Below are 71,893 nucleotides of genomic sequence, written 5' to 3' on the forward strand. Positions count from 1 at the left end.
TTTGTCAATTAGCAAGCCCTCATTTCCAATTTCATATCTATTGCTTGCTCCTTAGGGTTTCGTATCTCTAGATATGTTGTAATTATTTATAAATCTGATCTATTCTAACGTGTAGCGAGTCGGTGTTTCTGAGGTCCCATTGGCAGTTGTCAGTTAACTCGGGGCCAAGCTCATGAGTATGGATCGAGGCCAAGCCTCGGAAGTGACAGTTGGCAGTTGATTCTAGTTAGGGCAGTTGTTCTTTTCAGCTTCATCAGATGGCTCGTGTCAAGAATGTCGGAGGAGGTCCCGGTGATGAGGATCCATGGCCCCTGCCTCACCAGCCTGCTGATGCAAAAGGCAAGATGACAAAGAAGCTGGCAACAAAGAAGCGGAAGTATCTAGATGCAGATATAGAGAGAGCAGCCATAGTTATAGAGGCCGCAGAGCACATAGAGAGAGAAGGTACTCAGAGTGGTGTTGTTATTGCAGATCAGCTTTCTCTATCTATGAGGGCTGCACTTGAGCAGGTTACGTGCCATCATGGTGGTCCAACTAGGACTATCGTGGTTGGAGGACGACGTGTGGCTATTGATGAGAGTCAGCCTCAGGGGGAGTCACAATAGCAACCACAGTCAGTAGAATAGACTCAGGAGGGAGAGCAGGCTGAGGAGATAGAGCAGGCACCTCAGCTACAACTTCGCTGCTCTGGTCATACCCATGCTCCAGTCACACCAAGATCAGAGACACAGTGGAGGGGTTCTCATCCATCGCCTAGACCACAGGGTCCACCTCCAGTGACTCACTTGGATTTGAGGGCCACCACGGCCAAGCAGGTGCAGCAGCTCAGATTTGTTGATTTTGAGCAGTGGTTCCCACCGAGGAGAGATGACCGAGCTTCAGAGGGCTTCTACACACCACTACAGGAAAACTTTTATAGTGCATATCTTAATAGTGGGATAGTATTTAGATCTCAGAGGGTGTGCAACATTGAGTCCATTGTAGCAGCAGCTGGAGAGCATATTCGCCCTTACCTATCATACCTGCCAGGGCTGATAGATTTACTTAGATGGATAGGCTTATATGTTTCATCTTAGGTCTGTCAGTTCTATGCTACACTTTGGATTGACCTACAACACAGATTCATTCAGTTTGCTTTCAGAGGCAGAGATTACAGGTTGATGAGCTCAAGGGTTAGAGAGATTATCAGGCTTCAGGAGCAGCCAGTCCAGCTTTATGAGGTTTGCTATGGACAAACAGCACCTCCTAAACACCCTAATGGCGGTATAGTGCCCCCTACAGATCTAGTCCGCAATTGCTTCACAGAGCCTTTCGGTGAGGGGTCGAGTAGGACACCCAGTGATCTCACTCCTACTGCTAGAGTGCTTGATGCTACTATGAGGAGGACACTACTTCCGAAGATGGGGTATCGCAAGGGCTTGACTTGCATATAGCTATGGCTACTGAACTCTCTAATGTAGCAGATTGTGTTTGACATTTGAGATCTCCTTTTATCAGAGATAGAGGATACTATTGCAGAGGGGTTCAGGGGTCACAGGCAGCTACCATATGCTCATTGGATTACATTCTTGATCCATATGGCAGTTACTGTGAGGCCACCTGAGATGCTAGCAGAGTATAGTGGTGCTACTACAGAGTTTCCTGCATATAACATGACTTAGATGATCCACCATAGTGCAGTGAGGACACCCAGCCAGCCACACCGTCATCCAGAGGTTCCAGAGACTGCAGCCTAGTAAGATGAGACCATCAAGGGCATAGTAGCTATAGAGGAGCAGTTAGATGCTTAGCAGGAGGGGATGGTCGACAGCGACCCCAGTGATAGCTCAGATGATGACTACCGCGATATCCCTTAGATGCCTCCACGACGACATGACCATAAGGCTGGTAGCTCTAGTTCAGCCCCACCTGCATGATAGACAGATCCCATTCTACTTGCTATACTTGAGCAGATGAGGCAGGATCAGGCTTGCCAGGCTTAGGAGACCGCTGCTACATTTGCACAGTTTTAGACTTGGCAAGATGAGTTCCAGCAACAGCAGTAGGTGATCCAGCAGCAGCAGTAGGCTATATAGCAGCAGCAGCAGGCCATGCATCAGTAGCAGCTTCTCATGCAACAGCAGCTACTTGGGTTTATGTAGCATGTTGTGATAGCTATTGGGGCTCCACTGCCACAGCCTTTGCCCTAGTCTGATTAGCCTGCCCCAGCTTCTATGACTCTAGTTGTACAGCCCAGTGGGCTTCAGAGTCAGGGACAGCCAGCGCCACAGTTTCCTTCACCTACAGAGCAGATGTCCTAGTGGTTTGCTTCGCTAGTGCTAGCCCCGCAGTTCACTCCTCTTCATACGGGCTTTACCCTGCCTCAGAGTTCGTCAGTGCTCACCCTAGTTTCTAGGAGCCTTAGTGCTTCATTCAGTGAGTTGGCAGGGCAGCCTACTCCACCAGAGCTACATGTCCTAGGTCCTTCCATAGTTGCACCTATTACCAGGACTATAGAGACGCTCCCTTCATCAGTTGCATCATCAGAGCAGGCAGCGCTAGTTATAGATCCGACCCAGACTGCTTCAGCATCGCTTCTAGCTATAGAGGGTCAGACTGCTCAGAGCTCAAGATCAGATGATGATGGCACAAAGTTGCAGCTCGTTCCTCGTACCTCAGCACCCGACTCATCCGCTGCAGCTCCGCCGATCGACCCTTAGGTTTTGGTGTTTGACGCCAAAGGGGGAGAGGGATCGAGTATGTTAGACTTAGGGGGAGCGACTTAGGGGAGCTTAGTTTATCTATTATATTTGGTTTTTATGTGTGATACACTATTATGCATTCGTGTGTTTACTTTTATGCATCAAACTATATTTATGTGATAGTGATATCTACGTGATCGTGATATGTGACATGTGTGCTCCCTACTTTGAATTATTTATATGTCATATCACTTGTGTTATGCTCATTTTCTTTGCTTCCGCGTTTTACTTCGATGCAAATGAGCTTTATCACTTGTACTCTTGTTTATTTCATATCTTTTGAGTACATCATGTTGGCTTGGGTCATATAAGCTTGCCTAACACTTTTGTTCTTATTGTCAAAAGCTTATATGAACCAAGCATGTTAAAAACCTCATCTCTTTCACATACTCGAGGTGGTATTGTCATCAATCACCAAAAAGGGAGAGATTGAAAGCATCTAGGCCCCTAGTTGGGTTTTGGTGATTAATGATAATACATGATTACTGTGACTAACGTGTATTTTGTAGAGACAATTAAGTTAGGTCACGGTAATGAAGATCGATTGGGCTATCATGGTGGTCATGCCCCTACGATAGAAATCGTTTTGGTTTTCAAAGGATGGACGACAAGGTTAAGGATGGACTAGTTCTAAGTGTCGTTTGGTGTTGAGGAGACACTTAGAGTAGTTTAGGACTTTGTTTTTCCTTTGGCTATACTATTAAGGGGCATATGGATAGGTAGCTTGACCTAGGTGAATCTAGTGAGTTAGGTGTGGTGCACACTTGCTAAATCTAGCACTAGGTAGCTCCTAAACAGCCCTTAGATCCATTGGAGCAAACTTCATTCACGTATGATCGAGAGTTGAAAGTGAATGGAGGGTCAAATGCTGACCGGACGCTGGTTCTGGAGTGACCAGACACTGGCGCAGAGTCCGGTCAGTTCATTTGATCAAGGTGAAATCGTCTGGACATGACCGGACGCTGAGAGGTGAGTGACCGGATGCTAGGTGCCAGCGTCCGGTCGACTCCAGTAAGGTTCTAGAGAGAGAAAATCGTGACCGGACATGTCCGGTCACAACTTAAACACTGGAGATCGGGGAGAACTGACCGGAGCGTCCGGTCAACATGACTGGAGCGTTCGGTCACCCTGCAGAGGCTCATAACGGTTCGTTTTTCAACCCAGGTTATAAATACTTCCTCTATTCATGTGAGGGGGTACTTTTGCTCATTCCAACAGCTGAGAAACACCTTTGAGAGTGCCAAGAAGAGCAAGGTCCTAGTGAGGTGCTTGAGATTTGAGAATCCCAAAGAGAGCCCTCATTAGTGAAAGCAAGAGTAGCAAAGTATGCATCCACCCTTCTCATTAGGCTTGTCGTGGTCAAGTGAGAGTTCGTGCTTGTTACTCTTGGTGATCGCCATCACCTAGAGGCTTGGTGGTGATTGGGAGCTTGGTGATCATCTGACGGAGCTTGTGGATGACCCAACTCATGTTGTGAGCGGTTGTGGATGATTCACCGCGACGGAGTGTCGAAGAATCAACCCGTAGAGAGCACTTGATCCTTACGCAGATCAAGGGGAAGCTACACCCTTACGTGGGTGCTCCAACGAGGACTAGTAGGGAGTGACGACTTTCCGATACCTCGGCAAAACATCGCCGTGTGACTCCTTCTCTCTTTACTTTGAGCATTTACTTTGAGCAATTCAATTCTTGTCATTTACATTTATAGAATTACTATGCTAGAGTAGGATTGGAATCTAGGTTGCTAAATTTTTGTGTGGTAGATCAATAGAAACACTTTCTAGGCACAAGGGGTTAATTGGGCTAACCGTAGGACTTAATTATTACAAAGAAATTTAGAATTAGTCCAATTCACCCTCCCTCTTAGACATCTTGATCATTTCAGGGTTGACAATATGATGGCTTATCGCGTACTTCTAGTGGCATAATTAGAAAGAGTGAAACAATGGCACCCTCTAGAATCAAGCCCAAAAGCCCGCCGAAGTTGCTTCCTAACTTGATACCATTTGGCGATAGCGACAGTCGGTATATTTCTAGTATTTAGTTGTTACGAGTATTTGTTTTTCTTCCTCTTCCCCCGCTTCTTGTCTAGCTTTCGGTCTGACTTCCATCACTGCAGCCAGTGTGTGACGGTTGTTTATATTTTTGTGATCGGTGCCCCATGTGGTTGGGACAGGTTGAATCGGTCCATGTAGTCAAGTTTTTTTGGTTTTCTTGTTTTTTTTATTATCTTCTAATAAAATGGTACGACAAATCTCTCAATGTTTTTCATGAAAAAACTGAGGTGCAAATGAGGTCGTCATTGCATCTCTTTGAAGATTAATCTCACCAGAGGTCCATGTCATAGATAAATGCAATCAAACGTTTTAGGACATTGGTTTCATTGTTATTATTCCTCAAGGCCCCTAGTTGGATTTCGGTGATTAATGTCAATACAAGATTACTATGACTAACGTGTGTTTTTGCAGAGGCAATTAAGTTAGGTCATGGTAATGGAGATCGATTGGGCAATCGAGGTTGTCATGCCCCTACGATGGAAATCATTTCGGTTTTCAAAGGATGGACGACAAGGTTAAGGATGACTAGTTCTAAGTGTCGATTGGAGTTGGAGAGACACTTAGAGTAGTTTAGGACTTTGTTTTTCCTTTGGCCGTACTATGAAAGGGGGTATGAACAGGTAGCTTGACCTAGTTGAGTCTAGTGAGTTAGGTGTGGTGCACACTTGTTAAAACTAGCTCTAGGTAGCTCCTATGAATGCCTAAGATCCTTTGGAGCAAACTTCATTCACATATGTTCAGAAGTTGGAAGTGAATGGAGGGTCAAATACTGACCGGACGCTGGCTCCGGTGCGATCGGACGCTGGCCGCAGGGTCCGGTCAGTTCATTTGACCGAGAAGATCAAGTCTGGTGTGACCGGACGCTGGGAGGTCATGTGACCGGACACTGAGGGCCAGTGTCCGGTCAACTCCAGTAAGGGTCCAGATTTGGAAAAGTGTGACCGGACGCGTCCGGTCAGTGTGACCGGACCCTGTGTATCCAGCGTCCGGTCGTTTACAGTAAGCATCCAAGAGCGACCGGACGCGTCCGGTCGGTACTGACCGGACCCTGACAGTGTCCGGTCATCACTTGAATGCTGGTTCACGGGTTGAATTGACCGGAGCGTCCGGTCATCACGACCGGAGCGTCCGGTCATCCCGCAGAAGCTCATAACGGTTAGTTTTTCAGGCTGGCTTATAAATAGAAGCTCCACTCGTGAGTGGAGTATCCTTTGCTCATTCCAACAGCTGAGAAACACGTTTGTGAGTGCCAAGAAGAGCAAGATCCTAGTGAGGTGTTTGTGATTTGAGAATCCAAGAGAAAAGCCTCACTAGCAAATCAAGAGTAGCAAAGTGTGCATCCATCTTCTCATTAGGCTTCGCGTGGTCAAGTGAGAGTTCGTGCTTGTTACTCTTGGTGATCGCCATCACCTAGACGGCTTGGTGGTGATCGGGAGTTTGGTGTTCACCCGGCGGAGCTTGTGGGTGACCCAACTCAAGTTGTGAGCGGCTTTGGGTGATTCGCCGCGACGGAGTGTCGAAGAATCAACCCGTAGAGAGCACTTGATCCTGCGCGGATCAAGGGGGAGCTACACCCTTGCGCGGGTGCTCCAACGAGGACTAGTGGGGAGTGGCGACTCTCCGATACCTCGGCAAAACATCGCCGCGTTCCTTTCTCTCTCTACTTACTTTGAGCACTTACTTTGAGTATTTACTTTGAGCAATTCAATACTTGTTTTACATCCATAGAATTGCTTGCTAGAGTAATTTTCGAACTTAGTTTGAGAGGTTGTTGTGCATTAGTTTGATATAAACACTTTTCTAGGCACAAGGGGTTAATTGGGCTATCCGTAGGATTTGATTATTGCAAGAGAATTTAGAATTAGCCCAATTCACCCCCCCCTCTTGGGCATCTTGATCCTTTCAATTGGTATCAGAGCCTCGTGCTCACTTTTTAAGCTTAATCGCTTAGAGCAAGATGTCTCACGGGGATGGACCTCCTCCTATCTTTGAGGGAGATGATTTTCCATATTGGAAAATCCGCATGGAGGCATACTTAGAAGCTCTAGATGTTGGAATTCTTAGAGCTGCCTCTCAAGGGTTCCCCGCACCTAGGAATGCCGCACAACTTCAAGGCGATGAAGTGAATTATGAGAAATGGAATGCAAAGGCTCGCAACACCATTTTTAGAGGCCTTTGCAAAGAGGTGTTCAATCGTGTAAGGAACCACAAAGACGCCCATGCTCTATGGTCGGACGTTTGTGCGCTCCATGAGGGAACCAAGAGTGAGCGTGAGGAACGCTATCATCTTGTGATTAAAAAGCTAAATTCTTTTGAGATGTTTCCCAAAGAAAGTGCTAATGAGATGTATTCTCGATTAAATGTTCTTGTAGAGGAAGTCAATGGGCTTGGACTTACTCAAATGTCACCATCCGATGTTGTGAGAAAAATCTTGAGTGTCCTCCCCATTGATAAATATGGGCACATTGTGACCGTGCTACATCAAGGTGATCTTTCCACCGCTACACCGACACAAATCTTGGGAAAGATCAATGCTCATGAGATGTACATGCACATCACACCACAAGATGGCTCATCCTCTACAAAGAAGAAAGAGAAGGACCTAGCATTCAAAGCTAGCCAAGACAAGGGCAAAGCAAGACTTGAGTATGAGAGCTCAAGTGATGAAGATGATGAAGAAAGCCTTGCCCTCATGGTGAAGAAGACCACCAAGATGCTAAAAAGGCTAAACAAGAGTGGCATCAAGTTTGATGGCAAGAAGAAGAAGTTCTTCACTAGCTCAAGAAGAAAGCCAATCTCCGAGATGGATTGCTACAATTGTGGCGAACTTGGTCATCTAGCTCATCAATGCACAAAGCCCAAGAAAGACAAGTTCAAGAACAAGGGCAAGAAAGATGATTCAAGTGATGAAGATGAAAAGAAGAAGAACAAGCCATACAAGAAGAGAGATGGCAAAAAGAGGGAGTTCTACAAGAAGAAGAAGAGTGGCAAGGCCTATATTGTCGGTGATTGGCTCACGGACATTGATTCATCAAGTGGATCATCCGATAATGATAGTGACGATGAAAAGGTGGCCGCCATTGCTATTGATCTTGCATCTTCACCGCCACCATCGCCATCATCCTCTACACACCTATGCCTTATGGCCAAAGGTGAACGCAAGGTAACTAAGAGTGATGATAGTAGTGATGATGAACATGCTAGTGATGATGATAGTGATAGCGATGATGATGACTCACCCACTTATGATGATCTTGTCAAAATACTTAGAAAATATACTAAGATCATTAGAAAGAGTAGAGCTACAAATGAAAAACTTGATGCTAAAAATGATTCACTTTTAGCTAAGTGTGATACATTAGAAAAGGCTAATGATGAGCTCAAAGAAACAAATGATTCTATATCATCCAAACTCAAGGAGCTCAAATCTTCTAAGAAAGAGCTTAAAGATAAAAATGATAAACTTGAGTGGGTGCACAATGAGCTTGTCACTAGTCACCGTAAGCTAAAAGATGAATATACAACTCTAAAGATCAATTATGATACCCTTATTATTGCACAAGAATTCTTACCAAATGAGCCACATGATGCTACTAACCATGTTGTTAAGATTGATATAGCTACCTCATGTGATGATTTAATTGATGAAAGCATTGAGCATGGATCTAGTAGCAAGGGCAAGCAAGTGGTTGAGTGCATTGACTATGATGAGTATGTCAAGCTCAAGAGTGACAATGAGAAGCTCATGAAAGATCTTAAAGAGATGAAAAGTCACAACACCATTGTGCTAGAAACTCTTGATCATGACAAAGAGGTGATCCTTGAGAATGAGAAGCTAAAAGAAGAAATCAAGAAACTCAAGGAGGAGAAGAACAATGATATTCTCAAGGAAGAGAACAAGAAGCTCAAGATGGAGAAAGAGCATCTCAAAGTGGGATTGAGCAAGTTTGCTAGAGGCAAGCATCTCCAAAGTGAGCTACTCATGAATACCGTCATGAAGATGGATAGAAGTGGCATTGGATATATGGCAAGTGTAGAGAAGAAGAAGGCTCAAGCTCAACACCAACAATCAAAGCCAAAGCCAAAGCCAAAGAGATGTTTTGAGTGTGGACAAGAAGGCCACTTTGCTCATGAGTGTCAAACTCCACCACCAAAACCCTTGCCCAAGCATGCTAGACCCTTTGCTTTCAATGCTCACTACATGCTTAGAAAAGATTCGAGTGGAAAGATGAAAGTCATGTTCTTAGGTCCCCCCAACAAGAGTAGGCCTAAGAAAATTTGGGTGGCTAAGTCACTTGTTGAGAAGGTGAAGGGCCCTCAACAAGCTTGGATTCCTAAAGCTTGAATCTATTGTGTGTAGGTGAACTACAAGACCGGTGGAAGTCATTGGGTTATTGATAGTGGTTGCACTCAACATATGACCGGTGATCCTCGTATGTTCACCTCACTAGATGAAGAGGTAGATGGTCAAGAGAAAATAACTTTTGGAGATAACTCAAAGGGCAAGGTCAAAGGATTGGGCAAAGTGGCAATATCAAATGATCATTCCATCTCCAATGTGCTCTATGTTGCTTCATTGAGCTTCAACTTGCTATCCGTTGGGCAATTGTGTGATCTTGGCTTTCAATGTTTATTCACCGAGAAGGAGGTTGTTGTATCCAAGGTAGATGACAAGCAAGTGATATTCAATGGATTTAGATACAACAACTTATATCTAGTAGACTTCACCTCCGAAGATGCAAACTTGAAGACTTGCCTATTCACCAAAACAACACTTGGGTGGCTATGGCATAGAAGACTTGCTCATGTTGGGATGAGCTCACTCAAGAAGCTTATGAAGAATGATTTGGTGAGAGGATTGAAGGATGTGAAGTTTGAGAAGGACAAGCTTTGTAGTGCATGTCAAGCCGACAAGCAAGTTGCAAACACTCATCCAACCAAAGCTTTCATGTCAACCACAAGAGTGCTAGAACTCCTACACATGGATTTATTTGGACCAACAACATACAAGAGTTTGGGAGGAAATCTCTATTGTCTTGTGATTGTGGATGACTATTCAAGATATACATGGGTGTTCTTCCTTCATGACAAATCCGAAGTTGCATCTTGTTTCAAGAAGTTTGCCAAGAGAGCTCAAAATGAATTTGAAGTGAAGCTAAAGAAGATAAGAAGTGACAATGGCAAAGAGTTTGACAACACAAATATAGAAGCTTATTGTGATGAAGTTGGAATCAAACATGAAGTCTCCGCAACCTATACTCCTCAACAAAATGGTGTAGTTGAGAGGAAGAACCGGACTTTGATCACTCTTGCAAGGACAATGCTAGATGAGTACAACACCCCCGAAGCTCTATGGGCGGAAGCAATCAACACCGCATGTTATGCATCCAACCGCCTATTTCTTCAAAAGTTCCTTGTCAAGACTCCATATGAGTTGCTCAATGGGAAGAAGCCGGACGTCTCCTTCTTTAGGGTGTTTGGTTGCAAGTGCTACATCTACAAGAAGCAGCAACACCTAGGAAAGTTTCAAAGGCGTTGTGATATAGGTTTTCTTGTTGGTTACTCATTGAAGTCCAAAGCATATAGAGTATTTAATCATGCCACCGGCTTGGTTGAAGAAACATATGATGTGGAATTTGATGAATCTAACGGCGCCCAAGGAGCACATGAGAATCTTGATGATGTAGGTGATGAACCATTGAGGGAGGCTATGAAGAATATTCCGGTGGGAGACATCAAGCCAAAAGATGATGAAGATGATGTACAAGTCATTAATCAACCCTCTTCATCAAATGTACCACAAGATGGTGAAAAAGTTGGGAGAGTAGAAAATGAAGATACTCATATCTCCCATGAGCAAATGGCGTTACAAGCACAAGATGTTGATGCCCCACAACCTCCTCCTCAAGTGGTCAATAGAAGAAATACACCTCTCCTACAAGATCATCCTCAAGATCTCATCATAGGGAGTCCAACGAAGGGGGTGATGACTCGATCTCAAAAACTTACCTCATTTATTGCTCATCACTCTTTTGTCTCTTGCTATGAGCCTACCAAGGTAGAAGAAGCTCTCAAAGATCCAGATTGGATCAATGCCATGCATGAAGAGTTGAACAACTTCACTCGCAATGAAGTTTGGAATCTTGAAGAGCGACCAAAAGATGCAAGAGTCATTGGAACAAAGTGGGTGTTCCGCAACAAACAAGATGATCAAGGTGTTGTTGTGAGGAACAAGGCAAGACTAGTGGCAAAGGGGTTCTCTCAAGTGGAAGGTCTAGATTTTGGAGAAACCTTTGCACCGGTTGCAAGATTAGAAGCCATCCGTATCCTTCTTGCATATGCATCACATCATGAAATGAAACTATATCAAATGGATGTGAAAAGTGCATTCTTAAATGGCTTTATTAATGAACTAGTCTATGTTGATCAACCTCCCGGGTTTGAAGACCCTAGATATCCTAATCATGTTTATAGGTTGTCCAAGGCACTATATGGGCTTAAGCAAGCCCCAAGAGCTTGGTATGAGCGTCTTCGGGACTTCCTTATTGAGAAGGGCTTTACCATTGGGAAGGTCGACACCACACTATTCACCAAGAAGCTTGATGGGCATATCTTCATTTGTCAAGTATATGTTGATGATATCATCTTTGGATCATCAAATGAAGACTCATGCAAAGAATTTGGTGAATTGATGTCTAAGGAGTTCGAGATGTCAATGATTGGTGAGCTTACATTCTTTCTTGGTTTTCAAGTCAAGCAAATGAAAGAAGGCATCTTCATCTCTCAAGAGAAATACACAAAAGATCTTCTCAAAAGATTCAAGATGGATGAATGTAAGCCAATCAAGACCCCAATGCCTACCAATGGACATCTCGACCTAGATGAGGGAGGTAACTCGGTTGATCAAACTCTCTACCGTTCCATGATTGGTAGCTTGTTATATTTAACCGCATCTAGGCCCGACATCATGTTTAGTGTGTGTATGTGTGCTAGATTTCAAGCTAGTCCTAAGGAAACTCATTTAATTGCCGTAAAAAGAATCCTTAGGTATCTTAAGCACACACCAAGCATTGGCCTTTGGTATCCCAAAGGAGCTTTATTTGAATTAATTGGCTATTCCGATTCGGATTACGCCGGATGCAAAGTTGATAGAAAGAGCACATCCGGAGGGTGCCATTTGCTTGGTAGATCACTTGTGTCTTGGTCCTCCAAGAAACAAAATAGTGTGGCTTTGTCCACCGCCGAAGTGGAATACATTGCCGCGGGTGCTTGTTGTGCACAAATATTATACATGAAACAAACTTTACTAGACTATGGAGTAGTTCTAGAGAAAGTACCTCTTTTGTGCGACAATGAAAGTGCGGTAAAACTTGTAAATAATCCGGTTCAACACTCTCGCACCAAGCATATAGATATCCGCCATCACTTTCTAAGAGATCATGTAGCTAAAAATGATATATCACTAGAAGGTGTAAGATCCGAAGATCAATTAGCGGATATCTTCACTAAACTGTTAGATGAAGCTACATTTTGTAGATTGCGGAATGAGCTCAATGTACTTGATTTTAGTAACTTCACTAAAAATTGAGCTTGTGTTGTCCCTTGCATTCATTGTAATATACAACATGTTTAATTTGTAGCAATGCATATAGGGCTTGTCTAACATGGTTAAGATAACCGCCGAAAAGCGTGTGAAGAAGCTTAACCTTGGATCAAACTTGACAAGCAACTAGATTTACTTACAAGCATTACATATGCATGAATGTTGTCTTGTCATTTTGTTCCATTTGCCCTCTTGTTGCCTATTTTCTTAAAAAGAATTATAGCCTAAGGCAAAATATTTTGAAAAATATGAGGGTTTGAGAGAGGTCACTCATATCAGTCCCAATTGGTGTTTATTTGGATCTTATTCAAGTTGGGACTTGATTGGGAACAGGCAGCGCGAAGGAAGGATGAAGGATTGCTGGAAAAGGTGCACCGGACGCTGCACCGGACGCTGCTGTCCAGCGTCCGGTCAGTTCACAGGAGGTGAACTGCTGATGAAGGAGTGACCGGACGCTGTGTCTGTGCGTCCGGTCAGGAAGGGTTCAGCGTCCGGTCGATTGAAGGATGACCAAGCTGTACTGACCGGACCCTGTCTGCGTCCGATCATGGACCACCGGACGCGTCCGGTCGCGATTCCAGAGGATTTGGACCTCTCTGGAATCGACCGGACGCTGGGTGGTAGCGTCCGGTCGCTACCACCGGAGCGTCCGGTCAGTGGATCTCGCGCGTCTTAAGGACTCTTTTCCCTTTTCCTTTTCTATCGCGTTTTGGGGGATATTTATCCGAACCTTTGGTTCTTCTTCCTTGACCTAACCCGAGCCACCGTGAGCCCGCAGCCAAGCCGCCACCTCTTGCCTAGCCGCGCCGCCGCAGCCGCCAGCCCAAGCGCCGGGTCGCCGCCGTCCCTCGCGCCGACCGTCGTGCCACCTCGCCTAGCCCCCGCGCCAGCCTCGCGCCACAGTCCCGCGCCTGCCCAGCCGCGCGTCTCCGTGCCCCTGCCCCGCGCCACCACCGGCCAGTCGCAGCCACGTGTCGCCGTCTCGCAAGCCACCGCCTGCTCAGCTCCTCGCCGGCCTTCTCGCACCCAAGCTCATCGTTCCATCGGTGCCAAGGCTAAAAATCCTCGCCAAGTGATCTTGCCCTATCCTCCCATTGTTTGGTAAGGCAAATCTTGTGGTTCAATCTTGATCTCCAATTGTGACCTAGATCAAATTCTAAATACATTGATTCCCCATTGCATTCAGGGCGTTTGACCTAACCCTAACCGGTTCCGAGATCCCCCACATGACGTCTTATCTATTCTCAGATCGCTGATCGTCAGGTAGAAAGCCACTCGATTCAAGTTCGCATCTAAAATTGCTTTCTCTATTAGGATTTCGCATCTATTAGATATATGGTATTTATTTGTATATCCATCTATTCTATCGTGCAGCGAGTCGGTTCCATTGTGTTTCGTCTGGCAGTTGGCAGTAAACTCGGAGCCAAGCTTGTGAGTAAGGATCGAGGCCAAGCCTCGAAAGCGACAGTTTGACAGTTGATCTTCATCAGCGTCAGTTCACCATCTTGTCAGTTCAGATGGCTCGCACCAAGAATGTTGGTGGTGGCCCAGGTGAAGATGATCGGAGGCCCCCGCCTCGTCAGCCAGCCGGATCCAAGGGCAAATCAACCAAGCAAGTAACATCCAAGAAGCGGAAGTACCCCGACGCAGAGACAGCCAGAGCAGCAGTTGTTGCAGAGGCCGCAGAGCGTGCCGAGAGAGGTGGCACCCGCAGTGGAGTTGTCATTGTAGATCAGCCAGTTTCACCCGCAGTCAGAGCTGCGATTGAGGAGGTTGAGCGTCGTCATGGTAGTCCAGCAGGGACTGCCACATTTGCAGGACGACGGGTTGCCATTGAGGAGGGTTCGTCAACACAGCAGCAGCCTCCACCAGCAGAGCCTCAGCTAGCCCAGGAGACTCAGGAGAGTCAGGAGACCGAGCCAGCACCTCAGCTACACCGCTTGAGTCGTACCAGTGCTGTAGTTCCACCGAGGCCAGCTACACGGCGCAGGGGTTCACGCCCTTCGCCCAGACCACAGGATCCACCTCCAGTGGTTCACCTCGACTTGAGGGCCGCTATAGCCAGGCAGGTTCAGCAGCTGCGGTTTGTTGAGTTTGAGGTTTGGTTCCCTCCGAGGAGGGATGAGAGAGCAGCTGAGGGGTTCTACACGCCACTGCAGGAGGATTTCTACAATGCATATCTAAGCAGTGGGGCAGTGTTCAGATCACAGAGGGTCTGTTCCATAGAGTCTATAGTGGCAGCAGCCGGAGAGGGCATTCGGCAATACTTGTCATATTTGCCAGGACTGTCAGATCTGATTGGACGGACAGGGATATATGTACCTTCTTGGGTTCGTCAGTTTTATGCCTCGCTCTACATCGATCCTCATCACAGATTCATTCACTTTGCCTTCAACGGCAAAGACTATAGAGTGACGAGTAGCAGGGCCAGAGAGATACTGAGACTACAGGAGTAGCCTGTAAGGATGCATGAGGTTTGCTATGGACATCAGGAGCCTCCCAGGTGTCCTCATGGAGGGTTGGTGCCCCCTACAGACTTAGTGCGCCATTGCTTCAAGGAGCCGTTTGGTGAGGGGTCGAGCAGGAACCCCAGTGACTTGACTCCTACAGCGAGGATACTAGAGGCCATCATCAGGAGGACACTGCTTCCCAGGTTGGGATACAGGGAGGGCCTGACTCGCTTATAGCTCTGGCTTCTCAATGCCATCATGCAGATGACAGTGTTTGACATCTGGGACCTCCTTCTTTCAGAGATGGAGAATACTATAGCTGAGGGATTCAAGGGTCGCAGGCAGCTTCCCTATGCTCACTGGATCACGTTCCTCATCCGCAGAGTTGTGATTGATAAGCCCCCTGGCATGATGGATGAGTATACAGGTGCCACTACAGAGTTCCCAGCTTACAACCTGTCACAGAGGATCAGACATGCCACTCCTCAGGCACCCAGTCAGCCTAGCCGTCGCCCTGATGTGCCAGAGTCTGCAGCTCAGCAGGACGAGATCATCAGAGGGATTGCAGCCACTGAGGAGGAGGAGCTAGAGGCACAGCAGGGAGTGAGTGAGTACAGTGACAGCTCTGACGACGACTACCAGCCTATACCTCAGATGCCTCCACGCAGACACGATGCAGAGGCCGGTAGCTCCAGTTCTGCTCCACCTGCTCCATAGACAGACCCCGCTCTCATTGCTATTCTTGAGCGGATGCAGCAGGATCAGACACGATAGGCACAGGAGACAGCTACAAACTTCGCACAGTTTTAGGCTCGTCAGGACGAGTTTCAGCGGCAGCAGCAGCTCCTTCAGCACCAGTAGTTACTCATGCAGCAGCAGCTCATGGGATTCATGCAGCATGTAGTGACAGCCATTGGGATTCCACTGCCATAGACTTCGCCCCAGCTTGCACAGCCTCCTACCACTTCGACGACTCCAGCAGTACAGCCCATCGGGCTTCAGAGTCAGGGACAGCCTCCAGCTCAGTTTACTTCACCTCCTGTACAGGTGTCCCAGTGGTTAGCTTCACCTGGTATAGCCCCGCAGTTCACTCCTTATCACACGGGTTTCTCACCAGAGCAGACTTCCTCGCTATTCATGCCTGAGTCGTCAGTCTCCAGGAGTCTTGGAGCATCATTTAGCGAGTTGACCAGCATGCCTACTCCACCTCACATGCATACTGCCGGTCCGTCTACAGCAGCTCCAGCTATCATGACTACTCAGAGGCTCCCCTCGTCTGTCGCCTCATCAGATCCTACGACAGACATACTTGCAGCTTCACAGGCAGCACCAGCCCCAGCTCAGACCCAGACCGCTTCAGCGACACTTCCTGCTTCAGAGGGTCAGTCAGTTCAGAGCTCAGGGTCAGATGATGATGGCGCCCAGTTCCATCTTGCTCCACGTACTTCAGCGCCCGACTCGTCCGCTGCAGCCCCGCCGACCGACCCTTAGGTTTTGGTGTTTGACGCCAAAGGGGGAGAGGGTTTGAGTATGTAGACTTAGGGGGAGCGAGTTTTAGGGGGAGCTAGTTATCTAGTATTAGCTTATTATATACATTTGGAGTTTTATTTGTGTGATACACTATTACTTATGCATTCGTGTGTTTTCTTTCATGCATACTATTATATATACATGTGATAGTGCTATCTACATGATTGTGATATTTGACATATGTGACTTCTACTTTGCTTTATCTATATGTCATATCACTTGTGGAATGCTCATTTGCTTTTGCTTCCGCGTTTTTACTTCGAAGCAAATGAGCTTTGTTATTTGTACTCATGCTTAATTCATATTCTTTGAGTACATTGTGTTGGCTCGGGTCATATAAGCGTGACTAACTCTCTTGTTCTTATTGACAAAAGCTTATATGAACCAAGCCCGTCAAAAACCTCACTCCATAACATACTCGAGGTGGTATTGTCATCAATCACCAAAAAGGGGGAGATTGAAAGCATCTAGGCCCCTAGTTGGATTTCGGTGATTAATGTCAATACAAGATTGCTATGACTAACGTGTGTTTTGCAGAGGTAATTAAGTTAGGTCATGGTAATGGAGATCGATTACGCAATCGAGGTTGTCATGCCCCTACGATGGAAATCATTTTGGTTTTCAAAGGATGGACGACAAGGTTAAGGATGACTAGTTCTAAGTGTCGATTGGAGTTGGAGAGACACTTAGAGTAGTTTAGGACTTTGTTTTTCCTTTGGCCGTACTATGAAGGGGGGTATGAACGGGTAGCTTGACCTAGTTGAGTCTAGTGAGTTAGGTGTGGTGCACACTTGTTAAAACTAGCTCTAGGTAGCTCCTATGAATGCCTAAGATCCTTTGGAGCAAACTTCATTCACATATGTTCGGAAGTTGGAAGTGAATGGAGGGTCAAATACTGACCGGACGCTGGCTCCGGTGCGACCGGACGCTGGCCGCAGGGTCCGGTCAGTTCATTTGACCGAGAAGATCAAGTCTGGTGTGACCGGACGCTGGGAGGTCATGTGACCGGACGCTGAGGGCCAGCGTCCGGTCAACTCCAGTAAGGGTCCAGATTTGGAAAAGTGTGACCGGACGCGTCCGGTCAGTGTGACCGGACCCTGTGTATCCAGCGTCCGGTCGTTTACAGTAAGCATCCAAGAGCGACCGGACGTGTCCGGTCGGTACTGACCGGACCCTGACAGCGTCCGGTCATCACTTGAATGCTGGTTCGCGGGTTGAACTGACCGGAGCATCCGGTCATCACGACCGGAGCGTCCGGTCATCCCGCAGAAGCTCATAACGGTTAGTTTTTCAGGCTGGCTTATAAATAGAAGCTCCACTCGTGAGTGGAGTATCATTTGCTCATTCCAACAGCTGAGAAACACGTTTGTGAGTGCCAAGAAGAGCAAGATCCTAGTGAGGTGTTTGTGATTTGAGAATCCAAGAGAGTAGCCTCACTAGCAAATCAAGAGTAGCAAAGTGTGCATCCATCTTCTCATTAGGCTTCGCGTGGTCAAGTGAGAGTTCGTGCTTGTTACTCTTGGTGATCGCCATCACCTAGACGGCTTGGTGGTGATCGGGAGTTTGGTGTTCACCCGGCGGAGCTTGTGGGTGACCCAACTCAAGTTGTGAGCGGCTTTGGGTGATTCGCCGCGACGGAGTGTCGAAGAATCAACCCGTAGAGAGCACTTGATCCTTGCGCGGATCAAGGGGGAGCTACACCCTTGCGCGGGTGCTCCAACGAGGACTAGTGGGGAGTGGCGACTCTCCGATACCTCGGCAAAACATCGCCGCGTTCCTTTCTCTCTCTACTTACTTTGAGCACTTACTTTGAGTATTTACTTTGAGCAATTCAATACTTGTTTTACATCCATAGAATTGCTTGCTAGAGTAATTTTCGAACTTAGTTTGAGAGGTTGTTGTGCATTAGTTTGATATAAACACTTTTCTAGGCACAAGGGGTTAATTGGGCTATCCGTAGGATTTGATTATTGCAAGAGAATTTAGAATTAGCCCAATTCACCCCCCCTCTTGGGCATCTTGATCCTTTCAGTTACGAGTATTTGTTTTTCTTCCTCTTCCCCCGCTTCTTGTCTAGCTTTCGGTCTGACTTCCATCACTGCAGCCAGTGTGTGACGGTTGTTTATATTTTTGTGATCGGTGCCCCATGTGGTTGGGACAGGTCGAATCGGTCCATGTAGTCAAGTTTTTTTTGGTTTTCTTGTTTTTTTTATTATCTTCTAATAAAATGGTACGACAAATCTCTCAATGTTTTTCATGAAAAAAACTGAGGTGCAAATGAGGTCGTCATTGCATCTCTTTGAAGATTAATCTCACCAGAGGTCCATGTCATAGATAAATGCAATCAAACGTTTAGGACATTGGTTTCATTGTTATTATTCCTCAACTAGCTATAACTAAGATATGATACTAAAGATAGATGTGCCCATATTTATTCCTCGCGATGACGATGACGATAGCAGTGATGGAAGAGAAAAACCTGAGAAACAAAATAAATCATATTTGTTATCAATGCTAAATCGATAAAAGTGTGAGAATACAATTGTTTACATTTAGTACTTGATATGTACTAGATGTTAGTAGAACACAAATGATATTAACTACTTACTTCCACATATGCTTCCGGCTGGCACTGGATTGTTATAATCGCGTGCAAGACGAAGAATCTTATCTATGCTTACTGTCTTCTCGTCTTCCATGGTGAGAATTTGGCAAATGCAAGTCATATCACATTCTTCCACAAGTTCACGACAAGTGGAATCTAGACCGATATAGTCGCCTGAAATTTTTATGGAATACTTGCATTTGTATAGAACCAAATCTTTCTGGCGATAACAATCTGGCTCACCCTGAGTTTGATGTGTTGTAAACATGACGAAAACTAAAGCAAAGATCAGAAGCTTCAAGGGTCGCTTTTGTAGCCAGTCCTGTACTATACTATGGTGTTGATGTTGGTATAATCAAGTATCGCTTCTAGGTAATAACCAGGTGCTTGCGTATACCTTACATGTATTGGACCATTGTATTTATAGCGTATTAGAACTTGAGGCTAACTTGGACCTATATGCAATAATCTGTGATTCGATACCATTGCATTAAAATCCAAGTGACGTACGTAGAGATAGATGTGAAAATCAAATCTCTGTGCAAGGAAATAAATGTTAAGAAATCTTTGAGTGCATATCGAATCTCCATATCATGAAAGGAAATAAATCGTTTAGAAATCTTCGAACAATTGTGAGTAGTGCATCAAAATCCGAGTCATAATATAAAACAAATGAATAGAAATCTCAAAAGTAGATTGTTATATCCGAGCACTTCACTAACTATAAAGACAAAGTAATTTTTATATCATTCGACTATCAAACTCATAAAACATTTAATTTTGTATGTCAATACTTCGATCTGTTCACAATATCAAGGCAAAATTCCCATTTTGCCATGACTATCTCTGTACTTTCAGGAACTTTTTAGTTATTTGAATTTATTTCTTACTGAGGAAGTCTGACTTTTCACCTTTGTGCCTAAGAATGCACATAATCATTAAGTTCACAAATATCTAAATAGGAGTACAGCAAGATTTAAACCCTGGTGGGTAGAGTCATGATGGCACAAAAACATCCTAGTCATTTGCATCAACAAGGATGTAGTGTATTGAACATTCGTTCCTTGTGTGATAGAATATCTCTACCTCGATATGAGCCTTCAACTCATCATGCATGCTCATTTGTTTGGTCTATAATGTGTTTCCATAGAAAATGTGTAAATATATTATTTCTGTGAAATGGAACTATCTTTATACTTTAAAGAGACAAGTAAATGTGTCCATGCGTTACAACATGAATGTACACTTGTTGCGCGGTCACCTGAACGTTCTTGTGGCTCAGAGATTTATGTAATAGTTGTGCCATCTATTCTAGTATGTATTATAATAGGACTATGAGCCATTGTTGGATGCACAAAGCATGTGATTCTGACTCGTATGGGCACAGGTCATGGGTCAAGAGAGACGCTAGGCATGGTAAGAAGTAAAAAAAGATGTACAGAAGGATGTAGTTGCATGTATAGCCTTAACAATTTTGCATCAATCGACTGATAGCAACAGGATTTTGCTTCTCGAGGAGCGCCTTTGTTCCTGTCAAACGATAAATACTCTGAAGGTTGTTTCAAAATTTTATATTGTCACATATGTTTAAATTGGATCGTCAATATACGAAAAGTTAATTACACTTACAACTCATGATTGATGTTAGGCACCAGATTCATCACAAATATAATTTTATAGTATATAGTTTTCACTGTTTGAAATGATACAATTATCACAATTGCAAGTTATAGTGTTATATAAGAGACTGTGTCAATACCTAGAGGATCAATATTGTTGTTTTCAATACTTCTCCCAAATGCATTATTGTCTCTATTAGTCAGATTATGTCTGCTCCTACCCTATCATGCCAAGTTTTCTTTTGCTCTTGCCCTCATAACGAGATATGCTCTTTCAACTCATATACCTTTGCCTTTAGTTGGAGCTCTCCTATGGGCTTAATGCCACTATGTACATCTACTTTTTCTTCATTATTCTCATTAGTTTGTCCTCTTTCAAAGGACAATACACCCAATAAGGAGTGGATTGGATTGGGCTTTTACAAACCTTTTTTTGCAGAATATAAACGTGTTGCTTAGCCAAATCTGACAAAGTGTGATTATTTTACTACAAAAAGTGTTATGCAACCTAGATTTTGACCCTACTGTATGATGACAATTCTTATAAAGTAAACTGTCGAATGCAAAGAGAGGGTTAGGAAGACTTAGCTTTTCATGAGATTTTGAAGTGTTGATACTCTTCACTAGTCTTTATTAGAGCATCTACAATTTTCTTGAAACCTTAGTAGGAGCTCTTCCATATCATAAGAAGAAAGCAAGTCAAAATTTTACATAAGTAAATTACATGGGTAAAAAAGGGACACAAACATAGTACATAAAGCAAAAAAAACATTAGGGAACATATGGGTGTCCGCAGGCTTGCTTAAGCCCCAACTCCTCCTTGATTAATCCCATCACTTGTAAAGGTGATATCTATTTCTTGGAAAGCTCTTCAATTTCACTCCTTCCATATATTCCATGTCATGTACATTAATACTGCTGTCGTTGTTCTTTGCTACAAAGCGGATTACCCCACCATTGTTGCATTGTCTCCACATTTGGTGATGATAGCCTTATACAATCTCCTACCCAATTTCTGACAAGTAGTTAGACTTTTGAAGCAAAAGGGTAAAGTACACAAAGATGTCGTGTTGTCTCTAGATGTTGGTCGCACATTGGACATATTGGATTGGATGGACAATTCCTTTGTATTAAGTTATCTATCGTTAGGATCTTTGCTTGTAATAGTAACCATGCAAAGAACATGTGTTTCCCCTCAGCATGCGCCCTCCAGATAGATTTGGAATTGAAAGGGGGACATTGATCCTTTAAACTGCGCTAGCTACGCTGATCTTGCACAAGGTGTTGTCCTGTTCCACCAACTTGACTTCCTGCACAAGGTCCTAGAGTTCCACAAACTCCGTCATTTGTTGTACAAATTCTATACTCCATAAACCCTGTGTCCAGTTCGATCATATTCAGAAGCTCATCTTTCGTTTTTTAGTTCTTTCTCCAAGCCAACGGGTACAGATTTGGTGCTATGTCAACTGGTGCTCGACCTGTTTAGGCCAAGATGAGTGCCAAAAGCTCGCTTTGTCTCCTCGCCCAACAGTTACCACCATCAAGGACACGAAAAAGAGCTTTGTCCCTTTGATCGTAGGGCGGAACAGTCCCCACCCACGGTCTTACAGGATCAACCCACTTGTACCAAAGCCATATAAGTCTCAAAGCCCTTCTAAATCTGCCCAAGTCAAGGATCCCCAGCCCACCAATGTTCTTTGGTCTTGCTACTTTTGGCCATTGCACCAGACAGTGACCCCCGTTCGCATTAGCTTTCCCTTTCCAAATGGAACCCCCTCCTAATCTTTGTCGATGTGCTTTATTGTCCATTCCTTGATTGGAAAGACTTGTAAGTGCACTAGAATTGAAGAAAAAAGCTCAGAGTTTACCAAATTAAGCCACCCATATCTGTCGAAGAACGTGGCCTTCCAACTCGGCAATTTCACAACCACTTTATCAATCAATCAACGGGTAAACCTCAACCCTCCGCGGTGGCTTGACATTTAGAGGCAAGACCCAAATATTTGCATGGAAAGGCTTTGACCTCACACGGAATGCCATCTAGGAGAGCAAGCAATTGGATGGAACGCACATTTATAAAGATTGGTTACAGACCAGATGCCTGACCGAAGGCCGATAAAATCTCAAGCATTGCATTGATCTCTTGCATCGTCGAATTCAAAAAACATTGTCTCATCATCAGCATATAGGCTCACCCTTAGCTTCACAGATCTGTGTTGAATTGGCTGTAGCATGCCGAGCTGGGTAGCTCTATCAAAGAGCCTCTGCAGGGGGTCAATTGCCAGAACAAATACAGGGGATCACCTTGCCTTAAACCACTGCCATGATCAAACCCATTCACCTCTTGAACCGTTAACCAAAACAACAGAGGAGGTTGTGTACATGAGGGCAGACACCCAAGCTCGCCACCGTGCGCCAAATCCTAGTTTCTATAAAACTCCTTGTAAGTAATCCCATTTGATCGAATCAAAAGCCTTTGCGATGTCCAACTTGACGAATAAAGCTGGATGCTTGGCTTTATGTAAATCTTTGATTCTCCTTGAATGTACATGAGTTATCATGGATGCTAGCTCCGTTCCATGGTAAAAGCACTCTGGCTTCTCGAGGTCAAAGAGCCCAAGGAGGTGGCAAGCCTTGACGCCAATAGTTTGATACTATCAGTTTGGCCATACTATGCATCAGACTTATTGGATGAAAGTCGGACAATGAGGCTGAATCAATTTTCTTTGGTATGAGGACAATATGTGCAGTGTTGACCGTACATCTTTAGGTGCTAGTCATGCTGATTGTAGAAGTAGTTCACTGCTCCCATTATGTCATGTTTGATTATTTCCCACGACGCTTTGTAGAAAATCTCAATATAGCCATCCGAGCCTGGTGCTTTCTCCGTAGGCAAATCATTTATCATTGCTCTAGCTTGCTCAACTGAGAACTGTTCTTCAAAATGAGATAGGTTCTGTGATTGTAAATCAAGCATATCCCAATTCACGGTATGGGTTTTGGGTTTCGGGCTGCCAAACAGGTTGCTGAAGTGTTGAAGCACTTCTTGTTCTTTATCATTTTGCGTATATATACCACTGTTTCATTGGACTGTAAACTTTGAATGAAGCTTCTACGTCTAGCATTGATTCTGACGAAGAACAACTTAGAGTCGGTGCTGGCTGCTTTTATTGCCATGAGCCTTGAGCGTTGTTTGGCCCTCAACTTGCTTCAGCCGGGTGTAGTAGTGTAATTTATCCTGGCCCAACCTTCTATATTCCTGGACCATCCAAATGAGCTGTTTCCCTGCTACCAGCATCAAGAAATTTTTTTAATGTGTCCACATCCTTTTTTATTGAGCAGAGCAAATATTCTTTGTTCATGAGAACCACTGTCCCATATTTAGCATAAATATATTTCATGATCACTTGTAAATTATCATATAGAGAATTGTTTCTAGTTCAGAAAAATGGTGTTACAGCTTTACAAGGAAAAACGTACTAGGTTCATAAGATTTTTCTAGGTTAAAGTGAAAATATTTTCTAGTCTTAATTTAAAAAAATATCCAACATTAATAAAATATAAAAATTGTTCGATTTTATTTATTTTATTCAAACTAATAATGTTCCACTAGACATTGGCACTGTCCATGAAGGGGATATATACTAAATCGAGAATAATAAAATGACCTCTCAAAATTAAGATTTTTGTTTCGTTCTTATTAAAAGAGTTTATTTTAACAAAGGATAACCTTATAAAGAGAAATTGGAAAGGGGATGGTAGGTGTTGTTTTTTTACAATAAAGAGATCATCCAACATTTATATTTATTGATTGTCATGTCGCAAGATTTATTTGGAGAGTTGTTGAAGTAGCTTTTGGTTTACATACACCGACTAGGATGGCAAACTTCCTAGGAGTTTGGCTTCAACATGAAACTACGATTCTCAAATTTGTGAGATCAAGTGCATTTGTTTGGTCTATTTGGTTGAGCAGAAATGATGTTATATTATTTTTATTTATAGATTATTTTTAGGGCTACATGCTGGACGCGCTTCTGGACCATACATCAAAAGAAAAGCAACATACCAAGGTTGAAATGGGCAGTGCCAAGCATGGATGGATTGTCATGTCAAGGTGAACGTAGATAGACAAGGTTAGTTTGTTTTCCTTAATTATCTGAGAGAACACTAGCTCATTGCTAAAACCGAAAATACTAACGATTACTTTCTTTGAGACCTTCAGCCAAGAAATTCTATACCTTCCACTGACATCTTTTGTGTGCAGCCAGCGAATGGCTCAGTTAAATCAGTTATAGTTTGTTTGATGGTACGTGCTACTCGGATAACCGTAGTAATTGTAGAGCTAATACGTGCAACAAACTCCTGACTTCCCGGAGGGGATGCATTTACTAGATAAAAGGCTGACGCGGGACTTTCCAATTCCGAGTACTTTTCTTCACAATGTATGAAGCCTGTAAAACTGAAATCGATCCAAATCCACAACCTTGACTATTGAGGAAAAAGGGTATCGCCTAATAGAATTGTTGTCTAGACTACGTCTCATTTGTTAGTGTTGCTTTTTGAAAACATGCTTTTATAGCCAGGAGGCTAAAACTGGTTATGTACATAACTCGTGCAGAGACCTAGAATAAAATTCTTTTTTCTAAAAAAATCAAGAATAATAAAAGATAAAAAGGAGAGAAAGAAAGAAATAAAAAATTAATTTGCAAAAAAAAATCCGTGTAAAAGATGCGCCAGGAGAAGGCCCGGTGCGGGTGCGCTCACCTGGGCCGGAAAACCCCGGACTGGGCTACGGCCCGTCCGCCGCATGGTCCCTTCCGAGTTTCGTCCACAGTTGACGGTAGTCCTGGGCAAATTTAACCGAGAACCGAACCGAAAGAACCAGAACCGAAAAATTCGGTTCCTTATTCGGTTCCTGATATTGAGGAACCGAAATAACCGAAGAAAATTCGGTTCCTACTCTCGGTTAACCGAATTAACCGAAAGAACCGAATTACATGAATTATACTCCACTTGTATTTTGTAGGATTATGTTTAGTTTATATGTAGTGTTTTATATTTGAACTTGTGTTACTATATTGCTATTGTTTTCTTATATATTATTATTATTAAAAATGAATATAGTGTTGCATAAATTTGTCTTAGAACGAGTATATTTATTATTGTTTTGAGGTCTTCTGAAAAATTTTGGTTAGTTCAATTAGAACTGGAACCAAACCGCCGAGAACCGAAATGATCAGTTCCTAAAATTTTTTTTTTTTAACCGATCGGTTCTGTTTTCTAGCAACCGAATTTCATCGAACCGAACCGAAACCGAACGCCCACCCTGAGTTGACGGTTCACCCTACAAGGCCTCTCCGACGACTCCGCCGACCCCGTCCTACGCCAGGTGCGGAGCTCTTCGCCGGCGACGAGCACCCACCAGCAGGTATTCCCACCCTTCTCTTCCCTTCCTGTTGTGCGAAGCCGAGCACCCGAACCCTAACTTAAAGATGTTTTGCTATTTGACTGATGCCTACTAGCCTCGAGCTTTTTTGCAAAAATTATCGGGTGTAGATTTGTAAATCCATCTCACTTTGCTGGGACCGCCACGGCGCCATATCATTGTCTGCCTTGGACACAATTGCGCTAGTTTTTCTTTGATTATTCTCTAATAATCCAGCAGATATCTGATATTTCCGTACTTATTTGATAGCATCTCTTCAAAGTATCTACCATTGATTTACTCAAGTTGAGTTGATTATTGATTTTCCTCGCAGATAAAAAAGTTGAGTTGATTTATCCGTGATAAAACTGGGCCGCATCAGATGTGGTGTGTGTTCCACATTTCCTTGCGCAAAACTAGGCACCTGAAAGTTGACATCTAGAACTATAGAGGAACCTAGGGTTCAGGAAGAACAAAGTTGTCTGCTATCATTGAAATCTGCAATGAACCTAGACTTCAGTTGTCTGCTATCATTGAAATCTGCAATGAACCTAGACTTCAGAAACGACAAAATTGCCTATGGTTATGATATATAGCTGTGTGACATTCCTGCACTAAGCACAGCAAAGGGGAAAGGAAGGCAAAAGGAACAAACCTGTAGGATATGGCCTATCTGGGGAAGAGAATTTTCTGACTTGCATCATTCAGAACTGTTATCATCAAATGATGGAGTTCATTAAACATTTTATTTAAAGCATTTCGGAATCAGAAAAATATAAACGTTTGATGATATGTAGTGTAACTTTTATCTGCAACCGATACTTGATGTTGAAGTTGTCACCTATGATAAGACTTCGTCCTAATTATATCTAGTGCTGCCTTTGTCATCTTGCAGCTTTGGCCACTCAATGTCAATGGTTACGTGTTCGAGGAAATGTCAATGGTTACTATGGAAGCAGTCCAATCATACTGCCAATTGAGCCTCTGGTTGGTTTACTTTCGCTATCATATGAAAATATAAATCATTTTCTCTGTTGAACATACTCACATTCATCAGGAGAGAAAGGAGAGACATGAATATCAATTGTTTGATAGGTTCGCATCATACATTTGTGGGTTCATAAGATAAGTTAGAAGTCTAAAATCTGAACAGTTATATTTATGTTGGGTATCAATTTTCAAATTGTGTGGACATTTGTTTTTTGTTGCATATTTTTGTATGCCTATGTCAGTTATGTGAGAATTTCTTATAGTTTTAAATTTTTAACATCTAATTTATTCCTTTTTCTCCAAAAGGTATATAGATTAACATCTTCAGTACCTGAGATCTTCCTTCAACTAGCAAAGGGAACTAGGATTCCACTCCTCAGTCCTCATCAACAGAGGTAAACAGATACAATTCTTCATATTACATTGTTACAGCTTATAGTTTGTTTGTATGTAGCCAATAAACACGTAGAGAAGCCAATGGGAAAGAGGGCATTCAGTTTACAGTCAGATTTGGTCGTATAGAAGGTCAAGTAGAGGGTCAGGCTGTGAGTCTTTTATATTCTGGTTGGGTTGTTTCTTGGTGTATGTCAGGTGTCCAGATGATTTTTTCTAGTGTTAGCTCATGACCTCCTCATACCCTCTAGGCGGGTAAGGAGGTTCGTATGGGATTCTCTTCTCTTTCCCTCTCTTTAATGCAAAGATACATGTCTCTTCTGCATGTTCGAAGAAAAAAAAGTTTACAGTGAGATTCAATTAAATGGATTGTATTTAACATGCATGGAATAGAATTCTGGTCATGTGGCTTAAGGACAAAATGAAGGGAAGATAGGGGCAAAAAAAGGCCCACCACATTGACATCTCCATACTATTCATGTGTCCAGTGGGCAATCTTCTGGGTAAAATAGATATCTCCGTTTTCTATCCATGCCTCTCTTAACAATATAGCAGTCGAATGCAGTTAGGGTGTCTTACTAGTTCTACAAGTTGAGACAACAAGATCCAACAGTTTTCGTTCCAGGAGATTGCCTGTTAGAAAAAGTGCACATAGTCCAAAGCTGCAAACAGAAGATGAACTTTATTCCCTGTGGGGGGGTATCCACCAACCCTGGTCTCTGACTTTCTGATAGGACTTGATGATGCCCTACCAGCTAGGATTGAGAGGGAGAGAGTGAGGGAGAGCTACAGTACCCGCGGGGGGTACTGTTCACGCGAGGGAGGAGGGCAGGGACGGCTGGCTCCCAGGAGAAGCCAACAACTTCAGCCTGTTCGTTTGGCCGTGGCTTGTCATAAACGATCGTAAATTTTCAGTCGGAACAGTATTTTTCTCTCACACAAACCAGCCAGCAGTACTTCTTCACGAACCAACAACGATACGAACCAGCCAACTGAACAGGCTGTTTAATTGTTGCTTCTTGCTTGATTATAACTGATACATGGTTATCTTTTATAGAGATGACTGACTTGACCCCTAAGGAAACATCCTAATCGAATCAATCTATCTTATTCCTTTCCTAACAAACCAAACCAATCTAATCTAATCTAATCTAATCCATACTGTTCATGCTGTTATGTTCACGTGCTACAGTACCATGTGGGCCCCTGGTCTGGCTCCACTTGCCATAACACTTTCAGTTATAGATTATCTTACACATAAAAAATTACCACAGTACCGCGTGGGCCCCTGGTCCGGCTCCACTTGCCATAACACTTTCAGTGACAGATTATCTTACACATAAAAAATTACCACAAGCATGAATTATTCATAATTCTCATTCTTCCCACTTACAAAACATTCTAGTACTAATACAATCAGCAAAATGCATCTGGTTTATTATAGGGTAGGGCTCAGGACTTAGGACAATTTAATGTAGAATAAGTTCATTGACTTCCTAGAAAGAAGATCAGAAGGCCCTTATTTATCATCAGGTGGACAATAAGAGCTGGAATTTTCAGCGTCTCCTAGCAGCAGTTTCTCTCTGCGCATTGAAGTAGACAGCACTTACAGGGAGGCCAAGGTCATTTTCCTCAGCGAACTGCCGAGTGTTGAAATGATCTCTGGAGGATGGCACAGTTACAGTTTGCCTACCCTTCTGCTTGAAGAGCACAAAAATGAACCTGTGGATACCAATGTTTGGTCTTGGGCTCTCGTAGCTTATGACCTCTTGCCCTGCAATTGAAAGATGCATGGTTATTAATTCAAAGAACAACTAAAACATGGAATAGACTAAACCTGAATCAGCAGAACCTACCAAAGGAGGCATCTGTTGTCCCAGGTATATCAGTCACGATCCTGCAAATGTAAAGGATACAATTCAGCCAGATTATTCATTGAAATGCTAAAAAAACATGCAATTTTGTTATATGAAAGATATGGTTCTATCTTCCTCAGCAATATATGCTATTTGACACCCCTACTAAGGTAAGAAATGCTGAATATTACCAATGAAGGTGCTCCCTTAGATATGGATCACTTGGTCCTGGGACATCTGGGTCTGTCATAACCTGAAATTGGATGACCATGGCCATCAGGGAAGGAATAGCATTTGTAGAATGTTTATCAATGATGGAACATTTGACTGCTAACCAATGTGAAGAAAGACCTGCAAGTCACCCCCTTGAACCTCTACCCTAGGTTTAGATACAACAGCTGATGGGTAGATCTCATGGCCATTGAATACGAGTTTGTTTGAGTTGTAGGTCACTATCATCTTCACACATGGGTTAAAGGAGTCGAGAACTTCTCCAATCACCCGCCCAACTATGAGAGGCTCCACAGACCTAGACATGGTTGGAGGGACAGGTATTTGTATTTTGCACAAGAAATGCTCTGACTGAATGGAAGCAAGCGAAGTGCACTCAATGATACGCAGTGAGCTGCTTATTGGGCATTGGTAGAGGACAAGCCTCTATTTATAGCGGTTAGGAGGCTGCTGCTGAGTGTAGGATAAAAAGAGGATGTGAGGCATGTGTGTCTTTTAGTTCGGTATGGTGTGGATGCAGCTGAAATGGCAACAGGAGGGTTGTACCGCTTTTTCCAAGAAAGCCAACAAAGGATGTCATATCTTCTGGAACTGGTTACAGACAAAATCTATGCAAGCAATGCTTCATGTCTCATCTTTCAAGTTACTTGGGATAAAGCATTTTTTCTCTCTTTGATGACTATGTATGTGCAAAATTGTTCTTTCATGACTGAAACAAAAGTATTTCAGGTCACCATGGAGTCCACAAGAAAATATGTGATAGACCAATATGTTTAATTCTTTATAAAACATAACACACCTCCAGAAAGTGGGCCAGTAAAGACTACAGTGCTAAACTATCTGGTATTATTGGGAAACATTTTCCCTATCTACATGTAGGGTCTGCATGACAGTTACTTTGCAGAATTTGTTGCTTAATGATGTTATCAAATTTTCACGTTCCACCCTTCCGAAATAGAAAAAGTGAGCTTTTACATAAAATCGTTATCATCAGATTTCTGGAGAGCACAATTCAAGCACCTTATCATTTTCCATTTTTTTTTCTTAAAATGACATATCTAAGTATCGCTTTGTGGAGAAAAAAATGGAAAATAAAGGGGGATTTTTTTTTCATTGGCTTGGAGACAAAAAAAAATTGCTGCATTTTTTGACGTGGAAGCCTTTGCGCTCTGCAGAATCTGATGCTTAATCACCTTATCAAATTTGTGTATTAGCTCTGCATTTTTTAAAGAAAAAAACATATGAACTATTCTGGAAAACGTGTACTAGTATCTGATTTCTAGTGAGCACATTAAAATACCTTATCGTGAAAAAAACATCTAGATGTAAAAAAAGTCTAATAGGGAAGTGTGACTTTTCTGGATCTAATAATGGAAAAAAGGAATATGGTTCTTTAGAATTTGGTTTCTATCAATTCCATTTGGCATGCTTGATTTGATGTTTACTTAAATTGCCTATATTCTTATCCTCCTGTTTTCTAATATTTCCTTTTTATGATCTGGGAGACAAGATGCCGCATGGAAGCCTCTCAACCCTCAAATGTTTATCTTTGCTTGTTTATTTGTTTAGGCAACCCTCATTTAGCTGCCCCTTTTTCTGTTAAGGAAAAGAGAAGCTTTGAGTTTAGTTGCTGCCAGAATCTTTGCTCAAACTGTGATACCAGTTGATTTACAATTACATCTGTTTATTATCTTCTTTGGGATGCCATGACAACAAGTCACTAAAGAGAATAAAGGAGCAGAATGCAGTGCCACCACCACTTCATCATGTAGGGGTGCTGTCTAGTGCAGAGATATCAACTCAGTTATAAAAAGTTCCTAGGCTCTTCTTGATTGAGCATTTAAAAAATCTTTATAGTTTTCCATAAGTGGTGGAGCCAAGTACAGTTTTGTGCATTCTTCTGTTATATGGTCAATTGCCATCATGCCTGCTTGGCACCATGCCCAAGTGGTAGAAGTGGAGTCAAGTACGGCTTGGTGACAATTTTCTGCTCCTGGTCAATGCCATGATATTTGATTGAACCTAGCTAGGGTAGTGGAATCTCGTAATTGTTCCAACCAATGGTAAGTGCATATAATTGCACCATTGGTAGGTAAATCTCAACAGTTCTGTTTTTTGGCAACTTTGACTAGTTTATTTATCAATATCAGGTCAGGGCTCTCTTTTTTTCTCTAATAAACGCACATTAGCACCTTTTACAACTTATAGAACGACCTCGACCTAGCGACAACTCATGCTTGGCACCAATGGCTAAGAGGTATGTAATGCTTTTAGCCCTGCCCAAACCCCAGTATTGCAGCTCTTCACCAGCGAGCAGTTAAAGCTTTAGTTATACTCTGGGACACAACATCAAACACACACCGGTTGCAGTGATTTGACAAGGTCCAGGCACCAAGTATGGCAATGGATGGATGCAGTGGTCAGGGCTTTGTCAAGGGCAAATTTTCATCCATACCATAACTTCAGGTACACTTTTTTGTTTATTATACCACCAAGCTAGTCAATGACAATGTAGGGTCAGGTCCTACATAACATCGACACAGGCTGATAGGCTCACCACACGTGGGCTAACACACCCTAACTGCTGTCGTTTCTATGATCAAATGGATGAAACTATACAGCACTTGCTGGTTTCTCTAGGCAAGTGTGGTTTATTGTCCTCCAATTTTGGGACTGCAGCAGGTGGTTACCCAGCCAAGCTCAGCAGGTTTCTCCTCAGGGTGGTGCCAAGCTCTAAATCAGGGGGGCAAGCAATTCAGGAAAGGGCTCAATTTTTCCTTCCTTTTATCATCTTAGTTGCGTGGCAAACCTGGAAGCATCGTAATGATTGCATTTTTAATATAACGAAGCCAAATGTATGGCTGGCAGTCCGGAGCATTTCAGAGGAAGGCACCTTGTGGTGTGCAGTGTGCTGCAGGTGCTAAGGAGTTACATAAATTAACTATGATATATGCTGCCAAGCTTTTACAAATAGCTGCCAAGTGTGTTTTCCACAACAGTAATTATTGACTAGCTCCACTTACATTTAAATCCAAAAAAATAAAAGAAGGTCAAAGGTTGCTTTACCAGAGTTGAGATTCACTAGCAAGTTTCATTTATACATCTCTGGGGAGCACACTAATCATCTTTCACCTCCATGCAGATGGCGATGTTTCTTTGTTGCTGTCATTAGCTCTACTTGACACCTCGGAGGCCTGAAGCACCTCGGCAAAAAGGAGCCGTCCACTGAGCCTTTTGTCCCCGGACCGGACATGCAGATGAGTGGTGAGTAACCAACCTGATTGACTGGAGGATCATTGTGGGGGCAACCGCCAGGAGGCAATTAGATATTCGGATCATGGCATGAAAGACTTTGGAGGGACGAGGGCTATGCTGCAACGGATCTCCATGGATCAAGGTGTTGCCACTTGATTGAGTACGAGTCAGAATCCAAGCACACAAGATGATATGATAATGCTGTACTCAAAAGTTGTTATGAATGTGGGGGCTGACAGTGGACGAGTTTCCGTGTGGGTTTGGGCTAGTTTTCCGCGTGGAATTGGAATTGGGCAGTCAACGCCACGAGAATTGGAAATATTACATTTTTATTATCCTTTGCCGCAGGATTTGGTCCAGAAAGTGGAAGTGTTTGCTCGTGTTTCCGGAGAAGATCTCCACGCTTTGGAATGCCGGCAGACGTTGCGCGTTGCGTGGAGGCTCATACACAAGAGCAGAAATTTGCAGTGGTGGCTCATACCCAATTCAGGGCACCAGAGCTGTTCATTCAAGCCCAGTATCGTCACGGGCACGGTTTTTTTTTAATATACTGTATATGGAAAAAACATGGAAATATTTCGAAAACATCTAATTGTCTACATGTAATAATTCATCATAGTGCGTTGTGCTAGAGCTCGTGCTGTGATTAAAAAAAATGGTAAATTTCTTTTCTGATAGAGCTCCTGTGTTGTGGTAGCAAACCGAAAGCAAAACACTGGTGTTTTTGGGCTGTACCAGGAGCAGAGCCCATTGGCAGCAATGAGCTGGGGTCGTACTCGTACGTGCTGCTGCTCTCTTGTCTCCACGACAAGTCAACACCAACCCGGCAACCCGGTTACTGAAATCCAGAGGGAGCTGGGCTCTGATCTGGGATCCATCCAGCGTGATACCAACAAATCCAATTGCCTACCAAGCAGTGCCAACTTGCAGTTGCAGGCCAGGGGAGGTCATGTGATTCAGGTCAGTGCGTTCTCGCTATCAGCGTGCACCGAAAAATGGTCACCAGTTTTCTGAGTCATCTACCATTGTCCATTGGCATATAGGATGTGTCACTCTCTGCCTGCTTTGGAGGCTCGACACTTCAGTACAACAACATTGTTGGATTCTTGGTGAATGGTGAGGCTATACAGATTCTCTCTAGTACTTACCCACTTGCATTGCAAGCGAAGAAACTGAACCACAGCAGCAGTCATGGAGAGGGGCGGGGATCATAGTGCAGCTCTGATGGTCGCCTGATACCAAGAGCACGCCTCTGAATAATCCACTGTGCTAAGCACCTTTGATGCATGCCTGATCTGTTGCCAGTTTGCTCCATCGGCGGCACCAGCAACAACAGCTCAGAGATGACTAGGCCTGTGTACTGCAACAGGCAGCACCGCAGATCTTATCTCTTATTCACAGCAGTGACATACTGATCCCCCTCACAGCTGCAATCCTGCACAGAGCACATAAGCAGCAACATAAGAGCAAAACCTGACAGGCAGACAGGAGAGAGAGAAAAAGTTAATCCTGAATCAGGTCGCACTCATAAACTCATGCGGTGAAATGCAATGTGCAATAGTTATATCATCACAGTGGGAAAAATGATAGGGCGCAAAATCATTCCCCACCAAGAGATACTACATGGTAAAGTCGGAACAGAAAGCTGTAATGTTTGCACTGGTCGACCGTCCAAATACAAAAGTTTTGATGCTATTGCCCAGTTGTCACGCCAGATCTGTGCCTCTTCTCCCATGGTTGCATACCCAGAAATCCAAAATTCTGAAAGATGGCAAATATATTCAGATTTACATAGTTTCTGTAAAATAGGAACATAGATCTGGTCATCTGGGTCTATGTACACCATCAGGATGTAATAAGTTATACAGCAAAAGCTTAAGTACAATTAGGCAAAATAAATAAAGCAAGCAAGATGGGGGGTCGGGTTGGTCCATCTGTTGCAATCAGACCACCAGTGGAATAAAGGACGACCGACATTGCAAGTGTTCCCAGCCACTCAAAGCTAAATTCACGTTTACCTTCTCTCACCTCAAAGCACAACCAGATCTTGGAGAAAAATGGCCCCTAAACTAGTCTTTGTTCTTCCAGTTGTGCTCCTCGGCTTAGCGTTCCAGGTGATTCTCCGGCCACCGCCCCAAAAACTCTGCGGTTCCCCAGGTGGCCCTCCTCTGATGTCTCCCAGGATCAAACTCAGGGACGGAAGGTACCTTGCATACAGAGAAGATGGAGTACAGAAAGACAAGGCCAGGTACAAGATCATCACAGTGCATGCGTTTGATAGCACCAAGGACTTCCCCTTACCTGTTTCTAAGGTAAATCAAACAGCACAACATGACTAGAAGTGAGATACCTTTTCCCCAGTACATATTTTGTTTACTGGTTTCTTGAACTGTCAATCAGGAGCTTGTGGAAGAATTGGGAATTTACCTCCTTGCTTATGATAGAGCTGGATATGGGGAAAGTGACCCGAATCCCAAGCGGGATGTCAAGAGCGAGGCACTGGATATCGAGGAGCTTGCTGACCAGCTGGGGCTTGGGCAGAAGTTCTATGTCTTAGGGGCCTCAATGGGAGGATACTCAGTTTGGGGATGCCTCCAGTATATACCACACAGGCAAACATAAACTTCAACCACACGCATTGTTAATGAAATATGCAACTCTTCAGATATGTAAAAAGCTCCATATGCCGTGTGTGCAGGCTTGCAGGAGCTGCGATGGTTGTGCCAATTATCAACTACTGGTGGCCTTCTTTCCCAGCTGAATTATCCAGGCAGGCCTTCAAGAGACTGGTTGTGCCAGAGCAGAGAACTCTTTGGATTGCACATAACATACCATCCTTGCTTTACCTGTGGATGACCCAGAGGTGGTTCCCTTCTTCTGCAGCAGCCATGCACCACCCTGAAATATTTAGCAAGCATGATATGGAGGTTCTTCAGAAGATGATGGCAATGCCAAAAACCATTGAGGTAAATCACAGCATCAGTTATAAATGTAAAAGAAAGATAGCAGAACATGAAGTGCTACTTGACAGAGTCAGAGCAGGTCAAATTAATAAGAATTAGAATATACAAGGATTAGCTTCCTAAGCATTCATGCCATAGAGACAATAATATACTAACATATTTACATGAAAATTACAGCAAGAAAGAGCATAAAAAGACATGTATTCAAAGCTGACCTGAAGCAATGTTATTATATAGAAAAAACTGTCCCTTTTTAAGATTTCTTGACATAACACTGATTTGCTACTGCATTTTTCAGAATAAATCAAGGCAGCAAGGCATTTATGAATCAATCCACCGTGATTTACTTGTCGCTTTTGGAAGTTGGGAGTTTGATCCAATGAACATTACCAATCCATTTCCTCAAAATGAGGGTTCTGTACACATCTGGCAAGGATACGAAGATAGGTTGGTGCTTGTTGAGCTGCAGAGGTACATTTCCAACAAGCTTCCATGGATCAAGTATCATGAAGTCCCAGAAGGTGGACACATGTTCATACTGGTAGATGGATGGACCAACCGAATTCTCAAGGCACTCTTGTTAGGAGAAGAGTCCCTAGATGTGTGACAGTAGGTCCATTTTCAAAATGTTGAAGAACTGCCGGCTGCCAGCTGTCATTTTGCTTATAATTTTGTTCCACAAGTTGTACACTTGTATTCCTACAACACCAAGACTAGTGTAATTCATAATCTGATAGACTTTCCAGCATATCAAGTCATTACAATACTCGTCCCATACACATACTACCTTTGGTCCAAAATTGATGTCATCCCAGAAAGCGAAAGCACGTAGTCAAACATTCAAATTGGAGAGGGGAGTGTTTTGAGTCCTTTCTTTCTTGAACGCTAGAGTACTAGACAAATCCTACAAGTGCGCAGGCACTAACAGTCTATATAGAAACATTAAAAGAAAGTACACATCAGTTTACTACCAATAAAAGTTCGTCAGATAAGCACCCTGGAAATGGAAACCATACATAAAAACAAACAGCATACACTTGAATCCAGTTCTTGAAATGAAATAGCATGGTGCCTCACACCAGGTAGCAGCAGTGCTTCGGCTCAATCAGACTTGCAATGACCAGAATTGATCTACAGCAGCTGTTCATTCAGAAGGAAAGAACCATGTTGGATTCATCAGGCTGCCATCTGGTGCCCGAAGGTTGTCGTCTGCTATTTCCACAGCAAATGGCGCCAATGTACCATCCCTCATGTTGTACACAAATTTATCAAAAGGAGACGCATTTCTAGAGTGGTTGAGGCCACCATCAATGAAGTAGATAAGATCATCTTCGACTCCGTCATACAGACATGCACGGAATGATTTGCTGCTGCAGGGGCTGATGAAGATGCAGTCGCCATCCAAGCTGTCGATCTCAGTGAATCTGAAAGGGTTTGTGCTCAAGTCCACCTCAAATACCCCAATCTTACAAATATTGTGCCAGCCTTCAGGTCCCAAGTATATCACAATCCAGCAATAGTTTCCCATGCCACTCAACTATGTTCCACCTCTGTCCATAGCTATCCTTGACCTCAGGCAGTTGAGTCACACAGCGCTCGACACCAGAAACCATCAGGCCACTGTCATCTTCTGAGATGTCAAAGACAAAGAGGTTCGTGGTGACCTTGCTAAACATGTAGACCTTTCCCTGGTACAAGGCAATGTCATTGAACTTATTGATGCAGACACCTTGGCACACGCACCACGAGCGTCATCCCAGGCCGCCAGAGGGCAAGGCCAGCTGTGCTCCTGTGCACGGAGACGGCAGCCACAATGCACTTGCAATCACGGTCAGATGAGGAGGACAAGACTACCTTGCAGAACGACATCACATGCTGGGCGCCATTGACCGTGCATTGCACTGCACCAGAGCCGTTGGCGATGGGGAGAGATTTACTGTAGGCATCGAGGGAGTGGGTGGTTATGGAAGGCAGTGGGAGGCGGACGACGTCCTGGCAGAAAGCGTTCATCAGGAAGCACCGGCCGTCACCAAAGTGGCGACCTTTGTTGAGCTGCACGCCGACGAGCCACCCATCAAAGGAGCCCGCGCAGCGGACGCCAGCCGCCATCTCCCACGAGGGCAGGGGGATGCGTCGCACGCCCGTCATAGCCCCGTCGGCGCAGAAGGCGGAGAAGGATAAGTCGGAGAGCACGAGAAGCGGGAGCGGTGGCGGCGGCCGCCGCCCGTGGACGCGCGCCGCGGCGCGCCACGCCCAGGCACACGGAGCGCAGCCCGGCGCGGTCGTCGACGCGGGGGAGGCGACCGACCACGAGCCCCAGGATGTCCGCCGGGAGGTCCGCCCACAACAGGAGCTCCGGCTCGCGCCCTGCGTTGGGCCTTGGCGGCTCAGGAGCCGGAGGGCATTCCGTCGAACGCCTTGCCTGCACCCAAGCCACCGACGGCAGTGGTGTGCCATGTCAGCGCCCGTGTGGGGCACGGCCGGGTAGAGGTGGGCCTCGCCTCCGTCTTCGGGCAACTGTACTCGCGCCTCGATCCATGGCCGCCTTGGATCCTCGCCCCCGACCCCCCCGTGGAGATGAGGCCCTTGCGCCGGGCGCTGGTTGCCTCGGCTCCTTCGCACAACAGCACAAGCCTTGGCTTCAAGGCTGCTACACTGGCATTGGCTAGCGCTTCAACTCGTGGTCAAAAAGGTTGCAGTGTGTGTTTTTTTTCAGAAAAAAAGTTGCCTTTTTTCAAAAAAAAAAAAGAGAGAGCTGCGTATCACTATATTAGAAAAAACAACATACGCACCTACGGACGCAAGATATGTCCCATTGATCAAGATACTCTGCAATGGCCCTGATAGGTAATGCTCCTCTAATATCAGAGAGCCTTCTCATGTTACTGAGAGCCTCTCATAAGCTGTTCTCTTGTTCACAGTTCTTTTAGATACAAGTGCAAACACATGAGGCACAAGGGTAGATATATTCTGACCATGCAGTAATCTGTCTGACCAAGAAAAAAGTGTACGTTTTACAACCTCCAGCTTCTGAGACAATGGCATGGAGAAGAAAGCTCTGATCAAACTCTGAACCTGAATAGGCAAGGTTGCCCAGGGGCGATCTGGCTCAGTTTTGCGCAGCCAAAGCCATCTCATATGGAGAGCCCATCCCAAGTTCTGTAAATTGAAGATACCAAGTCCACCAAGCTCCAAAGGAAAAGTCAGTTTCAGCCAAGCCAACAAGCAGTGACCACCTTGCGCATCCTTTCTTCCTCTCCATAGGAAACCTCTCCTAACTTTATCAATGGCCATGAGAACCCAAGGTGGAATATCAATGGCCATGAGCAGATAAATCAACATGAAATGGAAGCGAGCACAAATTGAACTAACATTTAACTTCCAGCCATTGTCAAAAGGTCGGCTTTCCATCCAGGAAGTTTATCTGCTATCTTATCAATGATTGGCCGAATCTGAGCCCTTGTTAGCTTGCACAAGGAAAGAGGCAGGCCGAGATATTTGCATGGAAAGTCCATGAACTGACAAAGGAGTCCTTGTATAGCTTTCACTTCACTTTCTGTGCATTGGATCGGTAGCACACTACTCTTGTGAACATTACTCTTTAGACCAGCTGAACCAAACCCAAAGTTATTAAACATCACTAGTTGAAGGATGATATTGGGTCCAAAGTTAATTCAACATCACCACATGTTTGGAGTCCTTGTTTCCTAGTTTGTGGCATTTAGCTCTAAACTCTTGTTCTTGTCTTGTAACAGCTGGTAACCCAAAGGATGATATTTTGCTTTCAGTCAGGGTCAATGCTCTGATCTAAAAAACATTCTTTTTTTGCCCTAAAACGAGTCAAATTTTTATGATTATACCAACATAAAATATGCAGTTTTATCAGATGAAAACATCAAGGAAGATCAATGTCATTATTAAATCTACTACTTTTATAGCATATGCTTAAGAAAGAAATGGTCGATATTGTGCAATGTAGGACATATTAGTGACCTAAATGACAAGTGGATCAGACCATTGGTAGTACTATAACTTGGTTGCTCACAAGTCTTAGAAACAACAAACACAGGAAGAAAATAAATTATAATAATATGCAGTCATTGTCTAGATAAGATCAAGAAAGGCTTCAGTACATGAGCATTCTCTCAGTATTTTCTTAAAATTTATGGTCTGCGGAATTGATAAGACCAATAGAAAAATTAATAAGGTTGCATGTGCCTCATTTCTACAGTTAGTCTATCAATAAAAAAAATTCAAATATCAACAACCACCATAAAAGAAAATAAAGCTCACAACTGATCAAATCAAATGAGTGAAACTGCATTAGACAATAGCATGCCTAACTATGTTAGGCATTAGCACCAATGTACCATTGAAGCTTTCATATGAGTACAAGCATATCATGTGATGCATTAGCTCATCCATGGTTCTGATATTATGCATGTTGTCAAAACTCACTTGCATACAGGCCATACACTTTCCACTTCTACTTATTTGGTAAATCACTAACCAAGACCAAGTACCATTTAATACATATATTCAGCTACAGGTTTCCACCTCAGATCCAACCTCTTGCGAACTCTGGAGCTCTGAAGTTTTAACACAAGTGAAACAACAAATGCTGATGTGGGCCGAAAAATAAAAGAACCTTTTTGACCAAACAAAATTGTTCATGTCAATAACGGTTGGGACAGAGCTGAATTTTTGAAATGAATAATCTTCTCATTAAATGATTCAATGAATGAGAATACAGTTACAACTTACATATCTGACAGGTCAATATACTATGACTTATGCCTATGGCAAAATTGATGGTGATACAAGAATTATTCGTTACAAAAAATTCTCGGTATGTTCTTACCAAGAGAAATCCTATATATAATTGAACAAAGCTCAGTCGCAAAGGCCCACGGCCATTTACTATTTCAGCTAGTTGGGTAAGGAATTGAAGGCCAACAGGTTTCCAGTATACCTTATCAAAAGGAAATAACAAAGGGGACAGAATTGTATCAAGAGAGGTTTTTAGAAACGGAGCAGATGCCTACCACCCAGTTTTCACTAGAAAACGTATCTCCGTAGCTATGATGCCAAGGAAAGAATTCTGACAAGGTTTAAGCAGCAAGGAGAAGACCTGTTTGTGATCAACTATTCATTTGGGAAGCACCCAGCTGATTAACTAAGAGAACATGGTCCCAAATTCTTGCTTTTCTTCTTTTGGATGGAATTGCCCCCAAACTCCATCTATCATCTCTGAGCAGCAAGAGGAAGGCCTGTTTGTGCTTAACTATTTGTTTAGAAAGCACCCAGCAGCTTAACTCAGAGAATGTTGTTTCAAACTCTCTTTTTCTTTCCATTTTGAAAAGAATGGCCCACGAACTCCATCTATCACCTCTTGCCTGAAAACAAAAACGGAAATTGGTTAGAGACATGAGCAAAGCTAGGTAACAAGCCACTGATGAAGAGAAATATGCATATAGGAGAAAGCTCTTACAGGGAGATATCAGCGAAGCAAGGACAAAAGGACAAGCTTTCAGAGATCGATCAATCTATTCACCCAAAACGATGTTCTCCAAGTACTCAATTGCATGGTGCATGCGACCTTCATCAAATCCCTTGAACAAGGCCTTATGTGTTAAATAATCTGGATGAATACCGTTCTGATGCATTTCAAAATAGAATCTCATCGCATCTTCCCAGTTGCCCTCTCTACAGTTCCCATCTATCAACAAAGTATATGTGTATTTGTTTGGCACCAATCCCCTTTCTAGCATCTCATGAAAATGACAATAAGCCAGTTGAGTTCTGCCCGTCCTGCATAATGCATGTATGAGGACATTATATGTTATTTCATTAGGTTCAACTCGTTCCCTCCAGCATCTTCGAAACCAACCATACGCTGAATAAAGGTTTCCTCTTCTACAATATGCATGAATAAAAACAGTGTAGGTCACAGCTGAGGGTGCCAAACCATCTGAGATCATGTCCTTAAAATTTTTTCTTGCTTCTCTTAGGAGTCCCCTTTCACAGTGCGCATGAATCAAGCAGGTGTATGTGATACAGTCAGGCTGTAAACCATTACTGACCATCTTCATCTGCAGCTCTTTGGCATCTTTCAGGTTACCAGTTTTGCACAGTCCATCGATAAGAATATTGTATGTCACTGTATCAGGAAGATATGCCTTCCAACATCATCACCTCTCTCAACTGGAAAGCTTTGGAAATAGCCCCTAGGGTCAGCTCCGCACAAATCCTTGTATTATAGGCAAAGCAATTCGGCTGCAAACCTTTGCTCAGCATCTCATCAAAGAATTCTCTTGCCATAGCAAGGCTACGCGCATTATGCGAACCCTTCATGAGAATTGTATATGTACAAACATCAGGCAAACAACCCTGCTCTACCATTTCCTCTTTCAATCTCCTGGCTTCCTCTAAATCACCTAATCTACAATAACCATCTATAAGAATGTTATATGTCAAAACTGTTGGTGCTAACCCTGCACGCCTCAAATCGCCAAACAACAAAAGAACCTCTTTCAAATTACCCGCCTTAGAATACCCATTTAGCAAAGAATTGTAGGTGATCACATCTGGTAGCAAGCCCATCGCCCTCATTTCCACAAACTTCGCCTGTGCAGCCTCTATCTGCCCACTTTGAAGCAGCCCATGGATCATTGCATTGTACGTCACTACTGTAGGCATAATGCCCTCATTCTCCATCTCCAGCTGCAAATCATCAACCTTTTTGACAAAGCCCCTTGCAAGCAACCCAGTGATAAGTGGGTTATAAGTGAAGGATGAAGCCTTCTTGGACAGCCGCATTCGCTCAACCAGCTCCACTGCCTCCTCAAGGTCACCTTTCCTAGCCAACCCAGTAATCACCACATTGTACGTGACATCGTTTGGCAAGCAACCACTCCCCCGGGTCTCCATCTCCTTCAGTAGAATGTCAACCTTGTCCTTCCTTCCCTCCTTCAAGAAAGAATCCAGCAAAGTATTGTATGTGACAATACTCGGCTCAATCCCGAGCTGGAGCATCTCCACATGCACAGCACAAATGTCGTCCCACCTGGCCGCATCACGCAATACACGGAGCACACGGTTGCAGTCTTTAACGTCAGGGGCCACGCCGTGGCTTGCCATCTCGCGGAAGGCGGACAGGCACAGCGTCGAACAGATATCGGGCGTGGCGTCGCGGGCTTTGCATTCCTTCGAGTACTTGGTGGACAAGCGTAAGAGGAGGCTCAATAGTGACTGTGGGGCGGGAGAGAGGGGAGCGGATAGGAGAAGGGACACGAGGGGGAGGAGGAGGCCGAGGTGCAGGGCGCGGAGGGAGACAGGGTAGGCGGCCCGGATGTGGTTGGCTCGGGCGAGCGGGACGAGGACGGCGGCGAACGCGGAGGCGGAGCGGGGGAAGCCACACGGGGTGGCCTCCGCCCACCGGAACAGCTGGCGCGCGAGGCCGGGGAGTCCGCGGAGCGCGGAGTGGACGTCGCCCGTGGCGAGCACCTGGCGGAGAGGCTCCGGCGGTGGGGGCTCAGAGGCGAGGAGCGCGGCGAACGGGTTCTCCTCGTGCAGAGGCGGAGGCGGCGGAACCAGCGCCGGCAGAAAGGAGGAGGAGGAGAAGCGGATGCTGGAAACGGCTGCTACGGCGGCGGCGGCTACAGGAGCTTGTGATTTGTAGTGTGGGATGTTGAATAGCATGGATTACGATTCTGGTACCGCCCGGCGACGCCTCGCCATGAATGATGGCGCGGCGGCGGCCAGAAGGAATCTGTGGCAATGGCTGCGACGCATCCAATCCACTAGATTCCGGCGCCCGTACGGGGTCGAGGGCGCGCGCGCCCCAGGCTGCGGCCCCCGACCTGGAGTGGAGGGCGGGCGGAGGGGGGCCTTGAGTGAGATGCACAGGAAGCGGCGGCTGAGCCGGCGTTGGGCGATGATGCCTAGGCGGCAGTCTGGTGAGACAGAAAGGCGCCGCGGGTTGGAGAGGAAGAGGGATCGGAGGAAACCAAGGCCACGTCCACGTTTACCAGCGCAGCGCTGGCGCTGCCGCCGGAGGTGCACACACCATAGGGCGTAGGTAGGGAGTGCAGAGAGCTCTGCTGGGTGTGGGGAAGCGTGTCAGTGCCGAGCCTTATCCTCGTACGTGCAATGCGAGTAGATCGTGACTCGAACTCGGGACCTTCTGGTCACAGACGGTAAGACTCTACCGCTCGCACCAGGCTCGTCCTTCGCACCATCTGCACTGAGGGACGAAACTAAATACACAGATTAAAACTATTTTGCAAACGAATTTTTTAAACCTAATTCTATGATTTGACAATACAGTGCTACAGTAAATATGTGGTAATGATGGATTAATTAGGTTTAATAAATCCGTCTCGCGGATTACTAACGGATTCTGTAATTTATTTTTTTATTAGTATCTGAACAACTCATGCGACACCCTTATGTGACACTAGACTTTAAACTTTAGTCATGGATCCAAACCCCTGAATCTGACCAAAATCCGGCCAGGAGTATGAACGCTGCAAAATCAAATTCATCCGACCAGGAGTATGAACGCTACAAAATCAAATTCAAATGCGAGGTTTTGACATGAATCTTAGGGTTCGAGCCTGATGACATGCAAATACAAACATACAATGGTCCTGGATGTGAAGAAACCACAAAAGACTTCGAGTAAAAAATAGAGGTTTCAAATCCACGACGAACTCAATGCATTTTGCATTTTCAGTTACTATATACTCAAGTTGGACCCTTTCTATCGATATAACAGACCACATTTCTGACATGCCGCTCAACCCTGACCTGGGATATGCACAGATTGATATCTGAAGAACCCAAACTTCACGCTCATGTCAATTTTGCCATTAGTGCAAAAGGTTCAGTATAAATGCAGCTATTTCAATTGACGATAATAAGTAGTAAGCAGGACCAAGGTGGTCGGTGATTTTGTAATGCTCTTTTATTTATTTCATCAGAGAACACCACAAGTCCACAGCTGAGTTTTACATGCAGATGGATTGTGCCAGCTTACAGACAACATCAATCATTTGAGGACCTCCAATGTGATCCCTTATAACAGGAATCAAATGGGATAACGATGATTGAAACCTAAATTCTGTTGCTCCCAGCTGTATATGACTACAAAATGGTTTAGTGAGCCAAATTTCAATGCCACCTATGTACATATATATGGATGCTACAATAGAAACTCCATCTGCAACAGTACAAGGGGCTCATAGAGAAGGAACTCAAGCCAAAGTTTGAAGTTTCTGATTTTAATGTACTAAGAAGGTTCGACAACACAACAATCAATAACTGTCTTCATCTGTCTCAGGCCTTCGGAGGTAATAACGCAGACAATTGATCAGCGTCTATACAAAAGCAAAATAAAGAGTGCAAAGTGAACACAATGAAGACAAAAAAAATCACATTTAGTAGAAATGATTATGATGTCGCTGAAATGACCAAGGAAGTAGACCTGAGATAAGGAGCTGTTTAGTTTTGCACCTCTGTAACTTACATGGAACTTGTCCTTCGCAACCAGACCCTGTATAAAATGCCAAATATCATCTAACAGGCTTTAATGGTCTTAGCTTTAAAAGCAATGAAGTGAAATGTAGCATACTTCAGTATCAATCTCAGCTGATTCCACATCAATATTTGTGTCCGTGATGATCTTGACTATCTCAAGAAGTAGGCCAGGCCGATCAGCTGTCTCTATGTAAAGCATGCTGCGAATTTCAACAGAAATCAATGAGGAAGCAAGTGATGCAGCATTGTATGAACAAAAAAGAGATATACATCGAAGTCAGATTCTACTTATGTTGGAAGTGATTCTTGGGGAAGGACAAATATGCATTTCTAACATGTTGAGATGCATCAAAGTTCAAAGGAACAAAGGATAGGCACAAAAAATTGATTTGAAGCTGATTATTATGTCAAAAGCAAAATATAGGGCTAAAAAGAATCCTGAAACAGTTAATGATACATATTATGGAGCACACAATTACATAGGCTGAAGGAGGAAAAACAACTTTGATGGCCTCACGTAGTATTGTGTTGCCCATGCCTACATGTTCTCGGCCTATCTGTGATACTTAAAACTTTCTGCTGTAACCAGATCCAATTTACTAAGTATTTGGTTTGTGTGAGAAGTAATGCATAGCTCTTTCCAAAGTCTTTCTACAGGAACTGATACTACATAACGCAGACAGAATGGCTCAAACCTTAGAGGTTCTGGCATATGTCTTGCTGTACAGGTGTACACGAATAGCTAATTCATTCTGTAGTACAAAATATTTGGGACATATATCACTTGGTGTTAGTACTTATTTTCAAATGTATAGAACTTCTGCTAGGATAAAACAATACAGATGGGCATGCAAACAATAAGATTGACATATATAACAAGACACATCATGAAACATGCAAAATAACAGTTAATCTAGAAGTAGCCGTACGTGCTTGGATCATGCTAAATAAAGGAACTAGCAGAATTAAACCTTCTTTTTGGTCCATCATCTTCAACAACTATACGTGTTGCAATATCGACAACAACCTGCCAGTTCAAAGATCAAAGAATGCAAGTTCAGGCTTAATAATGTATCGAAGATCGAAGCACGAACCAATAGCATAACAGAGCAAATTTGAAGCCTTCCATTTCCTAAAATAGAGATAGTTCACAGATTGTAGTTGAAAAGATGTCTAAACCCAGATAACATGATCCAGCACAGCATCTGAAATTACAGAATGGGAATGCATTATACTTGCCTTCTTCTCAGGCGGCTTTATCCCAAAAAATTCACCCATCGCTAACTTCTCACTTGATTCCTATACAAGGATGGCATGACTACTATGTTAGTTACATTCAATGAAATAGTAAAAAAATAGGTACAGAAATAACGATGCAGAGTAACAACTAACACACAAGAATCTGAAACATACAGGATGATACTGGAGAAGGTTGTTGATGATGGTTAGCCGAATCCTTTCTAACATGTCAGGGTCCTCAACCTTGCGTCCACTAGATACATACAAAAGGGAGGGGAAAAAATTACTGTAAGAACCAATCCAAATAAAAATTCTGTAGTGCTAAAGTAGCGCTGTAGCATTTAAATGGAATCTTGGTACAAAAGTCCTTAGGGTGCCACCTTTTTTTCATCTAAGATTGAACAAGGGATTTCAAGAAGGAATGTCAATATTCTGAATGATTGATATGTGACAAAGCATATGTGCGAGGATTATATGATTACTATCAAATATCTCAAGAAAACACTAGGCTAGATGAAAAATAGTGGAACAGTATAAGAAATCTATGTGTGTACAGGTACAGAGTATAGTCGAGAAACCTTATCACATGAAAGCTGAACAAAGGTAGCATAAATGTGCCGACGCTATGCACTTAGGCACTAAAAGTGAATGTAAATGCATATGTGCAGGAATAGTGAATGCTCTCTTTTGTTTTCCACGTAGACACACATAACTAGATGCTGCACACGAAAATAAAACAGGAAGGGGCAAGCACCCACGATCGCATGATGTGGAACTTCGTCTGTGTGACAGCTGAGTCAGTTGTCACACTTCCTTTTGTGACATCAAGGCCAAGGTCCTTGAGTGCTTTCATCTGCAAACAGTGAATACCAGGCAAAATAATTGGCAGATACAACAAAAATGTAAACATCACAATTTTTTGAGCAACACCAATGTAAAGACAAAGCATCAGTGTGAATGTAAAATCTATACCGTGTCAAGTAGTGCCCCCAAACGATCTCCAAAACTTAGCTGCACAATGGTTGCATCACGGTCTGAATCTTGATCTATCTGGACAACTGGGACTGGGACTGCCTCATCAGATGTCTGGGATGAGAATTTTCCCAAGAATACACATTAAAAGCAATCATCAGCAAATTGAATAAATACAAAAATAGCGTCTACCACTGATTAATAGCAGCATGTGCAAGAATAAAGCACGAGGGGAAAATGGAGTTCTTAAAGCAGTGAAGCCAACATTTATTAAAAGAGTATACCAGAACATTTAGACGGTGCAACACTAATGACAGCCAAATAGAGAAGTAAGCAGATCTTATAATCAAGACTACAAGGGCATGCTACATTGACATGAACTGTGGATGCAAAAGGAGAAGAAAAAAAAGGAAACCAGTCATGTGAAAACAAACCGTTGAAGAAGCTCCCAATACATTAGCTGAGTTGATAGATTGGCAACAAATTCTGGTAATAAGATTTGAAAAACATAAAGATGATTAGTACGTGCAGTGTATAGAACAGGGAAGTAAGAGTATTATGCAAGACAGATCTATTTACTACTATCATTTACATATAACTTAGGAATTGACGAGACGATAGAGTTGATGGTTGAACAGATACAGGACGTGCAGACAGAACTTCTCATACGAGTCCAACTACAGCCCAACTTATCATAGGCGCAGGGAAAACTTGCCATATCCCAATCTAACAGATCATCAACTGACAACTCGGCGAAACCGTCGAACGACGAACCAGGCTGAATTACCCGGGCTAAACTATCTCCAGTCGGGACGAAAAATCCCCTATAACAAGATAGAACTAAAACCGGCACCTACGATTCTACGAAACCATTGCTACTCTGTTACGAGCAACGCAAGTGGATAATCTCTCGAAGCTGCGCAGCACGGAGAGTCGGAGACTCGATCCCTCGCGGCTGCCTGCGAGCGAACAACATCCGACCATGGCGAGCAGAGCACGGCGGCACGGGAACGGGCCCCGGGCCCTGCGAGGATCAGATCGCTCACCTCCGGGCGGGCCGGGTCAGAGGGCGTGCGGCGCGGAAGCGCAGGTGCCCCCGCGACGGGGTAGGGGTGGCGGGTGCGGGGGCGACGGGCAGGAGGCGGTGGTGGGAGGCGGCGAGCGCCATGGGTGGGTGGGTCCGTGGGTGGGCTAAATCTGGAGCGGGGCGGAGTCGAGAGGCGTGCGTGCGGCGTGTCACTCTGCCCACCGTGATCGTCTCCGCGCTCGGCTCACTGGAGTGGCGTTGGCGCCGGCCGGGGACGGAAGGGGAGAAATTTTTTTTATTTTTAATATTTTTTTAAACTAATTTTAAATCTGTTTAATTTTTTTTTCCAAAACTAACACTTTTGACCGCGCCTATTTCTTTGGCGCGGCGAAACGTCTGCACCGCGCCATGTATGGTGGCGCGGCGAGAGGGATGACGTGGTAACGATCGGGGCGCTGACCGGTGACGTGGCAGGGTCTGTCGCGCCACCGATCTTGACGCGACAGTGACGCGCCATGGAGAATGGCGCGACGAGGCAAAGCTAGGCATGGTCGAGGCATAGGCCTGCCTGCGTGGCCTCGACATGACATCTAGGCTTGCTCATTGTAGCGGTGACTGTGGACATCTAGGCATGGCCACTGTGGCTGCCGGCTTTACAGTGGGATGTATAGGGTCATTCTTTCATTTCTACTGTGGGCATTTTGCCATTTAAGTGCTTTCGTCCCTCCCGTTAACTATGGGCATTACAACGACTCCCGGTAGATGCTACTAGATCTGACTAGAGGTAAAGGATCTGATTCAGTTGTGTTTCGTCCCTCCTGTTAACTGAATTTTTTTCATGTACTTACAGTGTCTTCTAGCTATATTTATATTATTTTATTACTATATTTACAATGATTTTTTCAGTGTAATTTATTGAACACGGTGGTGTAATTTGGAGATAATACAAATATATGCCAAATTTTTCAGAAATACTTTCAAATTATTTTTATGAATTGCAGATACCAGAGAAATATATTTCAAATTATTCACAAATTATTCATAAATTTCAAAACATTTTCCCAAATTGTGGTGGGACCCACCTCCCCAACCTTATCCCTTTCCTTTCGTCGCCTGCGCACTTCCCTTTCCTTCCCTTCCCTTCCGTCGAATGCACACGCAAACAGAGTCTAGAGAATAAGAAGCAACGGTGATCTGCCCTAGGGGCGGCCCTCCTCGTTGGCCTCCTCATAGCCGGTCGTCGGCTGCTGCCATGGCCGGAGCCGCGAGCTCTGAGGCTGGCCGCACCAGCTGCCTCGCCGGCCCTCGCTTACTGTGCGTGCCTCGCCTGTTCGTCGGCCGCGTAAGATCAGATGTCCCAAAAATCAGTTGATTGGAGAAGCCAAATCAACTGGTTGAGGTTTAACAATTCTGCAGCTAAAATGTTTCAGAAAAATGGTCCATCAAACTTATGCTCTTGCACGGGTTAAAATTTTAAAAGATATAAGTATTAGTTACTGCAATGATGTATCATAGAAAATGTCTAATACTTATATCTTCTAAAATTCTAACCCGTGCGAGAGCACGGGTTAATGGACTAGTTTTCTATGAATTGAAACATTTTAGCTGTAGTCAGATCTAGTAGCATCTACCGGGAGTCGCTGTAGATGTACTCCGTACTAGCTGGTCGACGAGACCCTCGCGTCTAGCCTTTCGCGGGGACCGAGGGTGCCGCTCGCTCGGTAGTCCGATGGACGTCGGAAGGCAGGCCTATGCTTCGGCCTAGATGCCTACAGTCACCGCTACAATGAGCGAGCCTAGATGCCACTTAGCTCCAGCTAGCTCATCAATAAGTTCATTAACTATTGGCATGGGGTGCTTATTCTTTACTATTTGAGCATTCAAATGCTTATAGTCCACAAAAAATCTCCACGTCCCACCTTTCTTTTTTTACAAGCAGAACAGGTGAAGCATAAAGGCTTTGACTTTTGATAATTCCATTCTTCACCATTTCTGCAATTTGCTTTTCAATCTCATCTTTTTGAGCTGGGGAATATTTGTATGGCCTAATGTTGACTGGTGGGGCTTTAGACAATAACTAGATGTGACGATCAAAGGGTCACCGGGGAGATATTGAGGTGGGTTCCTGAAATAGATCAGCATAATCATCAAGTAATGACTGAATTTGTTGAGGTAACATTGCAGCCTGCCCTTCATTCAGAGCATGAATTTCCATAGCTGCCGAAGACTGATGTGCCTGATCACTTTCCCATTTAAATTGTACATAATGCTGGACAGCTTCCCCACTGAATAATCCCTGCAAGGCAACAAAAGTTATAGCAGGGCATTGTGAAATCTGCTGCTTGACCCCATGAAGCTCAATTTTCCTTCCTTGATAGGTGAACCTCATGATCTTGTTAGACCAGTGGACCCACATTGGACTATACTCTTCCAACCAATCCTCACCTACTATCATATCAAAGCACTTGAGTGGCAAAATGCCTACAGTAGAAATGAAAGAACGACCCTATATATCCCACTGTAAAGCCGGCAACCACAGTGGCCATGCCTAGATGCCCACAGTCACCACTACAATGAGCATGCCGAGGCCGCGCGGGCAGGCCTATGCTCTGGCCATGCCTAGCTTTGCCTGGCCGCGCGCATTCTTCATGGCGCGTCACTGTCGCTCCAAGATTGGTGGCGCGGCAGACCCTGCCACGTCACCGGTCAGCGTCTCGGTCGTCACCACGTCATCCCCTCGCCGCACCACCATGCAAGACGCGGCATAGGTGTTTTGCCGCGCCAGAAAAATAGGCGCGACCAAAAGTGTTAGTTTATTTAAAATTAGTTAAAAAAATGTTAAAAAACGAAGGGGAAAGGGGTTGGGGTTGGGTGGGCTGTCTCGTCGCCGAGCCTATGGGTCGGAGGAGTAGTTTCCTTTCGTCAAAGTGGTGAAGTGGGCCAACGTGACGTGCAGATAATTTACGCGCCACTTGGACAGTTGGACGGCAAGATTGGACCCGGACCGCTAGACGGTTTTATTTGTATTCGCAGACGTCTTATTTTTTGTTTGCTGCTTGCTGCGCTGGACGTCAGCGTCACCGGGAAGAGGGGGCCTTTCCTACTTTGGTTTTGCCTCCATCTCGAATAGAAAAATAAAATAGATTTTTTTGCGAAGGAAAAATAGATTACTCATTATTAGTTCGTCTATTTTTTTTTCATTTAGAAAAAAGTCTATATAATCCAACTTAGGGCCCGTTTGGCAGGGCTTCACTTCACTAGTGAAGCCATTTTTTTTTTGCTTCAGCTCCACGAACAGTTCCACCGGTGGAGCTGAAGCGGTTTTGGTAAACCATTTGGTAAAATGGCTTCCCTGTGAGAGCATGTTTTTAGGGGCCTAGAGGAGGAGCCGGGAGAAGCCACTTTTTTTTTTTTGGCTCCATCCCACCCCAAATCACTATGAGAGTATGTTTTTAGGGGCTTCACAAGTAAAGCTATTTTACTTTACCCCGTTTAATAGAAAACGGCTCCAAACGGCTCCTAAAGCTGGTGGAGAAGCCATACCAAACGAGACCTTGGTACCACTGCTGGATGCGCTCTTCTAGCCCGTATGAGTGTGAACCGTGAATCCAAATCGCATAAAGCTAGAGAGACACATAAACGCAGCGTGAGAAGTATAAAAGTACGGATAGAAGAATCCATTCTATCTTTAAGACATGTCTATGCCTTGCAGTGGCGTCATTTGGTCGAACATGTCGTGGAAATTTTTCTCTCTTTAATGATAAGCAAATCTGATAGGAGAAAAATTGATCTTACAAATTTTGCTCAATGGTTAGTCAAACTATATGCACGTTTAGATATAAAACTTGTACAAGTAGATTTTATATTTAAAGTGTCTCAGAGCCGATGTTGTTTTTTTAGCAACTAACTATATGTTAGAGGAAAAATTAAATATATTTTGTATAGACAAATGAGGGAGTACGATGAAAATAAAAAGGCTTTGGTTTCAACCTCCCTATCAAGAGGGCAATAATAAGCCGCAACTGTTACAAAGTTGTGACCCAAGCCATCATATCCAATAATATCATACCATGTGCACCACACAGTACCTCATACGAGTGCGGATAAGAGCCGGTTTTTAATCTATTGACATGTCCTAAGCATAAATGACTGCATGAGATAAAAATGAGAAATTATATCTCTACTATAAGAGATCAATCAAAACTATACTAGGTCTAAAAAAAAAGTCCACCGCTGAGAGACTACGACCATTATGCACCAACGAAATTGTACCTAGGATTATCGTATCATTAAAATTTATGACTCATAATCCTTTCTCACAGGCTTGAACTTGATCCGATGGCCAACGTTATTTGGATCTCTCCCACCCAGGCTTCAAACGCACGCCTCACACATCCCGCAGTCTACAGTAAAATAGAAACCAATGGAAATCAATCAAGACAAATATAGAAGTCAGTCAAGGCAAATAGAAAGGAGTGATCCATGACTCCGATCAAGGCAATTTTCAGCGCATCCCGCAGTCTACGGTAAAATAGAAACCAATGGAAGTCAATCAAGACAAATATGAAAGTCAGTCAAGGCAAATAGGAAGTAGGGATCCGTGACTCCGATCAAGGTAATTTCCAGAATTATTATTATAATGGAAAAAACCATGCCGAGCCCGACCCCATTTGACGCGCCCCTTCCAAAACTCTCCGTGCCGTTCTGATATTGTGTCAATAAGGAATGGCGACAGACCTGCCAACATACTCATTCGCGTGTTTCCGTCAAGAACACGTGGGACCTGGTTTGGTGACCCTACGCATTAGTAGGAGCAGTGGAGCGTCTACAGCGTGGCTAAATCTGAAAAGGTCTACCCCTTTCTTCTCATAAAATACCAACGGCGGACAAGGAAACAAAACGGGTCACTTACAGTCCGGGCCCACAGAGAGGAGATCGATGAAGAGGTTTAGCACATTTGGTCTTGCCTATTTTTTAAAAAAAATAGAAGAAATGTTTGGTTTCATCCTCCAAAGAGAGAAGTTAGACCACTGTGTTACAAAAGTAACACTACACACCCCGACCGAGTTTACAAAATAAACGAACCGACCTGACACATGATTATGAAAATAAAAGGTTATTATGAAATAGAACACGCAAGCTAGAGACAATTAGTTTTGTTCTAATTTTTAAATACATAGCTTTTGCTATGCACCTAAATATACATTATGTCTATATACATATTAAAAACTACTTCCTCCATTCCAAATTATAAGTTGGTTTGATTTTTTTTTTACATCTAATTTATTATGCATTTAGATATAATAATGTCTAGATACATAGCAAAATGAATGAACCAAAAAAGTCAAAGTGACTTATAATTTGGAATGGAGATAGTATGTATCTAGAAAAGCTGGAACGACTTACAATTTAAAACAGATGGGTACTTAAAACTTACTTGATAAATCAGTTGATTATGCCAAGAAGAAATGCTTTATTTTTCTTTTGTCCAATAATTTTAATTAGTTAGCTTTCTAATACCCGAAAATCATCTGAAGAAAGAAAAACAAGATGGGAGAGAGGAAGAAACCGAGGAACAACCAGATAAATATCCATCGCGGTTGCGCACATATATTTACGACTATATCTACTATTTAATTTTAAAAAAGATTCAATACAATTTTTTCTTTCATTTATAAAAAAGTGAATTATAGAGTTACTTTAAGAAGTTATATCTACTTTAAGAAGCTTGGTACGGCATTTTTGATTATTTGGGATGAAGTTTGCATGAAGTGGCCATGAAGATCTCCAAGACATGTTTAACGACTTAGGCAGATTATAAATTATATGGTTAATGCGAGAAATAACTTTATTATGTCTTGTTACGTGTAAGTATTTCTCGGATTGTATATATATGGTCATATACAATTGTGTGAAAGTTGAACTCTGGAAACAAAATTCGTTGTTTGGTTGTTTCTATGTACATCCCTAAAATAAAATTATAACGTTAGTACGGACACTATACTAGTATAGCTAACGCTACGGCTTTATTAATAGCTACTCTTGATCATCTTTCTGCTTCTTTTATATTAGTATAGTGTCCGTACCAACGTTACGATTTGTATTTAATGAATGTAACACGGATGATGATGAACTGCTGATACCTCGGTAGAGATGGCATTGGCCCCTTTTTTTCTATTACGGGGCCGGGGTCATAACTTGCAATAATAAATGGTTAAATGCATAACTCCTGACGGAGACCACAACAGAAACTAATACTTCATTTAAAAGCTTGACCGCTACCCTCCATTTCCATAAACGACGTTTGTATCTTGACCCTGATTTACCGAGTTCAAGCGTATATATTGCTCCTGACTTTATAACAAGTAGCATGAGCATAAAACAAAGGAGGGGCAAACATACAAAGAAATACTTCATCCCTTCCAAATTACAAGACTTTTAATTTTAATTTTTCTAGATACAATTTGTCGGTGCGAAAAGTGACCAACAAGTAAATATTTATAGTTTTATCATGTGTTGTGATCGGATATGGCCTAGCACTCAATGACACAAGATTTATACTGGTTCAGTCAATGTGCTCTACGTATAGTTTCAGTCGGTCGATGACTTTATTCTTGAGCCCAAGTGCTCGAAGTTTGTTGTGGGGTTACAAATGAGTAAGGAATAAAAAGGGGTGGTTAGAGACCCGGTCCGACTCTGAACCGAGTGGCCGAAAGTGACGGAGGCTCTAACGTATACTGAGTATTGGAGCGTATGCCCTGCGTGTCTCTAGAGCTATTGAGCTGTTGTGTTCTCAAGTCATAGAAAACGTCTTCCAGAGAGAGAGAGCCACCGAGCGAGAGAGAGCGAGAGCGAGCTAGCCAGAGCTAGAGCGAGCGCGAGCTAGCTATATGTTTTTCAGGAGAGCGCACATCCCTTTTATAGTTGAAAGGGATGGCCTTATAAGTCAAAAAGAAAGAGAGAGTGTGTATACGTGTGCTGCCTAGTCTTGTTGCTTACGCCATCGGGTACGGGGTGGCTGCCAGCGCCCACAATATTGTTTATGCCCAGACGCGTCTGGCAGGCTCTACCGTATTCGCCTCGTATAGCAAACGACGGCGCCTACAACACTGTTTATGTTCTGACGCGTCTGACAAGCTATACTGTGTTCGCCTATCATGCCCCATAGGTACCGTCTTGCAGGTGCACAAGACATGGCAGCGTACGGTCCTCAGTATTGCGGTAGACTTGAGCGCCTTATCTTATCTGCTCCGCCTGCTCCCTGGACCTACACCGAGCGGGCGTCCCCGGTCGGTTGCTCCCAGTTGAGCCCGACCGTGTCGGTACGGAAAGAGCAGCGAGTAGAGGTCCGGCGTATTTTCGGTCGGAGAAAAGGGAGGGGTCGGAGTCGAACTGCGGTTTCACCACGCCCAGGCCTTCCGGTCAGGGCTCACCCAGAGGTCGGGTGAGGCGGAGCCCCCGACCCATAGGTCAGGCGAGTGCGGGGCTCACCCCTAGAGGTCGGGCGAGGCGAAGCCCCCGACCGAGAGGTCAGGCCCTTTCCACCCCTCACTCTAAAGGTACCCAGAGCGGTTGTCGAACCTGTTGGTGGGCCAACCTTCAAACTCCTAGGCCTAGATGAGCCGTAGGTGCGGGTCGGGGACCGGATGGTGGTCTTGGCCTATGATTATGTATCTGGGCCAGCCCAGGCATGTGCTGTCGTTGCGCCGCCTGTTGGGCTGAGTTTTGTAGGGAAGCGGGTCCATTAGGGACCCCGAGTTTATGAACCCGACAGGAGCCCCCGAGCCCCTTTAGGACTTCTATGAAGTCGTGAAGGGGCTATTATTGGAACTTCAGTGTTTTCCCTCTTGGTTTGTTGTATCGCGTAGGGTAACCGAATAGGGTAACCAAGTAGGATTTAGGCACCCAGCCTCCATGTGGAGGACTGACAAAGGCCGTGGAGGCGCACAAAGTGGATACGGGCGCCCAGCCTCTGTGGGGAAGACTGGCGACAGCCATGGAGGCACTTCGGAGGGATATTGGCACCCAGCCCTCGAGGAAGGGACTGGTGAAGGCCGTAGAGGCATGCCATGCAAACATAGGCACCCCGCCCTAGAGGAGGAGACTCACTGGTAATCCATTTTCCACCGGCTGTGCATGAGCACACCTAGTAGGTGTAACCCCCGAGCCTGCGGCCAACTGGGGTTGGTTAGAGGCTGAGCACCTTGGTACTCTTTTTTGGGGCTGTAGACTCTTGTGTCTCTTCTGGTCGGAGTGTATGAATGCATGCATGAGAATGGATGAATAGATGAATGCATGCATGAGAATGGATGAATGAATGATCATGGACTGGAAAAGTAGAACGGGGGTTGGTAAAGTTACCTCGATGGCTCGAGTGACGGGTTTGGAGAGCTCCTATCGGATATGTCCGAGTGAAATCCGAGTCCGTTGTTCGTGACAGAGCTAGCATAACCCGCATGGGGCATCCCACTGCTCCTTACCTGTCTCTCGGCAGCCTCCAAGCCATCCGATCGACTCGGGTGACCAGTTGGCCTCTCCTCGATGGAGATTCCATCGATGGGCCCCTCCAAACCCTTCCTAGGAAGGCGCCTCATTTCCCGTGCTCGGGTTGTGGTAGTGGTGGCCCCGCCCAGGCCACATTCCGTTAGCCAGGCGATGTTTCGTTGGGCAGGTCACGTCTCGTCAGCTAGGGCCATGAACCCAAGGGGTTGGGCAAGACAGAGCCCACGACCTCAAGGCCAGGTGAGATGGAGCCCAGCACCCAAGGGGTCAGGTGAGATGGAGCATGAACCCAAGGGGTTAGGCGAGATAGAGTAGGTCATCGTGTAGTGGGTGATGGAGGCTCGCTGTTCAATCGTGGCTACAAATGTGCGCCGAGAAGACATCGTCCAGCCTGCATAGGCCGGGTTAGAGGCGAGCATCGTCCCACCCCCAACCGAGTTGAACGTTGTTCCGACCGTAGCTGAGCTGTGTTTTCCTAAACGCTAAACGGTAAACAGTCGGTCACCTACCGTTTAGCCATTATTTGGGCAAAATGTCCCATTAAACGGGCTAAATGGCCAATTAAACGGGGTAAATGGGTGATTAAACGGAAATGGCGCACCACTATGTAGCATTTACATGGTGTGTAAATGGGCTAAACGACCGTTTAGGTGAACAGTGAGCTGCCTTCATCCTTGTCAATCGCACCGTCAACCGACGCAGCCTGGGGGCCATAATGGAATTAGAGTAGGAATAGTCAGTTTATGTAAAAGATGAATTCATGGGGGAGCCCTCATGTGAACAGTTTTACATTCGTGAATATTCTAAGTTCGTTTTGTGATGAAATCACTTGTGAGGGGAAGCTTATCCCATCTGCCCTTGTTTTTACCCTTGCAAAGCTTTGTTTTTTGTCCTTTCTTTTTCGCACCTGCCCGTTAACCCGTAGGCTGCAACCTTAAGAACCCAGGCGTGGCCTGTGAGGCTCAGTTGCTTGTAACCATAGGTCATGATGGGGTGTGATCAGTCAGGAGGTTAAAGCACAAGTTACGTAGGGTAATCAAAGGAATGGAATGCCCTTTCGTTTGGACGACGCCCTTTTGTTTGGGCGAAAAGTATTACTACATGATCATAAAAAGGGGGGTGGTATCACACCCCCGTGGAGCCCCCAAGTGACCTAGGGTGAGAGTGCTTAGGCTGGGGCGCTGTAGGAGCAAACATTGAATGGAAATAAATGGTAGGATCGAGCTTTAGGGAAAGAAACGACGTAACTGTTCGATGTTCCATGTGTTGGTGAGAACATTGTCGTTGTCGTCTTTCAGCCAGTAGGCGCCCGATTGGATCACCTCGGTCACCATGTATGGTCCTTCCCATGGTGGAGAGAGCTTATGTTTCTCCTTGGTTGACTGGGCCCTCCGGGGTACGAGATCACCGACCTCGAGGATCCTCCCCCTAATTTTTCTTTCATGGTACCTGTGAAGAGTTTGCTGGTAATGAGCAGAGCGGATGACGGTCGTCTCACGAGCCTCCTTGAGCAGGTCGACCGTGTCCTGCTGACCCTCTACTGCTCAGTCTCGATCGAATGCCTTCACTCTTGGGGCGCCATGATCGAGGTCGAATGGCAACACTGCTTTGGCTCCTTATGCCAGGAAGAAAGGGGTGAACCCTGTGGATCGGTTTGGGGTCGTTCTTAGGCTCTAGAGGATCGCTGGGACCTCTATAGCCCATCGCTTGGCATACTTTTTAAGTCAATCAAAGATGCAGGGCTTGAGTCCTTAGAGGACCATGCCATTAGCCCACTTGACCTGACCGTTAGTACTTGGGTATTCGACCGAGGCCCAATTGATCCTAATGTCGTATCCATCACAGAAGTCTAGGAACTTCTTCCTAGTGAAGTTTGTTCCATGGTCGGTAATGATACAATTAGGGATACCGAACCGATAGATGATGTCGAGAAAGAACTTGACTGCCTCTTATGAGCAGATATTGGTGATGGGCTTCACCTCTATCCACTTGGTGAACTTGTCCACCACTACGAGTAGGTGGGTGAAGCCGCCCAGGGCCTTTTTGAGGGGTCCAACCATGTCGAGGCCCTAGACCATGAATAGCTAGGTGATGGGGATGGTCTGAAGCTCCTGTGTTGGCAGGTGAGTTTGCCGAGCGTAGAACGGGCATCCTTCACACCTACGAACAACCTCCTCTACATCTCAGAGTGTTGTGGGTCAGTAGAAACCTTGGTGAAAGGCTTTCCCGACTAGCGACCTTGAGGCCATGTGATGTCCACAGATTCTAGTGTGGACCTCGAGGAGGAGCTATTTCCCCTAGTCGGTTGAGATGCACTTCATGAGTACTCCTGATGAACACCGTTTGTAAAGTTCATCATCGATAGCAACGAATGTCTTGGTGCATCGAACGATTTGTCATGCTTCAGTCCTTTCCGGTGGGAGATCCTCCTTGAGGAGGTAGATGAGCAGTGGTGCTCTCTAGTAGGCCAGATCGAGTGCCATCATGGTGATGTCGGCGGGCGACGTTGCCATGGAGGCGCTAAGGTCGGAGCCCCTGAGTGTTCGGTTGAGGTCGGAGGGTCAGAGCCCTCGACTGCCAGATTGATGTTGGAGTGCATTTGGGTCAGATCCTCTCAGATGCGAATAGATGGCTCATGGAGGTCATTTACAAAGACCCTATCGGTGGGCGGTTCCTGTCTGCCCGCAAATTTTGTGAGGATGTCGGCGGCGGTGTTGTCCTTTTGAGGGACATGGTTGAAAGCTCTAGTTTGGTTTTGGTGAATTGATGAAACCCTAAGTGCTAACCTAGTTTATCAAGTGATCATGAGATAGGTAGCACACTCCAAGTCATGAAGCAAATGAAGATCATAGCATGATAAAGATGATGCCATGGTAATGATCAAGTGCTTGGACTTGGAAAGAAGAAAGAGAAAAACAAAAAGCTCAAGGCAAAGGTATAATTTGTAGGAGCTATTTTGTTTTGGTGATCAAGACACTTAGAGAGTGTGATCATATTTAGGTTTGATAGCCGTACTATTAAGAGGGGTGAAACTCATATCGAAATGCGGTTATCAAAGTACCACTAGATGCTCTAACTCATTGCATATGCATTTAGGATCTAGTGGGGTGCTAACACCCTTGAAAATGTTTGTGAAAATATGCTAACACATGTGCATAAGGTGATACACTTGGTGGTTGGCACATTTGAGCAAGGGTTAGGAACTTCACCGATGCCCTAGACAGAAAAAACGGAGGTCACTGTAAGTGACCAGACGCTGGTCTCGGTTGGACCGGCACGTCCGATCAGTGGCAGCAGAGGGCGTGCGTTTTGGTCTCATGATCGGACGCTAGGTTGCTCAGCGACCGGACGCTGGAGCCAGGGTCCGATCCTGTTGTCGAGCAGTACACAGAGGCTAGGGTCTCTGACTGGACACTGGCAGGGTCCGGTCAAGCATGACCAGACATGTCCGGTCGACAAAAGTCAGTTTTGGAACCTTACTGTAAACGACCGGACGCTGGGTTTTCAGCATTCGGTCAACTCAGGCTCAGTGTCCGGTCAAGACTGATGACCATTGAAGTTAGGACACATGGCTGACTATGAGCGAGCGGACGCTGGGTGCTCAGCATCCGATCAACTGACCGGAGCGTCCGGTCAGCCCGCGTTATGCCTAGTAAAGGGGTATAACGGCTCTATTTTGTGGGGGCTTCTATTTAAGCCCCATGGCCGGTTCAAGCTCACACTCTTGGCCATTTGCATTGACATAGCAACCTTGTGAGCTTAGCTAAAGCCCTCCCACTCATCTCCATCATTGATTCATCATCTTTGTGAGATTGGGAGAGAATCCAAGTGCATTGCTTGAGTGTTTGCATCTAGAGGCACTTGTTGTTCATGTTTCGCTGTAGGTTTCGCTTGTTACTCTTGGTGGTTGCCATCACCTAGATGGCTTGGAGCAGTGAGGATCGTCGGGCAGAGGTTGGTGAGTGTCTCCGGCTCCGATCATGGTGATTGTGAGGGGTTCTTGACCTTTCCCCAGTGGAGAGCCAAAAGGTACTCTAGTGGATTACTCGTGGCTTGTGTGATCCTCATCTTGTGTTGGTTGTGTGGCACCCTATTGAGGGTTTGGCGTGTGAAGCCAATTAGTGCATGAACCTCCAAGTGAGTGAATCGCCACAACGAGGACTAGCTTGCCAGCAAGCAAGTGAACCTCGGTAAAAATCATTGTGTTTATCATTGATTCCGAGGTGATTGGTCTTCATTGTTATTCATCCTTGTGATTGATTGGTTTCTTCATCTACATGGTGGTATAACCTTCTTGAGCACTCTCTTTACTTTACCGCAAACTAGTTGACAAGCTCTTTAGTGTAGCTAGTTGTGAGAGCTTGCTTGCTTGGTTGGTGTGGCTCTTTAGTTAGCCTTTGAGAGCACACTAACATAGGGTAGTGTCATAGCTATTGTGTAAATAGATACTATCTAAACTAGAATTGTAGTAGGTGGCTTGCATTTTGAGTAGGCTAGCGCAACACTTGCTTCGCCTCATAATTGTCTAACCATTGTGTTAAGTGTTGTTGTAGAAATTTTTTTGGCTATTCACCCCCTCTAGCCTTAGGACCTTTCAAGTGGTATCAGAGCTGAGGTCACTGTGATTTGAGGCTTAACAACCTTTGGTGTAAAAATAGCTCAAATCAACAACACCAAGAAGCCACCCCAATTTGATGGCACAAATTATTCCTATTGGAAGTAAAAAATGACCACAAACATCAAGTCAATCAATAGAAAGGTGTGGAAGGTGGTAGAAACCAAAATTGAGATTGGTGATCCAAAGAATCCCACCACGGCCGAAGAAGTGTTTCTCCAAAATAATGACATTGCTCTAAGTGATATTCATGATGCAATTGATGAGAGAACATTTGAGCAAATCAAGAATATTGAGATGGCTCATGAGGCTTGGAAGAAGTTGGAAGAATCATTTGAGGGCACTCAAGCTGTGAAAGGTGCAAAGGCTTACATTCTCAAGGAGAAGTTTGCAAGCTTCAAAATGAAGGAGGATGAGAGTGTGCCAGAGATGTTTCATAGGCTTCAAGTGCTTATCAATGATCTCAAAGCACTTGGAGAAGAGGTAAAGGACAAGGACTTGTCCCATAAGTTCTTGAGATGGTTACCTTTAAGATTTGGCACATTGGTCACTATTCTAGTAAGGAGTGGTTTGGACACCATGACACCAAACCAAGTGTTGGGAGACATCATGACCGATGATACATATAGAGATGAAGATGAGAAGGAAGAAAAGAAGGAGAAGAAAGATGAGAAGAAGGATGAGAAGAAGAAGAGTGTGGCATTCAAGGCCACATCATCCAAGGGCAAAGCTAAGCAAGAACCATCAAGTGAAGAAGATGAATCATGGGATGATGATGATGATGAGAAGATGGCTCTATTTGTCAAGAGATTTGGCAAGTTCATGGTGAAGAAGGGCTACCATGCTAGAAGAAAGAAGTCTTCATCCAAGAACAAAGAAGAGTCAAGAAGGTGCTTTAAGTGTAGAAGTAAAGATCATCTTGTTGCTCAATGCCCATACAATAGTGACAATGATGATGACAACAAGAAGAACAAGAAGAAGGACAAGAAAGAAAAGAAAGAGAAGAAGGACAATATGACATTCAAGAAGAAGAAGGGTGGTTCATATGTAATCACTTGGGATAGTGATGCTTCCTCAAGTGATGATGATGATGATAGTGATGATAACAAGACCACCAAGAAGAAGGTTCTTGCAAGCATTGCTATCAATGAGAAGCCTTCTCTCTTCGAATCTTCATCGTGCTTCATGGCTAAGGCCACTAAGGTACAAACTAGTGATGATGAAAGCGATGAAGAACATGATGATGAAAATGAAAATGAAAATAACCATGATAGTGATAGTGATGATGAACCCACCAAAGATGAGTTATTTGACATGCTAGAGGATGCTAGAGAACACTTTGACATCAAGAGAAGGGAATGCAAAAGCTTGCGTAAGGAACTAAAAGCCCTTAAGCAAGCCTTTGATGAGCTAAATGCATCTCATGAGAGGCTAGAGGAAGCCAATGAGAAGCTTGGCAAAGCTCACAAAAAGCTTGAAAAGGCTCATTCCTCTTTGCTTGATGAGCAAAATAAAAAGAAGCATGTTGAAACTTGCAATATAGGTTTAACTTGTGATATATTTGATGAATCACTATCTATGCCTATCATTGTTGCTCCTACTAACCCTTCTTATAGCACTTCCACTTCTACCTCATCTAGTAGTGATGGTCTCACTTGTGATGCCTCACTAGTGGTTGAGAATGAAAACCTCAAGAAGGAGGTCACTAAGCTCACTCACACCTTAGCTAAGGCTTATGGTGGTGAGGACCGCTTGCTTATGTGCTTGGGTAGCCAAAGAGCTTCTCTCTACAAAGAGGGATTGGGCTACACCCCCAAGAAAGGCAAGGCGGCCTTTGCACCTCACAAGACTAGTTTTGTGAAGAACAATAGTCAGTTTTGCACTAGTTGTAAGCAAGTTGGTCATGTAGAGCAAAAATGCATGAACAAGAAATCACAAGCTAATGTATCCTTCATAAAGCTTGATTCATGCTATATGCTTACTAAGGGTACAAATGGTGTGAAGGCTAAGTTCATTGGTAAATCATGGATGGGCTCAAAGAAGAAAGCAATTTGGGTACCAAAGAGCTTAGTGACTAACCTTAAAGGACCCAAGCAAGTTTGGATACCTAAAAAGAATTGATCTTCTTTTGTAGGTTAATTACAAAGCTGGAGGAAGGCATTGAGTTCTTGATAGTGGGTTCACTCAACACATGACTAGAGATGCAAGAATGTTCAACTCAATCAACACCAATGGTAATGATGGTTATGATAGTATCACATTTGGTGACAATGGTAAAGGCAAGGTCAAAGGGCTTGGTAAGATTGCAATATCAAATGACATGAGCATATCCAATGTTATGCTAGTAGAGAGCTTGAACTTCAATTTGCTATCTGTGGCACAATTGTGTGATCTTGGATTCAAATGCATATTTGAGGTAGATGATGTAGAAATCATAAGTGTAGATGGCTCTAATTTGATCTTCAAAGGTTTTAGATATGAGAATCTATACTTGGTTGATTTTAATGCTAGTGAAACTAGATTATCTACATGCTTGTTCACTAAGTCTAGTATGGGTTGGTTATGAAATAGAAGGCTTGGTCATGTTGGAATGAAACAATTGAATAGATTGGTTAAGCATGACTTAGTTAAAGGCTTGAAAGATGTTGTGTTTGAAAAGGATAAGCTTTGTAGCTCTTGTCAAGCCAGCAAATAAGTTAGAAACACCCATCCTAAGAAAAGCATGATGAGCACTAGTAAAGCATTTGAGTTATTGCACATGGATTTGTTTGGGCCAACACAATACACTAGTATCGGTGGAATAAATTATGGCTTTGTAATAGTGGATGACTACACAAGATACACATGGGTATTCTTTCTAATGGACAAAAGTGATGTGTTTGCAACATTCAAATCATTTTTCAAGGGCATTCACAATAAGTTTGAAACAACCATCAAGAGAGTTAGAAGTGACAATGGTAGTGAGTTCAAGAACACTAGAATTGATGAGTTGTGTGATGAATTTGGAATTAGACATCAATTCTTGGCCAAGTACACTCCATAATCAAATGGCCTTATTGAGAGGAAGAATAGAACACTCATTGATATGGCAAGGTCTATGCTTAGTGAGTACAATATGAGTCAATCTTTTTGGGCCGAAGCTATCAACACGGCTTGCTATTATAGTAACCGCCTCTATTGTCACCGATTGAAAGAGAAGACACCATATGAGCTCTTGAATGGTAGAAAGCCCAACATTGCATATTTTTGGGTCTTTGGTTGCAAATGCTATATCTTGAAGAAAGGTACAAGATTAGGCAAGTTTGACAAGAAGTGTGATGAAGGATTCCTACTTGGCTATTCCACTACAAGTAAAGCATATAGAGTTTGGAATTTGGATAGTGGTACTCTTGAGGAAGTTCATGATGTTGAATTTGATGAAACCAAGGGTTCACAAGTAGAGAATGAGAAGTTGGAAGATGTTAGAGGCATTTAACTTTCAAATGCCATGAAGAACATAGATATTGGTGAATTAAGGCATAGGCAAGTGAATGATGATGAAGATGATCAAGTGCAAGTGCTCTCTAACTCAAATGTGCAAGATGATACAAATCAAGTTAGTACAAGTGGCTCTCATGATAATGAATAAGATCAAGTGGCTAGTACATCATCTCAACCCAATAATCAAACAAGTGCAAGCAATCAAGTTCCAATCCTCCAACCAACCAATATTACAAGAGATCATCCATTGGACACTATCATTGGTGATATTTCAAGAGGTGTACAAACAAGATCAAGATTGGTATTATTTTGTGAACACTTCTCATTTGTGTCATCCATTGAACCAAAGAAGATAGATGAAGCATTGAAGGATGTTGATTGGGTGAATGCTATGCATGAAGAATTGAATAACTTCATAAGAAATCATGTATGGGAATTAGTAGAGAGACCAAAGGGACATAATGTGATTGGAACCAAATGGGTCTTTAGAAACAAGCAAGATCAAGATGGGATAGTAGTAAGGAACAAAGCAAGATTAGTAGCACAAGGCTATACACAAGTTGAAGGTCTTGACTTTGGAGAAACATATGCTCCGGTTGCTAGATTGGAAGCAATAAGAATCTTGCTAGCCTATGCTTGTGCCCACAACATCAAGCTCTATCAAATGGACATTAAGAGTGCATTTCTCAATGGCTACATCAATGAAGAAGTATATATTGAGCAACCTCCCAGTTTTAAAGATGACAAGAAGCCCAACCATGTGTACAAGTTAAAGAAGGCATTGTATGGCTTGAAGCAAGCACCTAGAGCATGGTATGAGAGATTGAGGGATTTCCTACTCTCTAAAGGGTTCACAATGGGTAAGGTTGACACCACTCTTTTCATCAAGAAGATTGGAAAAGATCTATTTGTATTGCAAATCTATGTTGATGATATCATATTTGGATCAACCAATCAAGATTTTTGTGATGAGTTTGGAAAGATGATGGCTAATGAGTTTGAGATGTCCATGATTGGAGAGCTGAGTTACTTCCTTGGTCTTCAAATCAAGCAATTGAAGAATGGTACCTTTGTAAGTCAAGGCAAGTACATCAAGGATATGATCAAGAAGTTTGGAATGATTGATAGTAAAGTCATTAGCACACCAATAGAAACCAATGGCAACTTAGATAGTGATGCAAGTGGAAACATGGTGGATCAAAAGTTGTATCAGTCTATGATTGGAAGCCTACTCTATGTGACCGCATCAAGGCCGGATGTCATGTTTAGTGTGTGCATGTGTGCAAGATTTCAAGCCTCACCAAGAGAAAGTCATTTGAAAGCCACAAAGAGAATATTGAGGTACTTAAAGCATACACCAAATGTTGGTTTATGGTATCCCAAAGGAGCAAAGTTTGAACTAGTTGGTTACTCTGACTTAGACTATGCGGGATGCAAGGTTGAAAGGAAGAGCACCTCGGGCACATGTCAATTGTTGGGAAGATCACTTGTTTCATGGTCATCAAAGAAGCAAAATAGTGTTGCATTATCAACCGCCGAAGCCAAATACATATCCGCCAGTAGTTGTTGTGCACAAGTACTTTGGATGAATGCCACTTTGAGTGACTTTGGAATCAAGTTCAAGAAAGTGCCATTGCTATGTGACAATGAGAGTGCAATCAAGTTGACCAATAATCTGGTTCAACATGCAAGAATAAAGCACATTGATGTCCGCCACCATTTCATAAGAGATCACCAACAAAAGGAGACATTTGCATTGAGAGTGTAGGCACCAAAGATCAACTTGCCGATATATTCACCAAGCCATTGGATGAGAAAAGGTTTTACAAGCTAAGAATTGAGTTGAACATATTGGATTTCTCAAATATGTGTTGATGCACCCCCATTATATGACATGCCTCTCCTTCGAGCAATCAAAGGTAAAAGTTGATTAGCATGACATACATCCTTGCTAAGGACATGTTTTAGTGCATCTAGTCATTTCTTATTTTCATTAGGACTTTTATTAGGCTCATTCATAAAAATCAAATGAATTTGATGATTATATGGTACCACTATTGCTTCTATGTTTGACATGATCTAGTGGTAACATATGACATGTTTGTGAGCTTGTAAACCTAGTGTTTAATCTAGAACATGAGCTATAAGTGTTTAACTCAACATGGTACAAGATAACCCTTATTTGGAGGTGTGAAGAAGCTTGTCCTTGGATCAAACCGAGTTAAATATCTTTGGCATATATTCTAGTTTGAACCAAATTTGGAACTTTGATCCTCACCCCATTGATTGACATTGATAATCTCGACCCTACAAGTAATACTATCTATATTTTGAACCTTTGTGGTCATTGATGACAAAGGGGAGAGAAACAAAGATAGTAGTAAAAATAATGAAAAAGGGAGAGAAATATCATAAAGGGAGAGAAACATAAAGTTATACTTGATATATGACATAGGGGGAGAAAAGTGAAAAAGGAAAGGGATCAATTAAAATTTTGAGCACACAAGTAGGGGGAGCAAGCTCATGAACTTGTATGGTGCATTTCATATGTTTGCTTGCATGGCACAAGTTTTAAATTTTGATATCCATGCTTGTGTGGTGTATGCTAGTTATAGGTTTGAATGATGAAATAAAAAACTAGTATGCATAGGTTATATAGTGATTTCATTTTCAAAGTGTTGTTTCCAAGTGGTATCAAGCTAACCATGATGCTAAGGATGGTATAATGGTGCACTCCGATTGGTATCACGCTTCAAAGGTCTGTCTTTTATACCTTAGCATCATTTGGTAGACATTGTCTCCTATATTTCCTATCTAAGCATATGTGCAAGATACAATCCAAACTCTTAGCACATATGTAGGGGGAGCAATTGCTACCATTTGGAGTTCATGAAACTTGTCCATATCCTTTTACACATGGTAAATATGCTTGGACAAGCAACATGGATTCAAGTGAATTTCAATTCATATCTTTGTATAAGGGTTGTCATCAATTACCAAAAAGGGGGAGATTAAAAGCTCTAGTTTGGTTTTGGTTAATTGATGAAACCCTAAGTGTTAACCTAGTTTATCAAGTGATCATGAGATAGGTAGCACACTCCCTGTTCCAGAGCGACAAGGATTGGGGCCGATGTTAGTGATGCTTTGAGGCTTTCCAAAGCCAGCTGTGCCTCCTCTGTCTAGATGAATGCATCTATTTTCTTGAGAAGTTTGTAGAGAGGCATCCCCTATTCACCTAGTCATGAGATGAAATGGCTTAGGGCTGCCAAATAGCCGATGAGCCTCTATATGCCCTTGATGTTGCGTATAGGGCCCATGATGGAGATGGCCATGATTTTTTCGAGGTTGGCTTCAATGACACGCTCAGACATGATGTATCCGAGCAGCTTCTCCTTCGGAACCTTGAAAACACATTTTTCGGGATTCAATTTGACGCTGAACCTTCAGAGGTTCGCGAATGTGGTGGCCAAGTTTGTGATCAGGTCGCTAGCTTGAGTCATTTTCACCACTATGTCATCTATATAGATGGTGATTGTTGGTTTTAGCCACTCGACTTGGTCAGGTTGGTCAGGTGGGTCGATTTGATCGGCGAAGCATTGCTGCATGCATCATTGATAGGTGGCGCCAATGTTCTTCAGACCGAAAGACATGGTTACATAACAGTATGAACCATACAGGGTGATGAATGAAATCATGACCTGGTTGGACTCTTTTCATCATGATCTGGTGGTAGCCTGAGTAGGCATCTAGGAAGGAGAGGATTTCGTACCCTGAGGTGGAGTCGACTATCTGGTCTATGCGTGGTAAAGGAAAATGGTCCTTTGGACATGCCTTGTTGAGGCCAGTATGATCAACACACATTCTCCATTTCCCATTCTTCTTTTTCACAATAACAGGATTAGCTAGCCAGTCAGAGTGGTATACCTCTTTGATGAATCCGGCTACCAAGAGTTTGGCGATCTCCTCGCCTATGGCCCAATGCCTCTCGTCGTTAAAGCAACATAGGCATTGCTTGGTGGGCTTTGAGCCTAAGACAACACATAGTGCATGCTCAGCGACCTCCCTTGCTATGCTTGGCATGTCAGAAGGCTTCCACCTGAAGACATCATGATTTGCCTGAAGGAAGTCGGCGAGCTCACTTTCCTATTTGGCTGGGAGCTTGGTTCCGATCCGCACCGTCTTGGTTGGGTCGGTGGGGTCGATCTCCACCACCTTGGTTTCCTCAGTTGGATGGAAGGCACTTAAGGTGGTTGGCTCATTACAGTTGGGGACTGCTGGAGTCACCGAATTCCTAAGCTCCAGGAGCTTGGTGGAGTTGATGACGGTAGTGGTGAGCTCGTAATGCTCGTGATCGCATGTATAGGCATGCGAAAAGGTGCTACTCACGGTGATGATGTCGTTCGGTCCCAACATCTTTAGCTTGAGCTAGGTGTAGTTGGGGATCACCATGAACTTGGTGTTGCATGGCCACCCCAAGATGGCATGGTAGGACCCTAGAAAGTCCACCACCTCGAAGGTTAGGACCTCCGAGCGAAAGTTGGCTCGGTCGCCAAACATGACTGGCAGGTCGATCTGCCCAAGTGGGTTTGCTTGCATCCCTGGGATTATGCTGTGGAAGGGAGAGCTCACTAGGTGGAGCTCCAACCGAGGGATGTGCATGGCATCGAGGGTGTCGACGTAGAGAATGTTGAGGCCGCTGCCTTCATCCATCAGCACCTTGGTGAGGCACTTCTTGTGGATGATGGGGTCGATGATGAGCAGGTAGCAATCCAGTTGGGTGATGTGAGAAGGATGGTCTCTTTGATCAAAAGTGATCGAGGAGTCCAACAACCTAAGGAAAGAGGGGATGGCCGATTTGGCGGCGCATGCCTTTCTATAGCGTACCTTATGCTGGCGCTTGGAGTGGATGGCATTGGATCCCCAAAGATCATGAGGCATTCCTCAGGGTTAGGGAAGCCATCTTTATCCTTGCCCGCCATGCCTCCTTTCTTGGTCGCCTCCTCCTTGCCTTTCCCTTCCTTTGGCCTGCTGGCTTGCCATAGAAAGTGCTTGAGGAGCTCATAGTCCTTGTAGAGGTGTTTGATGGGATAGGAGTGGTTGGTGCATGGACTCTCTATGAGCTTGTCAAAGTGGTCAGGCTAGCCCTGCTAGGGCAACTTGCCCATGCAGTCGACCGTGGTGACCAATGCTGGGTTGGTCGGTCGACGCCGATCCCTCTTGTTCTTCTTGCCCTTTTGTGTGGAGGCTACCTCGCCTTGGTCCTCGTGCTTGGCCTTTCCCCTATCCCAACCGCCACTGAAGACCACCCCAACCACCTCCTCACTAGAGGCATGGTTTGTGGCATTATCGAGCAGGTCGCGGGTGGTATGGGGCTTCACATAGCCAAGCTTATGGATCAAGGACTTGCAGGTTGTCCTAGAGAGGAATGCGCTGATGATGTTTGACAACTTTAGGAAGAGAGTTGCACCGCTTTGAGAACCTATGAATGTAATCCCATAGAGACTCATTGGACTCCTATTGGCAGCTCTTGTGGTCCCAAGAATTCCTAGGATGGACATACGTCCTCTAGAAATTTCTGATGAAGACCCTCTTGAGATCCGCCCAGTCTTGAATGCTGTTGGGCGGAAGGAATTCGAGCCATGCTTGAACATGCTCCCCCACATAGATGGGGAGGTACTAGTCCACTCCTCTAGCTCGATAGTCACACTGAAAGTCTTCGAGCCATATACTAGGGTTCATCTCCTCGGTGTACCTAGCGATGTTGGTGGGCGGTCGAAAGCACTGTGGGAAAGTTGCTATGTCAATGCAAATGGCCAAGAGAGTGAGCTTGAGCCAGCCATGGGGCTTAAATAGAAGCCCCCATGAAATAGAGCCATTGTACCCCTTCACAGGGCACAACTCAGGGTGACCGAACACTCTGATCAGATCAACCGGACATAGGACCCAGCGTCCGGTCACCCGATGCTTGCCACGTGTCATCGGCTTCAAACGCCGATTGCTCAATCTCAATGGTCAAGTGATGACCAGACGCGTCAGTTAGAAAGTGACCGGACGCAGGACCCCAGTGTCCGATCATTTCTAGTAAGATTCCAAACATGAAATTTCACAACCGGATGCGTCCGGTCATGCTTGACCAAACTCACCCAGCGTCCGGTCACTCAATGTTTCCTCTATGCGCCTCATGTCAGCATACATCAGCACTGACCGGACACACCCTGCCAGCGTTTGATCACAAGACCGAGACGCATGCCCACTGCTGCTACTGACCGAACTCTGAACCCAGTGTCCGGTCACTACACCACCAGTGTCTGGTCACTCTGTGAACCCCTATCTTTTCTATCTAGGGTGCCGGTGGCACTGTCGGACTATCCGCACTCTATGGGCAGACACTCCACTGGTGAAGTTTCTAACCCTTGCTCAAATGTGCCAACCACCAAGTGTATCACCTTGTGCACATGTGTTAGCATATTTTCACAAATACTTTCAAGGGTGTTAGCACTCCACTAGATCCTAGATGCATATGCAATGAGTTAGAGCATCTAGTGGCACTTTGATAACCGCATTTCAATATAAGTTTTACCCCTCTTAATAGTACATCTATCTAACCTAAATGTGATCACACTCGCTAAGTGTCTTGATCACCGAAACAAAATGGCTCCTACTATTTATACCTTTGCCTTGAACCTTTTGTTTTTCTCTTTCTTCTTTTCAAGTTCAAGCATTCGATCATCACCATGCCATCACCATCACCATCGTCATGATCTTCACCATTGCTTCATCACTTGGAGTAGTGGTACCTA

General features: G+C 44.2%; 2 protein-coding genes, 1 long non-coding RNA gene and 3 pseudogenes across 3 annotated transcripts; 2 read left to right on the forward strand and 4 right to left on the reverse strand.

The window, feature by feature from the left end:
- Positions 1-25,912: 25,912 nt before the first annotated feature.
- LOC136504947 (uncharacterized) lies at positions 25,913-27,807 on the forward strand. The gene is made up of 3 exons (XR_010771019.1): positions 25,913-26,033; positions 26,926-27,017; positions 27,327-27,807. It is a non-coding gene; the product is annotated as an uncharacterized lncRNA (long non-coding RNA).
- A 799-nt stretch (positions 27,808-28,606) lies between these two features.
- On the reverse strand, positions 28,607-29,862 carry LOC136505430 (CEN-like protein 2; annotated as a pseudogene).
- A 4,853-nt stretch (positions 29,863-34,715) lies between these two features.
- Positions 34,716-36,497, forward strand: LOC136504946 (uncharacterized). The gene is made up of 4 exons (XM_066499997.1): positions 34,716-35,067; positions 35,156-35,367; positions 35,454-35,721; positions 36,017-36,497. The coding sequence occupies exons 1-4, from the start codon at positions 34,813-34,815 to the stop codon at positions 36,323-36,325; spliced, it is 1,044 nt and encodes a 347-aa protein (XP_066356094.1). The 5' UTR covers positions 34,716-34,812; the 3' UTR covers positions 36,326-36,497.
- A 105-nt stretch (positions 36,498-36,602) lies between these two features.
- LOC136504945 (uncharacterized) lies at positions 36,603-38,352 on the reverse strand (annotated as a pseudogene).
- Positions 38,353-40,432: 2,080 nt separating this feature from the next.
- LOC136505339 (pentatricopeptide repeat-containing protein At1g22960, mitochondrial-like) lies at positions 40,433-43,786 on the reverse strand (annotated as a pseudogene).
- Positions 43,787-44,648: 862 nt separating this feature from the next.
- LOC136504553 (ACT domain-containing protein ACR12-like) lies at positions 44,649-48,728 on the reverse strand. Its single transcript, XM_066499487.1, has 10 exons — positions 48,516-48,728; positions 47,904-47,955; positions 47,470-47,583; positions 47,256-47,350; positions 46,672-46,750; positions 46,498-46,557; positions 46,230-46,285; positions 45,353-45,458; positions 45,206-45,274; positions 44,649-45,098 (listed from the first exon to the last, which is right to left on the reverse strand). Exons 1-10 carry the CDS (start codon positions 48,635-48,637, stop codon positions 45,036-45,038), a joined length of 816 nt encoding a protein of 271 aa, XP_066355584.1. The 5' UTR covers positions 48,638-48,728; the 3' UTR covers positions 44,649-45,035.
- Between the last annotated feature and the right edge of the window lie 23,165 nt (positions 48,729-71,893).

Source organism: Miscanthus floridulus, chromosome 14, assembly GCF_019320115.1.
Source record: "Miscanthus floridulus cultivar M001 chromosome 14, ASM1932011v1, whole genome shotgun sequence".
Taxonomy (NCBI): Eukaryota; Viridiplantae; Streptophyta; class Magnoliopsida; order Poales; family Poaceae; genus Miscanthus; species Miscanthus floridulus.

What these genes read in the sequence shown, in the direction of transcription:
- LOC136504553 (XM_066499487.1), bottom strand. Translation starts at nt 48,637, where the DNA reads ATGGCGCTCGCCGCCTCCCACCACCGCCTCCTGCCCGTCGCCCCCGCA. An exon ending in TGGGGGCACTACTTGACACG is followed by an intron (nt 47,351 to 47,469) that starts GTATAGATTTTA and finishes CACTGTTTGCAG; the next exon opens with ATGAAAGCACTCAAGGACCT. An exon ending in GATGATGGACCAAAAAGAAG is followed by an intron (nt 45,459 to 46,229) that starts GTTTAATTCTGC and finishes TGAAATTCGCAG; the next exon opens with CATGCTTTACATAGAGACAG.
- LOC136504946 (XM_066499997.1), top strand. Translation starts at nt 34,813, where the DNA reads ATGGCCCCTAAACTAGTCTTTGTTCTTCCAGTTGTGCTCCTCGGCTTA. An exon ending in TCCCCTTACCTGTTTCTAAG is followed by an intron (nt 35,068 to 35,155) that starts GTAAATCAAACA and finishes ACTGTCAATCAG; the next exon opens with GAGCTTGTGGAAGAATTGGG. An exon ending in CAATGCCAAAAACCATTGAG is followed by an intron (nt 35,722 to 36,016) that starts GTAAATCACAGC and finishes TGCATTTTTCAG; the next exon opens with AATAAATCAAGGCAGCAAGG.